The 72,089-nt window shown below is 41.1% G+C and overlaps 4 protein-coding genes across 6 annotated transcripts in view; 2 read left to right on the forward strand and 2 right to left on the reverse strand.

Annotated features, from left to right (window-relative positions):
- LOC121779039 overlaps positions 1-491 on the reverse strand; it is a 696-nt gene extending 205 nt beyond the window's left edge. Inside the window, exon 1 of the mRNA XM_042176390.1 lies at positions 1-491. This exon is cut by the window's left edge and continues 205 nt beyond it. Within this exon, the coding sequence (XP_042032324.1) occupies positions 1-491 (491 nt within the window).
- Positions 492-10,468: 9,977 nt separating this feature from the next.
- LOC121780291 lies at positions 10,469-16,314 on the reverse strand. 2 transcript variants are annotated; one of them, XM_042177840.1, is made up of 10 exons: positions 15,722-16,314; positions 14,026-14,747; positions 13,165-13,743; positions 12,995-13,063; positions 12,661-12,914; positions 12,271-12,545; positions 12,022-12,193; positions 11,828-11,950; positions 11,609-11,752; positions 10,469-11,133 (listed from the first exon to the last, which is right to left on the reverse strand). In XM_042177840.1, the coding sequence occupies exons 2-5, from the start codon at positions 14,215-14,217 to the stop codon at positions 12,729-12,731; spliced, it is 1,026 nt and encodes a 341-aa protein (XP_042033774.1). In that variant the 5' UTR covers positions 14,218-14,747; positions 15,722-16,314; the 3' UTR covers positions 10,469-11,133; positions 11,609-11,752; positions 11,828-11,950; positions 12,022-12,193; positions 12,271-12,545; positions 12,661-12,728. The 2 variants fall into 2 exon arrangements, with proteins under 2 accessions (XP_042033774.1, XP_042033773.1); XM_042177839.1 differs by having other exon boundaries at positions 12,271-12,548; positions 15,722-16,313.
- A 14-nt stretch (positions 16,315-16,328) lies between these two features.
- On the forward strand, positions 16,329-25,575 carry LOC121780292. Of its 2 annotated transcripts, XM_042177842.1 has the most exons (8): positions 16,329-16,472; positions 16,550-16,582; positions 16,661-16,690; positions 16,784-16,888; positions 17,291-17,338; positions 24,240-24,329; positions 24,420-24,470; positions 24,945-25,575. In XM_042177842.1, the coding sequence occupies exons 1-8, from the start codon at positions 16,334-16,336 to the stop codon at positions 24,962-24,964; spliced, it is 516 nt and encodes a 171-aa protein (XP_042033776.1). In that variant the 5' UTR covers positions 16,329-16,333; the 3' UTR covers positions 24,965-25,575. The 2 variants fall into 2 exon arrangements, 1 of the variants encoding a protein (XP_042033776.1); XR_006045986.1 differs by lacking the exons at positions 24,240-24,329; positions 24,420-24,470; positions 24,945-25,575 and adding an exon at positions 17,409-17,463 and having other exon boundaries at positions 16,330-16,582; positions 16,661-17,338.
- Positions 25,576-26,389: 814 nt separating this feature from the next.
- Positions 26,390-32,562, forward strand: LOC121779040. Its single transcript, XM_042176391.1, has 3 exons — positions 26,390-26,544; positions 29,196-31,845; positions 31,942-32,562. Exons 1-3 carry the CDS (start codon positions 26,390-26,392, stop codon positions 32,560-32,562), a joined length of 3,426 nt encoding a protein of 1,141 aa, XP_042032325.1.
- Positions 32,563-72,089: the final 39,527 nt, after the last annotated feature.

The following is a 72,089-nucleotide window of genomic DNA, read 5'->3' on the forward strand; positions in this document are numbered from 1 at the left end:
TCACAAAGAGCACGGTCGTACTCCGTCACCGTCATGCTTCCTTGTTTTAGGGTGTGGAACTCAACTATCATTGCCCGTCTGTAGCTCATGGGAATGTACTTATTGTACACCTCCTCCTTGAATTCATTCCATGTCAGGGCCTCACGGCGTGCGGGATTCATTGTTCTTCGCTTAGTATCCCACCAAAAATCGGCAGGCCCAGTTAATTGAAAAGTCACACAAGCGAGACGTTCCCTATCTGTGCACTCCATAAACTCTAATATACGCTCGAGGGCGCGTATCCAGGCCTCTGCCTTTGGTGGCTCTCCAAGTCCATCAAACTGTGGGGGGTTTTGCTTCAAAAATGTCTTGATGTATCCTTTTTCTTGAGGTGGAGGTGGGGGTGGTGGTGGTGGCGGGGGTTGATTTCCAACACTCTTCTCGGACCGTTCCTCCCCATTGCGCCCTACTCGTGGACCACGTCCACGTCCACGTCGACGTCTCGGTGGCATTCTGTTTCATAGGCACATGAGTTAGTACGGTTGTTCATATTCCAACTTCACCACTTTCATATCTTTTCATACATCATAATACTGACTTCTCTTCTCATTCTTCGATTTTCCTTGCCTCGTATTTTTGATAAATTAGGGATTCACCCCACACTTTCAGATTCTCGTTCATTTTCCTTGCCTCGTATTTTTGATAAATTTTTGATAAAAATGTTTAGAGTGATGTGTTCCACGGTTAGAGTGATGTTTCTGTGATGTTTTCTTATAGTGATCTATTTTTTTCATATCAGTGAAGTAAAAACATGCTTAGAGTGATGTATTACATAGTTAAAGTGATGTGTTTGTGATCCTTGCTTAAAGTGATCTATTTTTTTCATATCAGTGAAGTAAAATCATGCTTAGAGTGATGTATTTCATGGTTAGAGTGAAGTTTATGTGATCCTTGCTTATAGAGTGATGTATTCCATGGTGTTTGTTTGATTGTTGACGAATTTGATAGCTAATATGGAGTTGTGTATGTAATTAAATTCCTGATTTATGTGTTTAGGGTTTACAGTTTTACTATGTGAGGATCGTAATTAGTCAATTACTTGTATTTGTAATTTTCAATTAGTTCCCGCTTAGTTGAGCGTAAGGTAAAAATTAACTAGTACTACTACTAAGTTGTTAATAACTGTGCATCTATTCATGATTATACTATGTATTGCACTATATACTAAAGAATACTAGTATTAAAAATTAATAAAATTCACTTTCCAAACTCACCATTAATCAATCTAAAAACCACTTGACAAGGTAACGAGGTTAAGGGTTTTATAGTACAAAAATAAAAAGAAAGGTTGTTGATAGTGATCATGTATTGAAGCTTATTCCAGATGCATTACACTCTTCCAGCAATTTGAGGATGTTGTGCTCGGGGGCACTCATAGATGGCAGAATGCATCGAGAAGGCTGAGGCTTCGTTCTTGGAGTCTCGGGTTCGATGTCGATCTGTTCCTCCAAAACCGACGTCTCCACCCTCCGGGTTACGCTCTATCCTTCTAGATCCTTCCATCCTGATCGTCACACAGACATACAAACATCGGGTAAATTAGATTGATTGTACACAAACCCGGAGTATTTCGAGGATTATGCAATCAAAAAAGCTCAAAATGATTTAACCTGTTGCAGTATGAAGTAGATTAACATAAAGCAAATATCACAGAAACATCACTATAACCATGAAACACATCACTCCAAGTATGTTTTTACTTCACTGATATGAAAAAAATATATCACTATAACCAAATATCACAGAAAACATCACTATAACCGTGGAACACATCACTCTAAGTATGTTTTTACTTCACTGATATGATAAAAATAGATCACTGTAAGCACATATCACAGAAACATCACTCTAACCGTGGAACACAACACTCTAAGCATGTTTTTACTTCACTGATATCAAAAAAATAGATTACTATAACCAAATATCACAGACACTTCACTATAACCGTGAAACACATCACTCTAAGCATGTTTTTACTTCACTGATATGAAAAAAATAGATCACTATAACCAAATATTACAACACTTCACTTTAACCGTGAAACACATCACTCTAAACATGTTTTTACTTCACTGATATGAAAAAAATAGATCACTATAAGTAGACGTCACCACGGTTCCGGTTCAAGAAAATATTGAACCTGAACCGGCTCGCCCTATATTCGACGGTTCCGGTTCCTGAACCGTGAACCGGTGGTTCATCTCAACCGTCGGAACCGCCGGTTCCTATCCGGTTCTAGGGCGGTTCGGCGGTTCATGAAATTTTTTTTGTTAACATTGTAATTCAAAAAAGTAAAAAATGTAAATATACTTGCATAAATAAAATTAGAAGAATGCGATGTACAAATGCAATTTTATTGATAAAAATTACAACTTTAAAATTACAAATTACAACTTAAAAATTATAAATTACAAAAGATTTAAAGTCTTGATTACAATTTACAAATTACATATTCGAAACAAATGGGAGAAAAAAGAAATAAAAGAAAAGGACTTGAGCTCAACTTAAATTTAAAAATTTAAGTTGAGATGCCTACGTATCCTCAATGCTCAATTGCATTTTGGAATCAGAGTCCACGTAGTTCTCTTACCTCGCTTACCTATTTGGCTTGATCGGAGGAATTGGCCTACTCTTCTTCGTCGGAGAAGTAGTCTTGGTCGGGTTGTACTACTTGATTGTCCCAATCCGGTTCTTGGTCTCTAATTTCGGCGTAGCACCAATCATCAAGTAACATGGTGGCTTCCATGTTTTGCCCGGTGAGCCTACTTTTTCTGTCGTCCAAGACGTTGCCTCCAACAACACTAAAGGCGGACTCGACCGCGACAGTGGAAGCCGGAACCGAAAAGATCTCCTTGGTCATTGATGCAAGGATGGAAAAATCTTTTTCGTGTGATCCCCACCAATCTAGGACGTCGATTTGTTTAGGAACGGGACCTCCTTCTTCATCATTGAAGGAAAAGTGTGAGTCAAAATATAAATCTAACTCACTTGCCGAATTTGCCGTCCTTCCTCCGCTGCTGTAGCCGTATAGGTCCGCCAATTTGGATTGGGTGTCGGGGTCTTCAACTTGGAAGAAGCCAAAGTTATGTGTTGGACGGGGGGTCTAGGTCTCACTAGGTGGGTACTGTTGTAATTGGCTTCGTAATCATGAAAGAGAGCCCTCAAGTCAAACTCAAAACTTCTTTGCAGGGTTGGGAGATGGGGGAGGTTTATTTGGAATGTTTGGGCTAGGTTTATGTAGTTGTCGTCGTCCTCGTCATTCGATTGCAAAGCTCGGAGTGGTTCAAGATCAATAGAAGCCAAATTGTTGTAATAAAATTCTAAAATTTTTAAAGTACCAACTAGTCTCCATTTTGGATCCAAAACTTTTGCAAGTAAAAAAACCGTTGGGATCTCATTGAAATACTTAAGCCATTTTTCAACCATATAATATAAAACACACATTAATTCAGGATTATTTGCGGAATTTTTCATTGCAGTTTTAAAACCAAGTGATATATACTTGCAATGTTCTAAAACACGAACGGATGTGCAATAATACACACCCGATAACTCAACGGTGGCATTTCTAAAACCTTTGAATAATTTAAATAAACTCATGCTTTGATCCCAACAAGAAGAGGTTAGATATAAATCATACATGGAAAGTTCTATAAAAATCAACCAAATATTCTATATGATCTAATGTAGAATGCAACATATCATATGTAGAGTTCCATCTAGTAGATACATCTAAAGTAAAAGTTGTGTACCTCACTTTCTTCGAATGGCAATACTTCTTCCACGCCTAGCCAATATGAGGCTTCCAGTGGATCAAAGATACAGCTGTTGTAATAGGTTGAATATGTCTCTGCCATAAAGACAAAACATCTTGTACACATAAATTTAAAATATGACATATACATCGTTGGTGAAAATACTTATCACTTATCACCGGGGAGCAGGCCGCAATTAATTCGGGTATACTTGCAGTGTTAGCGGTTGCGTTATCAAAACTAACCGAAAATATTTTGTTGCATAAATCATAATCATTCAAAACTTGAATAATTAAAGATGCAATTGCTTGTTTGGTGTGTGGTGAAGGAAATTGTCTAATACCAATTAAACATTTATTTAAACAACAACTATTATTTATAAAATGACATGAAATTCCCATGTAAGAATTTCTCTGGAAAGAATCCGTTCACACATCAGAGCAAATATTAACTTTGTGTCCCAAGTTAAATAAAAATTTTCCTACTTCTCTTTTTTTATCAAAAAACTGTCGGTTGTTAGATCTTTGAGCAGTTGAGGGGGGAATTCTTTTTGTAGCAACATTAAATGCGGTTTGCATAGTAACTTCATATTTTTTGTCATTAAAAAAATTAAACGGCAAATGCTTCATTGCCGCCCATCTTACCATAGCATCGGTAACATTTTTTGGATCATATTTAAAGAGGCGTACCTGTTTGAGACGATGAGCCGGCCAGGAAGTTTATTTGGCTTTGCGACATAGTATGCCCATATTCCACGGGATGTTTTACCTTCAAATGGCGATGGAGAGTACCATATCCCCCACCGGTTCCAAATGGATAGACTTTCTCGCAATAGTTACAATATGCTTTGAACTCACTTGTCTCGACGGTAGTGGTCGGATCATTAGGATTTGGAATTATCTCCGGGACCTTCTTGTAATGTTTTGTGTAAATATCGGATTTCAACTTTGGAGGCATCTTCTTCTTTTGTCGTCCTGAAGGAGGAGGAGCATTGGCCTCCTCATCATTTTCGCCAACTTGGCCGGCGCTAGAAGGGGGGAATTGATGCTATCCATCATCGCCTTCGTCCGATGATAGATTCACATCGTATTCGAAATGCGAAGCCGAATGTGAATGCCCCCCTTGTTGGTCATCGTCGGCGAGGGCAAGTAACAAGGCCACATTTCGATCTTCTTCCTCCTACGAAAATTATACAATTAAGTAAAAATACTAACACAAAAATAAAACACATAGACACAGATGTTAAAAAATGAAATTATGAATTTAATAAAAATGAATTAACAAAAAACAAAAACATATTAGAACTTACTTGCGCTCGAAGAGCGGCTCGCCTTCCCACCTCCTCCACAACTTGTGCTCTAGTAGGGGCACGTCGACGATCAGTATCACTTTGATCTTGGGAAATTCCCTTGCCCCGATCACCACCACGACGAGATGAAGACATGATATTTATGGAAATTGAAAGTGGAGAATAGAGAGTAGTGTGATTGTGTGAATATGATAATGTGAACAATGTGAGTAAATTATGAGCGCAAATAACGTAAACAACTTGAGCAATTAGAGAGAATGAGGATGGAGAATAGATAAATTGAGATTGAGAAGAGAAAGACTTGTTAACACAAGAATGGGGAGAGTAGAAACGAAGAGGAGGGGGGTATTTATAGGGGAAAAATGTGATTAAATAAAAAAAATCAATTTTTCAAAATTTCAAAATTTTGAAAATCCGGCGGAACCGCCGGTTTACAGCAAAAACCGTCAGTTTTTCTGCCGAAACCGCCGGTTTTGTCAACGGTTTCTGACGAAAACCGGCGGTTCCTGACCCGATTTCTGAAAAGGCTACGGGTAGGTCAGAAATAGGCTTGAAAAGTTGTACGGTTGGCATGAAATTGAAACCTGAACCAGCCCGGTGGAACCGGCGGTTCCGGTCACGGTTCGAACCGTCACCGACGGTTCCGATTCAGAACCGCCGGTGACGGTTCCGGGCTGGTTTGGTTCAGTTTGGGGACCTCTAACTATAAGAAATTATCACAGAAACATCACTCTAATCGTGGAATACATCACTTTAAGCATGTTTTTACTTCACTGATATGAAAAAAATAGATCACTATAACAAAATATCACAAACACTTCAGTATAACCATGGAACACATCACTCTAAGCATGTTTGTACTTCACTGATATAAAAAAAATAGATCACTATAAGCAAATATCACAGAAACATCACTATAACCATGTAACACATCACTCTAAGCATGTTTTTACTTCACTGATATGAAAACAATAGATCACTATAACCAAATATCACAGACACTTCACTATAACCGTGGAACACATCACTCTAAGCATGTTTTTACTTCACTGCTATGAAAAAAATAGATCACTATAAGCAAATATCACAGAAACATCACTATAACCATGAAACACATCACTCTTAGCATGTTTTTACTTCACTGATATGAAAAAAATAGATCGCTATAACCAAATATCACAGAAACATTACTCTAACCGTGGAATACTTAGTGTATACAGCCGGAACCTCCGGTTGTATAAATCACAATACATGAAGATCACATGTATTCGAAGGATAAAATCTATATTAATGGCTTGTTATACTCATTTAAAGCAAATGTACGTCAAACTAATAATGAATTATACCAAATCTCCAAACAGAATGGTCTCTACTAGCAACCTAAATCACCGATTTGGTTTCAGACTTTTATTCTAATAGAATGTTTGCATGAAAACACTGAAATCCCCAAATTGCAAGCATATCTAGTTTATGTGCATTGAATCAATCAAAAATTGGCCTTAAAATCTGGAAATTACACTCAATTTTTTTACGATCATCGTTTCGCTAGCTACTGATGTAACTACTTCAGATCTAAACACAATATTTAAAATCGAATCGTCAATCAATAGATTCCATTCAAAAATTGACATAATTAACGGATTCATACCTTGATAGCCGGCAATTGACCTCCGAAGGGGAGGACGACGCTCATCTGGAGAAGAATCCTGACACGAATGTTGTTAGCACTGAATTCCTTGAAGCTCTCAGCGCAGTCTCCGCCCTGGAGCAGGAAGGCCTTTCTAACAGCCACCTCGGCGAGACGCTCCTCGAGGCTCCGCACCTCTCCGGCGAACACCAGCGGCGGGTACGCCGCCATGGTGTCGAGCACCGACTACAGCTCCGCCGTATCGGGGTTCTCGGGGAGGTGCAGAGCGTTCTTCGTCTTCCAGGTCTCCGGTGTCCACTTGGCGGAGGAGAAAGTGACCATTATACCCCCGCCTTGTTATTGTGATGTAAATTTGTGATAGAGTGAACTGATTCTCCTTTAAATCCGAAAATCACATTTATTAATACTAGCCCTTGATTTTCTTGATCTTGTGGCTGTGATTTGTTCTCTAGTTATGTACTTAATGGGCACTTGCCCTATATCACTACTCTATATATATATAGAGGTGTGATCAAATACAAACCCCTATCTATAATACAAACTACAAACTTTAATCATACACACTCCTTGTAAGTAATCAACGGTTAGCAATGAGATTCATATGTCGATGTCAACGCCTAATACAAATTTTGTCACTGGGGGTGTATATGGAATTCGTTTCATGCATCGGTTACTTCATCCCTCATTTCACTCCAACCCTTTCATAACATTGACGACTAAATTATGTAACTGCTTATTGACGTGAATGGTCAAAGATGAGTCCCTAATTTATCTCCAATCTACCAAACTACCATTATTTTCATTTTTGGAAAGAGATTTAATTCAGCCCGAAGCATCTCTCTCTCATTCAGCCATAAACATTCTCCCGTGGAAATTGATCTCATAAATCTTCTTGCGCGTTCTTCTATGGAGTACATTTGTCCGGCGTAAGCTCAACGTCCGCGTTTGTGTTGAAATGGTGATGTTTGACGAAGCTCAAGGTATTTTTCATGCTAATTTGAACTAGAGGTGTATCATAATGTTGAAACCAATGACGATTATGTTTGATGTTTTTGCGTTAGTTGATGAATGAGGTTGAGTAGTAGGCTATATATCGAATTGGTCGTTGTTGCTAGGATAAATTTGGTGATGTTTTTTGGGTGAAGAATTGGTTGAATATTCTCTTCTTTTTGATGCTTGTGTCGATGCTCTTTACATAATATGAAAACACTTGATTTATCTGTTATATTTTGTTCGTTCATCTTGCGTTTTGTGATGATATGCATTTGTGCACAGGCTATGTAGCTTAGGAATGTATTTCGATTCATGAAACATGATACCTTATGACTCGGTGATCATAATCTTGCTCCATTGTAGAGATTAGTTTCTGCAAATAAAAACTTCAATACATGAATGAGTCCATACGGTTAGCATTGGAATTAGTGTTGACATGGTATTGATTTAATGATATTCTGATATTTAGTGTAGATATTGAGGTTCTACTTTGGCAGTCTTACAAGATGTAGACAACAATGTATGTGTTGCCGTTCACATTCGTAAGAAATCTGTATAAAAGGAGTTTAAGATGACAACACCTTATTTGTATGTTATATTCAGGTCTTTTTGTTGTCATTTCATGATGATATTCTGCCCCGGTAGTCCTTCACGTGTCATTACTTGAAGAGTTTCTTCGGTGATAGTTATTTGTTGTGTGTACAGATGCAGTTACCCCAGATTGCAGTCTCGAGCTGAAACTTACATTGGTCAGGTGTTTGAAACATTAGACGAAGGAATTTCCTTTTATGAAGCATATGCCAACGACTGCCGTTTTGATAATCGTAGATTTGGACACAAATACTCAAATGGTGTCAAAACCTGGCAGACTATTGTATACAGCCGGCAAGGTGAAAAGTGGGATGTCGATGAAGAGGGTAGTTCTACCAAACGTAGACGCCGTTCTAGCAGATGTCATTACAATGTCAAACTTACGTTGAAGTGTTCAACCGATTCCGACAGTCCTTGCTATGTTGTTAGCAACTTTGTAAACCAACACAATCACGAGATGGTCAATAAAAAGCTTGTCTTATACATGAAATCCAATTGTAACCTTGGGGATATCCATTATAAATTCATGCAGGATTGCACAAAGGCCAACATTGGACCTACAATGACTTTCAATTTATTGAAGGAGTTCCTGGGCAGCTATGATGTTGTGGGTTGCACCGTTACTGATATAAGAAGTGAAAGGCGCTGATGTCCAAATACTTTAAATTAAATGGAGGAGAAGAAGAACACCCGTGATGGCTTCCATTACAAATTCCAGCAAGGTAGTGATGGAAAGTTACTTAGTCTTTTTTTGGTGTGACGCTGTGTCGCGAAAGAACTACAAGATGTTTGGTGACATTGTATCCTTTGATACTACCTACTCAACAAACAGGTAATCACACGTGTATCTTGTGTCTGACATTTTCTTTATTTTTTTATTAGGCTCACAATTCAGGTGTTGTGTTGAGTTCTTGTTGACAGTTTGCTCACATTCGTTGAATAGGTATTGCATGGTGTTTGGGCCATTCACTGGAAAAGACAACCACGGATGCCCCATTACGTTTGGTGTCGGATTCGTGTCAAATGTCATCATATTGCTATACTACTGATATTGTGTTTATGCAGATTCACAAGTAGATGATAAACGGGTTGTAGCAACCAAACTACATTCGTTATACTTTCGTTTATTTCAACGAGCACAGAGCAATGGTGACGACATTTTTGCATTATTCGACGGAATGGAAGAAATAAGTCAAAAATTCTTCGGTGATACAGTACCTTCAGTATCTTCCATGAGTAAAGCACAGAGGATTGAGAACCTGTGCGGGTCATCTCGACCGAATGTTGTTAGCGTGCACCCTCCTAATGTAGTCAGTACAAAGGGATCCCACAGCACTTCTGGAAGAAGAATTCGATTAGCAGTAGAGAAGGCTATCATACTACAGAATAAACCTAAGAGGCGATGTGCAAAGTGTCGAGAAATTGGACATCACGATGCAAGGAATTGTGGCAGAGAGATAGGAAAGTCCAAAATGTAGGTTTTTTGGTTTGACTGTTTATTTGTTACATGTTTTTTTCAAGAACATAACAACATCTTGCTGCTGTTATTTTTGGAGTGAAAGAAATATGAGCGGTAGATTTTCAGAGGAATGAGTATTATACAGTTGTATGATTTGATTATTGTTTGGACCAAATTAAAATGATTTAGCTCAGACTGAACTCATTGATTTGAAGATCACGGGGCAGATCGAGCTAATAATGTAAGTGCAGCATCTGTTTATGTCATAATTTTAGTTGTAGAATTACTGTCTGCTCGTGTTCATGTCCAAGGAGCATTTAGGTTTGAGGATTAATCTGCATTGATAATAGTAGTGTAGGTTAATCCATTTTTTCTGACTGTCAGTATATGTCTACAAATAGTTTCAGTTTCAAGTTTTCATTCACAATTTTTAAGTATCACATTTCACCTTTATTTTTATTTATGCGGCGAGATGCATGCATTTTTTCAGCAAATTAATGAAACCTGGTCATAATGAAATATACACACTTTGTCATACTGAAACCAATCATTCCAAATGTCAACACCCCTACTTAAATTAGCTTCAAATTAATAGTAATACGACGAGGCCGACTTGAAGCTAGACCTGTTTTTATATTCAATGTCTTAAATTAATGGAGAAACCTGGTAAAAAATTAATGAAATACCAATATGAAATTAAAACCGAGAGAATATCAATAACATGTTTCATTAATTGAAAGAGATTTCTAATGTTGATGCTTCTCTTAACAAAAAAGACATCTCCACAAGCCAAAAATGCAAATACCAATATCCCAAAACTACCACTAGCATCTAAAAGCAAATACCAATATCCAAATTCCAAACAACTACCATTAACATTTAAAAAACAACTAGTCAATTCCAAATCTACTCAATTCAACTTGCTTTTCTTCCTTGCCGGCTGATTGTGTTGCTCGTTGTGGGGCGCCATGTTCAACATTCCATTCACTTGCCTCGCATAATGTGTTCTGAAGTTAAGAGTCACGTTGATGTAATGACTAATGTAGGACGAGAACCTTTCTCTGCAATCGTTGAACGATGCAAGGAGCATGGCCTTGCAATATCTCCCCCTCAGAATCTGTAGAAGCCTCACACTAACTCCTTGAAGACCCATTGTCATTAAATTGGCAGGGTTACCCATGTAAGTCTCCATGTGTCTCATCAGGAATACCCCCGAGTCATTAGTGGCCTGGGTTGTCTTCCATGGCAAGTCCAGCAAGCGCGTACTACGCTCATTGATTATGAAATCAGACAGTTCGTCGAATCCCATTGACTTGAGATAAAAACCTAGATAATCCCTCTGCAAAATAGGTCAAGGGCGACGTAAGATCCTTTATGTCAGCCTTGGTCCATAAGAAAATTATGTCAAGACAAAATTCCATTCGCAAACTGGAATGTCAATGTAATCCAAATGTAAAAAGCCAATGATCAAACAAAGGTGCAAATGTCAACACAGTTTGCAATTCACAAGCTCACACAACAGATATGCAAATTTCAGCAGATTTATCTCCTGATAAATGTCAACAGAAAATGCCAACATGTCAATTCCGTGTCACAAAGTGTCAAACACATCCAACCATTTCCATACCAACAAATACCAACACAAATTGATAATACAATCAAGGTATGCATTCATATTTCCGTACTTCAACTGAACGATGTAATTAAATGTCATAACACAGGTCAACATGTCACTACCAGCAATATTAACGCTAATTTATCATAAAATCAACGAATGCATCCAAGTTTCAATACAGTTTCCACAGTAAACTTACTAGTAGATCCAAGTCTCTCCCCTATTTAGCCCGATCTAGAATACCGTTCTCGGGCACCACATGGTCTAGCACATCCGCAACCCCAGTCTTCAATGAAAAGCACACCAAATAGTAATGCCTCTTTGAATATATAGGGAAAAAAATCTGCACATACCAATACAATTGTTTCAATATTCATTTTCAGGGAGTTCGCTTTTGGTTAAACAAGAGAACAAGTACCAAATCATGTTGTGTGATGTCAAAAGTTCCAGTGCCGTTGAATTGACCATCTATCTCATCACAGAATGTTGTTGCAACTTCCGATTTTTCCCAACTAGCTCTCCGTTCAACCACATTATCTGACTGCAATCGTTACATATTGTCATTAGACAAAAAAAATTAAAAATTTTACATTATATTAACAGTACACTCACTGTCGCAGCCGTTGTGACAAACAGTCTGTTGGGCTTCTGTGTTGATTTATACACCTCCTTGCCATTCAGATAAGAAGCCCAAACTTCAGCGTCAACAACCTCATGTGGCTTCAACGAGCTGAATTTCAGTTTAGTAACTTCCACCACATCATTGGAGTAAATAACATGATCCCTAGATTTCAACCATAAGTTATTCAAGTCGCTCACTTTGGTTAAACCAACAAAAAATTAATACAATTTTTTGCTTACGTCCACATATAGGGTGTTGCAAGAAGGAATTGGTAACAATCCCTCTCTTTTCTAGTCCATGTTGGGCTGATACGCGTTGATGCTGAACCCTCTCATTCTGAGTTTCCATGCTGGAGTAGGTTGTATTTCAGCATACGTGCTCTCTTCACGATTCATCTCTGCATCTTGACGTACATGTAATTTACCCGCATCAATGCCCCCCATAACTGTTTGTGTTTCGAAAGCAGCATCACCTAGTTCAATGACTGCTTCCACGGTAGAGCAAACGGCTACGTCTACTGCATCGTGTTGCATCAGTAAAAATAGGGAAATATACAACGTCACTAATTGATGGCAAATGTCAACACCCCTACTTAGAGGCAACATTATTAATTCAGCTGTTTTACATACCTCGAACACAACATCACGCGCAATATCACTAGCCATGTCGAGTGCATTCTCCTCATTCACAACTGTTCCTACTTGCGCAATAGCCACAGGCTCTTTGACTCCCACCTCTTTTCCAATGTCAGTACCAGTAATAAAATCCAGACCGTCACCTCCCAAATAAGCAATGTTCTCTCTGTCCTCGTCCTAGGATACAACTTCATCCTCACTAAAAAAAGGTCTGATGGCTCCCTTAGCTCGCACTCCGACACATCACCCTTCACGGAAAGTAAGATAGGATGATTGAGTAAGCAATCAAATTAAACCAAAAAATAAGAAAAAACGGTGGCCATCAAACCTCTTCAACATTGGTTGTATTGTCTGTCTCCTGTTGACGTTCTGAATCACGGTGATAAGCATCATCATCCTACAATGTATAAAAAAAATCACACTTTCATTGAGTATATCAACAGATATTTATCTGGGAAGTGTTTTTAAACAACAAATAATGTATAATATATACTTAACCTGGCTGGAATCAAACCCAAGGCTGAAGCTTGGGTATTCGTCTTTGTTTTCTGGTATATCCATTTCATCAGCCGCGTCCAACAAAGATTTCAAGGACTCTGACCAGTCTTCCACTGCAGTATAGTGGGCAGACTGCGACTGCATCATTGACTGCAAAGGGTCAAAGTCTTTTTCGTCCAGTCTAAACGCCCTCCTGAGAGTGTCACACGTTATTCTAAAGTTGTCCTTATTCCTGATTTCTGGAGGAGCTTGGTTCAATTCCTTTGCCAGCATCTTGAAACCGTCACCTATGTGTTTGGTTGCCCCCCAAACACCCCTCATATACACCAATTCATCCGAAGCATATCTCTCTTCAATAACATCTTCAGTAGCCGGTGGATGCACCACTCCTGTTGTCATTTCCGCACCACCCAGTTCATTCTTATCCAATTGTGAAGTCACTCGTCCAAGACCGAAATCATCTTCTTCCATTTCCTCTTCCTCTCTCTCCTTCAACCGTTCGGACGTCCAGTCCTTTATCCTATGAATGGCAAGTGGCACACATCTCCTGCGATGCACTACTCGATCGACGTAGAAGGCCTGCAGTAAATAACAAAATTGTTTAAAAAAAATGTCAACATATCCTAGGAATGGCACGTGGCACACATCTCCTGCGATGCACTACTAGATCGACGTAGAAGGCCTGCAGTAAGTAACAAAATCGTTTCAAAAAAATGTCAACAACAAACCTAATTCAGATAAAAACACTATTGTAAGCTCAAGGTCCAGGCACGTCAACAACAGATACATATTCACACACAAGACCATGTCAACCAAATATCAACAAGTCGACGGCATTGATGCAATAAATGAAGGACATACCACTAGGAAAACTACTAGCCCGCTGAAAACTTTGGACTTGTTTTTCTTCCACAACTCACGCGTTCGTAACAGATTGTCTAGCAAGTACCTACACCAATTGTGCTTCTTTATCTTCTGTAAATCATCGAGAATGTCAATAATTCGGGGTCTGACATAGCCACAAGGGGAGGTCTCAATAAGAGCAGTTTCCATCAACAGTAGGAATATTTTCTTAAAAAGTGCCCTCCCCCAGTTTCTTGTAGCATCTTCACATCTAGGACCTTGGTCTGCATAGCATTTATATCAGCCTCCTCATCAAGTGGAATGGTTTCCAGGTATTTGATGCTTGGGTTTCTGTCACATCGATCAAATGTAATCCCCCCATTTGGGAAACCAAAAAATAAGCTCGACATCTTTCGTGTCAACAACTACCTCAACACCATTAGGCAGCATAAGACTGCACCGTAGGTGGTCAAAATGCTCTAATAGCCAATACACTAAGGTTCCTAGAACAGAGGCCACATCATAGTCAATTAGAACACCGAAGCCGAGCTGCCAGACAGAAGTTTTCTGTATTTCGTTCAAAGACTTCAGGATGCGCTGGAAAAAAAGAGTAGTTCTCTTGATCCTCAACTGAGGTCTCTTGGCTTGTACAGGGACGCCAACAACAGATGTTGAAGGCTTTCAAGATAGTCTAGTCTGCTTCCCACTCGACTCACCATCGTCTACTGCTTTTCTTTTTGCTAGACGTTTCGTTGATCAAATAGCAACCATCAATAAGTTACGTAAATGAAAAAAAACATTCAAATCCTATAACAACATAGCAACAAAACACAACAACACCCCGACATGTTATTATCACCATGAAAATTAAAACAGATGACACGCTAAAAACAATATCAACAGCACATTCCACAACCCATAGGCAATCTGTCACTCAAGCATGAAAACATATACAACAAATCAAGCAATGTTGAACTCAATAGGATCAGCCAAACAAAGAGATAATACCATGTCAATTTCAATGTCACCAGCATCTTATGTCCACATACCAGATTAAATACAAATGTCAATGTCAACAGGATCAGAGACCAAGGACTGTTAATATCAATTTCACTTTTAATGTCAACGAGATCTTATCAAAGTACCAAACTTGATGCATTCTTCCCTAGAAACAACCGAAATAGAAAGTAGGTATTCATGTCGAACGATGTCAACTAGATCTTATTAAAAGAAAACAAACCAAAATCCACTTGAAATTTCAACATAACTTTTCCAACACACAACTAAATGCTCATATACACTTCAGAATGTTAGTAACACAACATCAACCAAAATTCAGAGTTCTACTAAACGAATTTTACTTGGTACACTCCTTGCAACATAATTAACCATGCAAATAAAAAAAAGAAAATCGAACAAAGAGATTTAAGGTTTCCCCCGGAAAATCTGAAAAAAAGAATCGGCCTAATCAGTGTCGATTTCTTAATAAAACGAAATAACCAACCGAAAAAACATTTGAGTTTCTCAATAAAACGCAAAAAAAGTGTGAGTTCCTCAACATGTTCTAGGTTTTTGGCCAATCATACATACAAAAAAACGAAATTGGATGTCAACAAGGAGTGAAAAAATAGTTATTATCAACAAAAAACCAAAAACCCATGACTAAAAAATGTCACCACTTTTGAAAACTAGGGTTTTCATCTGGAAAGCTCACCTTCGGATGACTCTGCTGCCGCTTGCCCCAGTCGCTTCACATAACTCATTTCACCGCCGGAGAGGAGTCGCGTCAACACCGACGAGGAATTGCTTACTCCGCCGCTTCAAAGAATGTCGATTGAGTGGAGTGGAAAGACGAAAAGTTGGAATGGAGGGAAAGGAGAGAGAGGAGACGTGAATAATGGGCGGAGCGTTGAAGAGACACAATTATCGGGATTGCATAATCTCAACGAAATTAATGATTTTGGCTGAAACAACGCCAGATTCCCTCCACCCAAACTCTCACTAATACTATGTCAAATCCATCAACTACCAAAACTCCAACATCAGGCTGCTTGGTGCTTCCATAAACAATGACACACTCTGCATCCCTTCCTTATCTCCTCATCCTCACTCCAAATCCATGGAACCTTACTACAATTACAACTCTGTTCTAAAACAGTAGGTTAACTTAATTAGCTGCCCCGATCCATTGCATAATTCTTCCCTCTTTAGAGACATCACTCCATACTTTACCTCGTATTTGTCCCCTCCCGGATTTAGATACGTAAAGGTCGGGTGCCTCAAGGCCTCAGAGGTGCCACAGACCTGTGGATTGGATCTAATAGTCATGACATCGTGGCCAGGATTCGAGTATTCGAAGAAAAATGTCTCATTTGAAGAAATCCAGCAATCTGTCTTGTATGGATTTGAACTCTGCTTCGGTTCTGGGTGCAGTGAACAAGTCATAATGTGGAGTAAGAAACCAAGTAAGAATGTTAGTTGAGTTTCATCACTGCTAATCTTAATTTGCTAATGCTAATGCTTTTGATTGTGGAAAATGCAGAGAAACTCTTATACTTATTAGGACCACGTACACGTAAGGATTCACATTTTTAATGATTATGTTCATAAATCATAACTATCTAATTTAATGATTACTTATCTGTTAATGCAGGATTTCTCCTAATTCTTCTGGCCATTCTAGGTTATTTTTCTTTGTCATTTATCAATTTTCTCAAGATTTATTAATAATGGCTATAAGATCACAAGAGAACTAATTTTTTGAAAGAAATTTCAGTCTTCATAATTGCAGGGGTAAGCCTTCCTGTTACGATCATAATCGGAATTATTGGTCTGTTAGTATTATTCATATTCACTTCCTCCTGGGTAGGGATACAAAACTGTAAGAAACTTTACTTTCTTTGTTCTCGAGTTAATTGTCATTTTGATCAAATGCTGGTCAGTCTCGTAAAGTCTGAAATTGTAAATATAAGTTACGAAGTTCCCGTCTTTCTCAATAGTCCCATTTTGTAAATCATGTGTCTTTTGATAATGTTTAAAACATGTTTCATTAAGATAAGTACTTTCTTTTATTTAATTTTCCCTTTTCAATGAAACAAGGTTATTTTTAACATCAACAAAAGATGTCTTTTGTTAAATGGATGCCTTTTTACGATTTCAACTCTTATGTAGAACTTATAGGATTTTGACCGAACTTCATGGTTTAATGACTATTACACATTTTTTTTTCTTTTTGATCTGCATGTCTAATCTTGATGTCTCGAATGTTATTTTTAATTGGCAGACTTCTACCATCAAGGTTTTTTATCAGCCAATTACATTGTATTCATTGGTAAGTTTTACTCCCCCGTCCCTCAAGAATATGCACTGGCGGGCCTAATGATCGCGGCTTTTTCTCTTAGATTCAAATTATATGGAAGAGATAACTGAACCGGATGAATCAGTTAGCAAATGTCGTTACCATTTGATCAAGTTGATCTCGCTATCGCACGCCACCAATGTAATTTATAAACTCCCAATTTCTCACTACTTTAACAGTAAAGCGGCAAGTTCGGGGTCGATCCCACATAGAAGCTACTGTATCAAGTGTGTGAGTAGTGAACAGGGGGTTGGGAGTTTTTAACTTAGGAGTTTTTAACTATTGATTTTTACTCTAGAGCTTTGATCAAGTTGATCAAGGAAATTTTAACTACTGGGTCAAGTGAATTTCAGACTGGAATGAAAATTAACTACGTGAAACAGTAAACACAATGATGAAAACGAAAACAGCTTTGATTAAAACTAAAACTTAGAACAGTACAACGTGAGATTTAAACTAAGCTAACACTTCGGAAATACGAAAGCAAGTAAAACCGGGGAGATCCTCGGCGGGAAACTTAAGAATACGCCGACAGATATCAAGTATTCTGCAACGCTCCTTCGATCGCCCTTTCTAACTAAGCGTTACTTTATCTAAGCTATCTGGAGAACTAAACTAGACTAGAGAGCTAAACTAAACTCAACTAAAGACGGAAAGTAAAGGATTGGATCTGCTTTGCGTGGTGGCACATCCTCTATTTATAGGCTTGGCATGACTTCCAGCTGGATAACGATCTTGGCATGGAATATTCGCTCATGCTGAGAGTGACCGACTCATTGATTGCTACGTGCTTTCCTTCTAGAATGACGACGCTTTTCTGTAACGGATTCGTGACTCAGCTCCGTCCTCGCGTCTCATATATCAGCACGTGTCCCCTTCTAGAACGTTGTCCTTGATAACAGAATGTTGCGCACCATCCGGCTCATAGCCTCATGTGTCCTTCTTCTGGAAGCCAGCGGTCCCCTCCTTGATGCTTGATTACTCCCCTTGATCAACTCCTTTGCTTTCTGGCCTTTTTCGACTATTGTACTTGCTTGATCAGTCTGGTCTTGTTGCCTTGGTCAAGTGGCATTTTTGCACATTTAACACTTGTTTTGCGCGATAAAACCGATCAAGTAGCGTACATTTTACCCCAAAACTGATGCATGAAATGAGCCTTATCAAACTGCTCACACTTAAAACATACTTGTCCCCAAGTATAAAGAAAAAAGAAAGGAAAAAGATAAGGCAAATTTCAGGCATGGTTTACTCATTAAAAGAAAATGAAAAAAGAAAACAAGACTCGAAATAAAAACACATATTCACATAGATACATTAGATCGAATAAGTTTCCAACAATCATACCCGAGGTCAAGGTCAATCCATTTGCCAGCAGCTTATGTTTCTTCCTTTTTGCTTTTACTTGATCAAGGTGTCAGATCGTCAAGATTGCTCAATTTAAAAACCAATGTTGTATTCACTCAGTCACTCATTTATCCCCAGAGATGTTAGGATTGTTCACTCGGTATTGCCACAAATTTAATACCTCGAATCAGATTGCACAAGATAGTTCCTTAAGGTCCTTGTTTCGGGTGTAATGAGGCTTAAGGGTAGTGGTGTATCAAGGTAGGGCCCTAGGGGTTCTAAGTTTAAAAAATATAAACTGCAAAAAGAAAAAAATACGTGAGTCAAGAAACCAAAGATTTGAACTATATATTTCGCCACTAGATATCTTACTTGGTCAAGTGACGACTTCTAGCCTTGAACTTTTGGCTTATTTTTCTAACTTCCGACTTATGGGTCATGTTACAACTTTTCCTGCCCTCTTTTTCTCAAACATTTCTCGATAACAACAATTTTTTTATTTTGACTTGATATCTGGACTTGATTAACCTGACTGACTAACTCGCTCAACCTGGCTACCCTTTTATTTTTACTTTCTGTCGTACTACGCCTTTCTTTGAAATGACTAATCTCTCTGACCCCTTTCCCTCACGTATTTATAAAAAGTATATGGATGTGGGTCTCGGTTATCAAAGAAAGGGTAAAAGTGTATGGGCTCAACTTGGTTAACTAAGGGGTGCCTTGCTTGACGAGGCAGGTTCGTGGAGCGAAAGAGGAAAAAGCTCAAATTGGTTAAGTCCTAATGCCTTTACTCCTTACTACTTGTGCAATTTTCACCTAGATATAAAAAATTCAGCCTCTCATAAAAGTTTTTCCTTTGTAACAATAGTAGAAAGTGTTCTACTTTGGCTTATAACTCACATGTAGAGAGGCTTCACAGTAAGTTTTTTTTAAAGAAAATTGAGCATTTCCATCATACTTGCGTCGTTCAAACTGATCAAGTTTTTGCAATCAAGTTTCTACATGTAAACATACTGATTCATTTCTCTAACTCTTCCCAAAGTAATCAAATCTTCCACTTATCCGATTTCATGCATATTGCCTATTTATTACTAACTGATATTTTGTGTTTTCAAAATTTCTGACATGTATGACTTTTATTTTCTAGAACTAACCCTCCCACCTCCCACTACATATGAACCTGTCCTCGAGGGACTGGATGCAGTGGAAAAAGGGTTAGCCAACGGCACAACAGAAACCAAGGAAAACTTCTCACATGTCAGGTCTAAGTGTGAGGCAGTGTCAACAATCAAACATGCCTATCAAAACAGAAAAACAACAAACAAAACACATAGGAAAAATATAGCAAAACGAGCATGCATAACTTCTCACACTTAGACCCAACACAGGTCTAAGTGTGAGGTGGAGCAGAAAATCAGTTATACATACCAAAAATAAATAAAAATTAATTTTTTTTTAAAACTTGAAATGAGTAGAGATCTGGGGGGTTGTACTTAAAGCTTCCTTGGAGGTTGACCGGGAGATGCTGAGGGTGGCCGGGAGGATGATGGGCGCCGAGACGGAGGAGAGCTTGTAGAGGGAGGTGGCGGTTGGTTGGCAAGGGTCTGTTGGCGGATCGCCTCCAGAATCCTAGCTTGAGCAACCAGCTGGGCATGAGAATTCCAAGTTAAATAATTCGGGCTTAGGGCAACGGCTGGGACGCCCTATGTCCCTGTGGAGCACCAGGGTCCAATTCCGCATTAAGTAGGCTCCAAGTAGGTGGCAGACGTTGAGGTGGCGGGCAGGGCGAGTGGCAATCTAATTCATCGAGTAGGCCAACCAGTAGCCAAGGTGCACCCTCCTCTGCTCCTTCATGCTCCACATAAAGTAGAGCTCGGCCAGAGTAATGATCGCTAGTGTATTGGCTTGGCCAAGGATATTGCAGGCAAGGTAGACCTGGGCAAGGCGGAGGGCCGGATCAGCAATATGAGTTCCTCAAGACTCAGAAGGGGGCACGTCCGTTGCGCACTGCCTGCCAGACGGCCTGTTGATCAAACTCCGCTTCCTTTGAGGAAGGCCAATGTCGCGCCCGAACCATTCTCCACTAGCGACCTAGGCCTCTGTATAGAGTCTCATCCTCACAGAAAGCCCGTTCAGGCTCATCGTCTGCTCACGCCTAAACACCCGGAAGGAGACTCTCCCGGCCTCCAAGTTTGTGCTTCCGGTAAACCGGAAGGTCGTGAAAAATTCTTTGGCCAGGTCCTTGGGCACGAAGGTATCCTCGATCTCCAACAGTCATTCAAAACCAATCCCAGTAATATACTGGGTAAATCTCTCCTCAACCCGGATAGTTTCCAGGGCTGGCTGGTGGAGTTTCTTACCGGCCTTCAGCCTCTTCGTGGGCGTCACCCTCTGGTGGACCTCCTCAGCCCATTTGGGGTTTTCAAATTCCAGCATCCGCTGGAGGAGGTCCGTGGTTAACACCACAGTTTTTCTGGAATAGTCAATGGTTGGGGGCGCGACAGGTCATCCTTGTTGTCTGCAGAATGTCCGAGCCCATCGGAGCTTTCTCCCCTCCGTATCACTGCCCTCTTCTCCTTCTTGTGGAGGGGCAGGTTGGTTTGCATCAGAAATCTTAATGCCCCTGGTTGCGGGGTGCATCCTTTCAGCCTTCTGACGGCTGTCCTCAACTGCCTCGGCCTCTCCGGCCTCTTAGTTTATCGCCCCAACGGCTCCTTGGTTTTCCGGCTCCTCCGGCTCATCCAACAGCCTTCGCACTGCACGGAGCCTCTCCACCTGCTCCTCCTCCGCCCTTTGCATGCCGGCCACCCGGGCCTCCACCTCCTTTATCAGCGTGTTGATCTTCATTCTGCGCGTCCGGTGGCGCAGCGGCTCCTCCTCCGTCTTCGGGACCGACTCATCCTCTGCCTGAGGAATGAAGGTCCATTCTGCCCCCCTTTTTTGTAGTATTTCGCTGGGGGAAGCAGAAGGTCCTCCGTAAAATCGTCATCAATGTGCACAAGCTCGATCGGTTGTGTCGGCCCTAGGAGAGTAGGGGAGTTGGAGCCTCCGCCACTTGGTGGCGTCGGAGCGTTGGGAGCAGTCGTGCCTTCTGCATGTGGTGGCGGCACATACAGTGCTTCTTCCGTCAGGACGGCGGCGGGCTGCGCCCCTCCCTCTTCTTCAGACTCGTCCCCGCTATACTGTACAAGGGGGACGACGGGCGTAGGTTCAGGGGTGCGAAGGGGAGCTTGTGTTTGGGAGGCAGATGGAGGAGGTCGAGGAGGATTTTGGGATGTGGAAGTTGTGGCTCAGTCCTTTGACAGGGATATTCCAAGGCGGGCTTTCACGGTGGCATAAACTGTCGCGATATCCATCTCGGAGGGCATACTCTAGAGGATTCTGGTCAGGCGCCATTGGGATTCTTCATCTACTTCGGGAGATGGAGCGGCGGCTCTGGTTTGCGGTGGCGGTTGAGAAGATGGGCTAGGGCTTTCTACTTGGGCTCGGGGCGAGGTTCTCCGGTCCTCACTGCCGGCACCGGAACTGGAGGAGGAGGATGAAGTTGGGAGTTGTTCAAGAAACATTATTTCTGGTAATGGTGGTAGATTTTGGTGAAGAAGATGATGATTTGGGGCAAGGGTTTGAATCTTGAGTGGTATGGGAGAGCAAAGAGAATGTACTGTAGGCGATTTGGTTAAAAGTGATATCCGGATCTGAAAACTGCTTTTTATACCGATCTTTGCGACTTTCACATACAGGCGCGTCCTTTCAGAACGCCAGCTGGCTTAGCTTCTCTGATACGCTTCCTTTCTCTCTCCAGGACGTTCTGTCCAATGCACCAGTTGGCGCTTCCTGCACGTTTGAGTGGCTGCGTACGTCCTTTCATCACCTTCCCTAATCAACGAAAGTACTGTACTACCAATTAAATTCGAATTGTACTGATCAAGTGGACAATTAATTCCAGATGAAACTCAAATAGTTCCACTTGATCAGTTTTCGTCCTTACTTTCGACTTTTAATTTCTAAGAATTAAAAACTAACACATGAAAAACTATTTACACTAACTACCAAGGATTTGACCGAGTTCCCCTGGGATGTCACTTGATCAGTTTAATGGATTATGAATTTGTTGCTTGATCAAGCAGACTACCCACGAGTACTCGATCACTCCTTTTACCTGCTCACTGGGTTGGATTAAGCAGGATCAGTGGAATTTCTTCCACTGTGCCTGCTTCGGCCTTGTCTCTGTAGGGCTCAACCCGATGACTATTTACCACGAAGGAAGACGAATTGGGGGGGGGTCTCCTGGGAGTATGTTTGCCTTCTGTGCGTGCACTGCCTTCATGGTATTAGGGTCAGCCCACTTTGAATTCCGCTGCCTGGGTATCAGTTTGAGTTGACACTGGAAGAGTAGCTCTTTCTGACTCAGCTCCGTCCTTGCGTCTCATATATCAGCACGTGTCCCCTTCTAGAACGTTGTCTTTGATAACAGAATGTTGCGCACCATCCAGCTCATAATCTCATGTGTCCTTCTTCTGGAAGCCAACGGTCCCCTCCTTGATGCTTGATTACTCCCCTTGATCAACTCCCCTGCTTTCTGGCCATTTTCGCCTATTGTACGTGCTTGATCAGTCTGGCCTTGTTGCCTTGGTCAAGTGGCATTTCTGCACATTTAACACTTGTTTTGCGCGATAAAACCAATCAAGTAGCGTACATTTTACCCCCACACCGATGCATGAAATGAGCCTTATCATGCACTCTTTCCTTTTTAGTCTGTCCCACAAGAATATGCTCTTTCCAATTTTGGAAAGTCATTTCTCTCTAATGAGACAGACTTATTCTCCACTAATAATACTTTATTTACTTTTTCTCTCTACCTCTCTCTTACTTTACCAATTTTGCATTAAAACTCGTCCCGACCCAAAGTTTATATCTTTGGGGACGGAGGGAGTATAAATTTATGTTGTAGTATTCTTAATTTGTAGTATAAGTCAGCTCTTGAAAGAAGAATTTAAAATAAGTAAAGATAGGTCAATTTTGGTCCTAAACATATGACCAAAATGCGAATTTGGTCTAAGACAATGACTTTTTGAAAAATAGGTCCATAAAAAATGAAAATTCCGACAAAGTAGTAATTTTTTACGGTTCCGTCGAAAAACTAACGGTCAACGCTAATTGCACAGTGGCATGACCGTTAGTTTTTTGACAGAACTGTAAAAAAAAGGACCACTCCGACAAATATTTCATTTGTTATGAACCTGTTTTTCAAAAAGATAATATTTTGGACCAAATTCGTATTGATCATACATTTAGGACCAAAATTTACATTTACTCTATTATATTACCCGAATAAAATGCAACCGAGTTTAGTGAATTTTAACATATTGGGTTCTTATAATCCTGGCACCTTAAATATTGTGTTATGCATATCTGCTGTGCTTGTCGTGACATGTCTGGCAACTATAGGTGCGCAATTTAGTTAACGTCTCACTACAAACACAATGGATAAAGTTGCTAATTAACTTTGTGTCCTTGCATATAACTCCAGTTTGTTTTACTGGAGCCCTAAATACCCTTGTGATTATCATCATCGGATCTGGAGTTGTATTGCTAATCCTCTATAATATCATCCACACCGGTAAGAATCTTTAATTTGATTTCTCTTAATTACTTATTATAATGATGACCATGACGATGACAATATGATGATGTTGTGTATGTGATGTAGTTGTTGGGAACAGATATATGGCGCCCTTGGCAACTCAATTCGTGTTCTCAGGTATGGTAATAGGAGTTTCGTTGGTCATTCTACTAATACAAACTGCATTTCATTTTTACTTAAAATATAGTATTACCTCATATTCCACTAATTCATTTTTATTCACGTCTCACTAACTTTTTCATCTTTGCATCTCTTAAGATTTGTACCCAAAGAAAAGGAGAAACCAATCATGGACCTACGGATATTATTTGCATTAGTTTTCCACTCATTTCTAAATGTCAATACTTATAATGAATCAAGGAATTTGTTTCTAACTTTTACTGTTCAGCACAAGTTTTTTGGTCGTGTTACTAAGTGCATTCTTCTTCTTTTTCCAGCCATCATCTCTAGTATCATCATCTGGGCACCAAGAATAATTATTTGTCCTTTGATAATCTGGTTTTTGATTTACAAATTTCGAAGAAAGCATTTGTCCTTATTTGAGAGAGTAGAGTCATTCCTACAAAGTGATAATAAACTCACTTCAATTAGGTGTTCTTATTCGGACATAAAGAAGATGACTAAGAATTTTGAAGATAAACTAGGCCAAGGGGGCTTCGGTTCTGTTTACAAAGGAAAGTTTCGGAGTGGCCATCTTGTAGCAGTCAAATTACTTGGAAAATCCGGAACAAATGAGCAAGACTTCATCAATGAAATAGCAACTATTGGGAGGATACATCATGTAAATGTTGTTGAACTTGTTGGATATTGCGTTGAAAGATCCAAGCGTGCCCTCATTTTTGATTTCATGCCAAATGGTTCCCTTGACAAGCACATCTTCAACCGAGAAAAACTTCACCAATGGATTGGGAAATGAAATTTAAAATTGTAGTTGGAGTGGCTCGAGGGATTAAGTATTTGCACCATGGTTGTGACTTCCGGATCTTACATTTTGACATCAAACCTCACAATATACTTCTTGATGATAATTTTGTTCCAAAAATATCAGATTTTTGGCTGGCAAAATTATGCGCCACAAATAAGGAGGCAGTGACATTGACGACCGCTAGAGGAACCATATGGTATGTTACTCCTGAACTTATTAATAGAAGTATTGGTAGAGTGTCATACAAGGTTGATGCGTATAGTTTTGGAATGTTGTTGATGGAAATGCTGAGCTTAAAAAAACACTTGACACGAAACAATGATGAATCTAGTAAGTATTTCCCAAATTGGATATACGACCACTTGAGCCAAGGTAGGGACATTACGTTGGAAATGTTGATGAAAATGATGATAGAAACATTGTTCGGAAGATGATTATTGTTGCATTATGGTGCATACAAATGAGTCCAAATAATCGTCCATCAATGAATAAGGTACTGGATATGATAGAAGGTGATGTTGAACATCTGCATATTCCAGATTTGTAATGACCACCCTTTTGTCATCCGGTAGAAGACGATAAAGTCGAACAAATAAATTCTAATTCCTAATTTTGGGCTTCGGAATAGAAGTGTTTAATTTCTTTTTGTAAACACGTAGTGTTGTTAATTCGCAAAAGAAGAAAAATCTAAAGTGATACACAAGTAAACTAAAATGAATTCGCGTTCTTTTATTAACTTCTCCAATTGAACAATATACGCAGATACAAGAAAAATACTAAGAACTTAGTTCTTTCTAAAAGATTCTATTACATATTTTTAAGCAATTGTGCCTACAAAAGGAAGATATACACATGGGAAAAACAAGGGGGGGAAGGGCTCCCTCTCCCTTCGAGCCAGGCCATGCACCACGCTGTGTCCGGAGCGACCATTGGACCGATAGATTCCAAACTACGAGATAGGCTATTCCCTCCAAGGCCTACAATATAAAACCTCAGTTAAAGCAAGATAAATAGGAGAAACTAGCAAAACAAGTCAGAGAAGAAAGCGTGTTGTATAGAAAGAGGAAATGGGCAGCGGGACCTTTCAGAAAGAGTAGGAAGGACTCACCATATGGGGCAGCCTGCAGTGGTGCAGCAACCTACACTCCCAGCCTTTGTCCAGCCGCTACAAGAAAAGAAGAACCCCACATCTGCAGCACTCAATCTGCAGGGTTCAGTAACCACTTTGCAGGGGCAATCACCTGCAGAAAATGTACCAAGAGCTCAGTGAGTTGCAGCAAAAGACAGAGGGACTGAGATACCCTGCAATAAGGCAACAAATGAGAATGTAATTCCAGTTAATACACAAGTACATGCCCTGCATTGTTGCAGGGAAATCAGCCAACATAGGAGCAGCCTAAGGACCCCTTTTCCTACACTAACAGGCAGCCTTGCAGCTTTCAGTTACACACTCTCTATATAGGGATAACCCCTCGGCCTTACTTCCTTCACCATCACATATTACTTTCAAGTTAGTAAGTTAAAGAGGGAGAGAGGAACTGAGGCTAGAGACTGGAATCAGAGCAGTGCAAGAAGGTAATCACCACCCTCTTCTTCGTTGTTTCAAACTCAAACATGAGCCATAGTAGCACATAGTGACACCGCATGCTAGGAGTCACAACATGCTAGATTACAAAGCACATTTAACCTCCACAAATGGGGGCGGTAGGGGGCAGACGCGGCTATAGGCGCGGCGCCTATAGTGGCGGACCGACCGCCGCGGCTATAGCCGATGTTAAATTTTTTTTTTCACTACAATTTGGGGTTGGAAATGAACAATTTGTGGAGAGACAGCTGGAATGCTCTGATTCAACAGGTGCAACACCAGGCCGCCCAGGAGGAAGCGGCCCGTTTGGCGGAGGAGGCAGAAAATGCAGACGATGCGATCCCGCGTGCCATTATTCATCGGCGGACAATCCCACGAGACCACGTCGGTGCGCACCAGCATCTAATGGATGATTACTTTGTGGATAACCCCCGTTATCCACCCGAGATATTCCGCCGGAGATTCAGGATGTCGCGAATGCTGTTCAACTATATAGCGACGAATTTGGCGGAGCGTTACCGATGCTTCAGCCTCCGGCGTGATGCGGCTGGCCGGATCGAGCTGTCTACGCAACAGAAGTGCACCGCTGCAATCCGGCAGCTTGCCTACGCCGGACCAGCGAACATGTTCGATGAATACCTATAGATGGGTGAGACGACTGGCCTCACGGTGCTTAGGCAGTTCTGTAAAGGGATCCAGGATATTTTCGGTAGGGAGTTTCTACGGAAGCCCAACCCGGATGAGTGTCAGCGTCTAAAGGATATGCACGGTTCGATGCACGGGTTCCCAAGAATGTTAGGAAGCATCGATTGCATGCATTGGGAGTGGAGGAACTGCCCCGTTGCATGGAAAGGCCAGTTCACTACTTGATTCAAAAGCAAACATCCAACGATGATTGTGGAAGCAGTTGCAGACTACCGTCTGCGGATCTGGCATGCGTATTTCGGTGTGGCAGGTTCGAACAACGATATCAATGTTCTTCAGTCATCGCCGCTCTTCAACGAGGAGTGCCGGGGGGAGGGTCTAGAAATCAGCTTCGTAGCCAACGGTATGCAGTACAGTATGGCCTACTATTGGGCAGATGGGATATATCCGCGGTGGCCAGTATTCGTGAAGACTGTCCGCCAACCGGTTGGACCGAAGAAACAATATTTTGCGCGCAAACAAGAGAGTGCTAGGAAGGATGTTGAGCGGGCTTTTGGTGTCCTCCAATCACGGTGGGCTATTATACGGTGTCCGACACGAGTTTGGCACGAAGATGATGTCGCGAATATTATGTTAGCCTGTATCATATTGCATAATATGATAATAGAAGATGAAGGCTTTGCGGCAGAGCGATGGCCGCCGGAAGAGGGCGCAAGTACAAGTCACGGTGTTGCCTCCGCGTCGATCCAGATGGGCGTACCACGGAGCAATGGATATTTGATTCAACGCTTCGCTGATATGCGAAGGACCACATCACATAACACACTGCAGGCCGATTTGATTGAAGAAGTGTGAGCACGTAGGGGAGATGGTGGCGCAGTGTAAACATGTTAGTGATTTGTACTAGATTAAATGTAGCGTGTAATTTTAATTTAGTGTGTAATTTTAATTTTAATTTTAATTTTAATTTTAATTGTCGTGTTCTTCTAATTACGTATAGATTACGTATAGCCCGATAAATTTGTTCATAATTACTTGAAACATTATAAAATGAAAGTTGATTATAGAATTTGGGGGCTATTAGAGGTATCCACTATAGTGGCGGACACAAAATTTTGGGACTATGGACAAAAACTGGGGCGAGGCTATTGGGCGTGTCCGCCTTATAGTGGACACTCTAGGTAGGATCAAGGATTTATCTTTGAAGCCGAAGGGCAGCTCCGACGATATGTCGCGGCAGCAGCCGTACGGACCCCTCGGTACGGCATGCGGCAACGGCGATATGTTGCATGCATGATCATTCATGCGTAGAGATACATGCAACGAGAAATGCCGAGGGAATATGGAGTTCGTAGGCAGTTATCCAGCTGGCGATGGAGTTGGTTGAGTTAGTTATCCAGCTGGCAATTAGCTGACGTGGAGTTGACGTGGTCAAATGATAAGCAACGCAAGATGCTTGACGCGGAAGGAGTATAAAAGGACGTCTTAGCTCATTTTAGTAGTTGTTGATAACCTTGTTGTTCATTGTTGTTTCCTACTCTAGATCGTGGATCTATTGTAGCCTTATCCTCTTACTTACCTTCATTTGTATTCGAGAACATTATCGTGATCAATACAATTCCTTTAGTTCATCTTAGCTCGATTTATAATCGTATATGCAATTGTGCTGAGTATTGTGGAATTATAGTGAAGTTACGATCAACATTGGGAAGTCACGAGCTCGGATCGTAACAAGTGGTATTCAGAGCAGTCGATCTCCGGAAACTGGAACGGTGACGCGAGGCGCTGAAATGGAGAAGAAAATGGCGGATTTGATGGATCAGAAGTTAAGTGAGCGTGATCAAGTCATACAAGAGCAGGAAATCCAAATTTTGGAATTGAGGCAAGCAATTGCTGCGATTAATTTGCAGAATCAGAAAAACAACGCAGCAATGGATAATGGTGAAGGAAGTAGCGAAGGAAAATCAGATTGGGGAAGATCTACTCGATATGAGTTTCCTAAATTTGATGGTGAAGGATTTGAAGGTTGGATGATGAGAGCTGAATATTTTTTTCAAGTAGCAAGGGTACCGGAGGCGGAGAAAGTGAAAGTAGCAGCAATTCATATGGAAGGAAAAGCTCTCCAATGGCATAGAGGATTTTTGACTCTACATGGAGATGAGGCGTCTGTTGATTGGAGATATTACATCTCGTGCGTAGCAGCTCGCTTTGGAGCTCATGCCTTTGAGGATCCGCTTGCAGATCTGAGGAATCTCAAACAAAAAGGTACGCTACACTCATACATGGATACTTTTGATGAGCTATATCCTAGAGTTGGTATTAGAGAGGATCAAGCACTTAGTTTCTTCTTATCTGGACTCATTGATGAACTGCAAATGCCAGTAAGGATGTTTAGACCTAAGAGTTTGGCTGAAGCTTACTCACTAGCTAAATTGCAAGACTTAACGGTGAAGGCTCTGGGACTTAAACCTAAAGGAATGCAGAGTAATGCTTATCCTAATAGCAGCTATTATTCGAATAGTAAATCTATGGCAGTAACATCTACTAGTAAACCTGTAGTGAATACTAATACTTGGAATGGGGGAATTAAGGAACCTAATCGCCTAGGAGGTGTGCGAGCTAGTACAAATCTATCACCTAAAGAATTAGATGAAAAGAGAGCTAAGAAGGAGTGTTTTTGGTGCACTGAGAAATTCACTCCAAATCATCAATGCTCTAAAAGAAAGTCTTATGTTATACAATTAATAGAGCTTGAGGGAGTAGCAAGCTGTGAGGAGCACGAAATTAATGAGGATGACACAGAAACAGAAGAGCAGCTTGACCTCCAACTGTCTTTACATGCGGTTTGGGGAAAAGATGGACCTCAGGTGATGAGGATTCGAGGTGTTTGTCATAAGAAAATCTTGAAAATACTGATTGACACAGGGAGCACTCATAATTTTTTGAGTACTAAAGTGGCTAAAAAGATTAAATGTCAGCTTACTACTGTTAATTCCAAGGCTGTGGAGGTGGCTAATGGCCAACTATTGCAGTGTAATCAGAAATGTGATAAGCTAGAATGGGAAATGCAAGGGTCTCGATTCCATGCAGAGGTTTATTTGATTCCTCTGGAGACTTATGATTTAATTTTGGGTGGAGAATGGTTATCTACATTGGGTGAGATCACATGGAACTTTAATAAATTGAGTATGCAGTTTGAAGTCTGTGGAAATAAAGTGAAATTGCAAGGTGAATTATGGTCACCAAAATATGATCAGCTCCATTGTTTACATGTCTTTAACCAAACTGAGGTGGATGAAGAAGAGAGAAAGCTCAGTCAGATGATACCTTCCATAGATGGTGATATTAGATGCTGTTATGGAGTAAGTACAGAGGAAATTTGGCCAAGTCTCAGCTCCATACTGATGGAAAATGAGAAAATCTTTATGGAACCAGTGACTTTACCACCTCAACGAGAACAAGATCACAAGATTGTTCTAAAAGAGGGCTCTGATGCAGTCAACATAAGACCCTATAAGTATGCTGCTAAACAGAAAGATGTGATTGAGACAATGATTGCTGAAATGCTTAACTCAGGGGTTATAAGGCATAGTGGGAGCTCTTTTGCTAGTCCTATTGTCTTGGTTAAGAAGAAAGATTCCTCATGGAGAATGTGTGTTGATTACAGAGCTTTAAATGCTATTACAGTCAAAGACAAGTATCCAATACCGGTTATAGAGGAGCTTTTGGATGAGTTGGGTGGTGCTAAATGGTTTTCTAAGATTGATTTGAGATCTGGGTACTGGCAAGTTCGAATGAGACCAGAGGATATTCATAAAACAGCTTTCAAAACACATTCGGGTCACTATGAATTTGTGGTGATGCCATTTGGTTTAACCAATGCTCCTGCCACTTTTCAAAATCTAATGAACACTGTGTTCAGAGATTACTTGAGGAAATTCATCTTGGTTTTTTTTGATGACATATTAATCTACAGCCGAAGCATGGAAGACCATGAATTACATCTTAAAATTGTGATGGCTTTGATGAATGAACATAAGCTATTAGCCAAGAGATCTAAATGTACATTTGGTTGTACAAAAGTTGAGTACTTGGGCCATGTAATATCTGCAGAGGGAGTATCTACTGATGAGGGAAAAATTGAAGCTGTGAAAAATTGGCCTAAACCAAAATCCATCAAACATGTCAGAGGCTTTCTGGGATTAACTGGGTACTACAGGCGATTTGTGTATGGTTATGGGGTCATTGCACGGCCATTGATAGATTTAACTAAAGACACGACTTTCAGATGGACTGAAAAAGCTCAGGAGGCTTTTGAGAAATTGAAGACTGCCATGGTAACTGCCCCTGTCTTAGCCTTACCTGATTTTTCTAAATAATTTGTGATTGAAACAGATGCTTCTGGAGTGGGAATAGGAGCTGTGCTGATGCAGGAGAGGCACCCCATAGCTTTCATCAGTAGAGCTTTATCACCAAGACATCAGGTTCTTTCAGTTTATGAAAAAGAGTTGTTAGCTATATTGATGGCAGTTAAGAAGTGGTACCATTATTTGCAATGTAAGAAATTTATCATCTTGACTGATCATCAAAGTCTGAAATATCTAATAGAGCAGAAATTAACCACTCCTACTCAACAAGCTTGGATGACTAAGCTTATGCAATTCGACTATGAGATCAGGTACAAAAAAGGCAGTGAGAACACAGCAGCTGATGCCTTATCAAGAGTGCCTGAAGCCATGATATTTGCTCTAACTTCCTTTATGATTCCTCTGGAACTCATTGCAAAAATTAAGGAATCTTGGGAGAGTGATCCACAAATTCAGCTTATACTACAAGAAAAACAACAGGATTCTGCGTCTCATCCTAAATTCAGCTTTGTAAATGGAGAATTGAGAAGGAAGGGCAAGCTAGTGATTGGTAATGACTTACTTTTAAAGGCTCAAATCTTATCCTTGTTCCATGAATCTGCTATGGCTGGTCACTCTGGTGTATTGGGAACCTACAAGAGAATCTCTGCTCTGTGTTATTGGCCAAAGATGAGAAAAGATATCTGAGAATTTGTGAGGGTTTGTGTTACTTGTCAACGTTATAAACCTGGTAATACTTCTCCTGCTGGACTCCTACAGCCTCTGTCTATGCCAGCTGCTATTTTTTCTGACATTACTATGGATTTTATTGAGGCCTTACCAAATTCACAAGGAAAAGATACAATATTTGTGGTGGTTGATAGGCTCAGTAAATATGCACATTTTATGGCTCTGTCTCATCCATTTACTGCTAAGAGAGTTGCTGAAGTATTTCTGGATTCGGTTTTCAAACTTCATGGAATGCCTGCCAAGATTGTGAGTGATCGAGGTGCTATTTTTGTTAGCTCATTCTGGAAGGAACTGATGTCCTTACTGGGGGTTGAATTGCTCTACTCTACTGCCTATCATCCTGAAACCGATGGACAATCTGAGGTTGTAAACCGATGCCTCCAATGTTACTTGAGATGCGCTATGGGAGAAAAGCCACATTCTTGGACTCATTGGTTGGGATTAGCCGAATATTGGTACAACACTACTTACCATTCTAGCATTCAAATGACACCATTCGAGGCTCTATATGGGTTCCCACCGCCCTTATACGTCCCTTATTTACCTGGAGACTCAGAAGTCGAAGCTGTGGACTTGGCTCTGCGAGATAGGGAAGATATGATCTCTGTTCTGAAACGAAACATTCTAAAAGCAGCTGATCGGATGAAGAAGCAAGCTGATCGTCATAGGAGTGATAAGGAATTCCAAATTGGTGATTGGGTTTGGTTGAGGTTGCAAGATTATAGACAGCGCTCGATCAGAGGACGCCACCAGAAGTTTGAAGCTAAATTCTTTGGTCCGTATCAAGTTGTGGACAGGATAGGGAAGGTTGCTTACAAGTTGAACCTTCCTACATCGGCCACCATTCATGATGTGTTCCATGTATCCCTCTTAAAGCCAGCAGCTTCCCCAACAGGGCCAGCAACCGATCTACCTACCATTTCTCATATCAATGATGCAATTCCACAAGCTATTTTGGAAAGAAAAATGGTCAAGCGCCACAACCAAGCTGCGACAAAGTGGTTGATCCATTGGAAAGGTAAGTCCCCTGCGGATGCTTCTTGGGAATTTGCCGACACCATTAAGGAACGTTTTCCATGGTTCCTTGAGGACAAGGAACCTTAAGAGGGAGGTATTGTTGCATGCATGATCATTCATGCGTAGAGATACATGCAACGAGAAATGCCGAGGGAATATGGAGTTCGTAGGCAGTTATCCAGCTGGCGATGGAGTTGGTTGAGTTAGTTATCCAGCTGGCAATTAGCTGACGTGGAGTTGACGTGGTCAAATGATAAGCAACGCAAGATGCTTGACGCGGAAGGAGTATAAAAGGACGTCTTAGCTCATTTTAGTAGTTGTTGATAACCTTGTTGTTCATTGTTGTTTCCTACTCTAGATCGTGGATCTATTGTAGCCTTATCCTCTTACTTACCTTCATTTGTATTCGAGAACATTATCGTGATCAATACAATTCCTTTAGTTAATCTTAGCTCGATTTATAATCGTATATGCAATTGTGCTGAGTATTGTGGAATTATAGTGAAGTTACGATCAACATTGGGAAGTCACGAGCTCGGATCGTAACACGATAGAGGAGCTACTGCAGGACGCCGGCGGCGGCGAGGCTACAACCGGCGCGTCACATCTGTGTCAAGGGAGACGGGTGAGAAAGGACAGTGTACACGCTACTGCAGGCGAAGGCGGTAGATCGAAGAGCGACGCCGTGGAGTGGGAGAGGCGACGCCTTCTTCCATCGGAGACTTCGCCGCAAGAGAAACGTCGACGCCGCTGCACGATTTTGGCCCTATCTCTCGGTTCCGAAGAGAAGACGGCGAGAGTCGATGAATGATGGTGTCGATTCGCCGGAGACGGTGGCGCGTCTCCTCGAGGCGCGGCGAGGACAGCCGCCCTGCGGCGTCGACGAGAGGGAGAAGAGGGGAGTGGGCGATTAAGTTTTTTGAAGTGAATTAGAGATTTTTGAAATTGAATTGGGGAAAAAGAGAAGAAGGAAAGAGAGAGAGTCGACGGAGGGAAGTATTTCTTTTCTTTGAATTGAGCTAAGTACTTGTCATTTGGGCCGTCTCCTTTTAAAATTTGAATTGGGCCTTCCTTGTTAACAAAAAAAAAGATGAAGATGAAATGTGGCCACCACCATTTAAATTAAGTTGGGCCATTTTGGGTAAATTGAAGTGGGCCACTTTTAATTGATTTAGGGCCATCAAATTAAATCCTTTGGGCCACTGAGGTGTGCCGGGCTTCTTAATACGTAGATCAACAATTATTTAGTTTGGGCTCCACTAACGGAAGTCCGTTTAGTAATTAGTCCAAGGGAAATAAATGGACGTTAGACTAAAATAAAATAGATTGCGGAGTGAACGGCCAATCTGAATTACTAGTATAACCAAAAGCATCAAATTTAGTTTATAGGACCTAATGGTTGCCGATTTAAAATAAAGTAGACAATTTTAATGTCATGGCATTCAAATTTAAATTGCGGCATTTAACTACTGCACGGATATTCCGGCAAATGCCCAAATAATTAAATCGCTTGATTTAATTAATGATTAAAGATTTCATGGATTTAAGAAGAAGAAAATAAAAATGATCACACACTTAGGAATGCATGCACATTGAATAAATAATTACTCAAACCTAATTTAAGTATATTATTTGCTTATAAAGGGGCGTCGTCGCACGACAAGTGAAATCAGGTCAAGGGACGTTCACTTGAAAGTTTAAGCAACCAAGGTGGGCTTTTATTTCAAAACGTGATTTTATGTGAAAACGTGAATATTTTTGAATGAGTTGTCATGCCATGTATTGTTTATGATTACCTATCTGTTGGCTATACCAAGCAAGTTAAATCGAATTCGGATCTTAGTAGGGCCGCAAACCCTACTCGGACTAGTGTACACAAAAGGGACCGTGTGCTAGCGCTAGAGTTGACCGGTCCAGTGACCATCGTGAAATGTGGCCACATTCTCGGTTCACACCAGATCAGATATGGTACATCATGAGATGTTATGTGACTGCGCAGTCAAACTTATAAAAAGATAAAAGTTTTAGTGACCGAGAATTATTTTCAGAAAAACCCTGCGCTCACTCAAGTATGGCCGACGACTAAATGAGAAATGTTTTCAGCAATGATCCCACTGAGTATACCAAATACTCAACCCTGCATGTTTGTTTTTCTTAACGTGCAGGTTGAGCGTGGTCGGAGCGAGGAGGTGTTGGGGAGAGACTTATAAATAAGTAGATAGGTAGCTGATTTAATATGTCTTCATACATATTACTTCGTCTTGGAACCTTCCGCTGCGTGTTTAACCATTGTCTAGCAGGAACTGCCCTTGGCTAAATACTCTGATTTTGACTTGGTTGTACCCATTTGCCTTCAAGACAATTTTCTTGAATTAAGCATTTCCTTTATGATGAGCCTATGACCGATGAGTTTAATTTAGTTGCGCAATAGCTACACTCACTAATATTAGGGAGTTGTGGTCGTGACATGATTATCCGTCACAAACGGTCTATATGGATAAAAATGGGGAAGAATGGTAGTATACAGATTCATATGATTCCACATCATTGCTGCATGATAACAATGGTAGCTGCATTATTGAGATAATTAACAATGCTTGAATCGGCCTCACTTGTACAAGTATATTGCTTTTCGTTATCAGAGTGAATTGCCATGTCATTAATTAGTTATGTACTTTTATGGTCTTGTGAAATATATTGATGAATTTATTTAATTCATCTCATACAGTTTTGGCATGTTTTTGAGCTATAGAAAGGATTCTGAGTTATTTGAAAAGAATTCTCACTAGTAGTGAAAATAACTTGTGTATGTACTGCAGCGCTTGCAGTGAGATGTGTGGATATTACAGGGGCTAACTAAATTATATTCCATTCATCCATGAAGAACTAAATTATATTCCATTCATCCATGAAAATTAGTTTTATTTCAAAAATAAAATTTTTCTTTCATACTTTACCCACTTTGTCTCCTTCTTCCCTTACTTTTTCTACTCGCTCTCATATTTTTCTCTCTCTCTTACTTTATTTACTTTAAGTTATTGAACTCATGTTCACATGTGCGCTCTATATTAAAATTTGCATCAGTTTTCCATTCATTTCTACTTCATAACACAAGTTAAGAGTAAAACTATTTTAGCAAAAGTCTTTATCACAAATGTATTTTGTCTTGTTTTTCCATGTTATTTATATGCCCTCATCATTGCCAAACGGTTCACATGACGAGTAAATCTTCAATTTAGAAAAATCCTTTTCATTGGATTGGGATACTGATGCACTATTTATTAGTGCTAAAAAATACTTGCAAGTATATAAGATAGATCTAGTGTAGCTAAAGGTCAGTACCGGATATCGAACACAAGGAATAAGATTGCAACAGTATATTAACGTCATATACTATCTAGAGACGAAAAGAAATAATCAAATAATGGAAAACATAAAACAAAAATAATACAAAGCAGACTAAGGAATATAGAATTTTAGGAACCGCGATTAAAAGCTAATATCCAAAGGATTTCCTTGAATTACGGTCTCTAGATTTACTAAGCTATCACATATGTATAACTATATCTTCTCCCGAAGCATACAATTTGTAGATTACTATCTAGAACCGAAGTGTCCTTCCTAGAACTTAGGAAACAACTCCTAAAACCTCCTAAGATACTTAGCTTCATTCAAAGGCTCAAATCTCTCGATTATATTGGCAAAGACGTCAACTTCTCTTCTTTCAAATTAAACTACTTATCTCCCGAGTATTGTAGTAAAATCCACATGCATTTATAAGATGACCAATCAAACAAATTTATAAGCACAAGAGAAATTGAAATAACTACAAGAGCTAACCAGGAAAAACAATTGAATAAATAACTCAAATCATAGCTTGTAAACCAAAAATTTTACAAAAGATGTTTACTACTCATAGACAAGTAAAAATAACAAAAAGTACTAGACATGAAGAAAAACAAAACAAAACCCAAGGTTGAATGATGTAGTCTTCAGTCTCCTCTTGCCCGCTGGATCTGCAGAGCTCCGCTCCAATGGGAGGTGGAAGAATAATATGTGAAATATGGGATGGAAGAAGTATAGAGGTTGAGAGGGTTGGAGGCTCTGAGATGGGATGGAAGAAGGTGTCGAGATGGAGAAGGATTGGAGGCTCTGAGATGAATATTATGAATTAGATTATGGAGTATATATAGGCTTGAAAAGGTTTAAAAAAAGTATCCTTCAAGTAATGGGAAAGATGATAAATTCGAATTCTTCAATTAATAGGAGAGTTTTGGCAACAATTTCTTTCCTTCCTTAATTTCCGCCTAATTTCCGTCAGATTTTGATTGCACTGCCCGATATTCGTAAAATGACCATAACTTTCTCCACAAAACTCTGATTTAGATGTTCAAGGTACCCACACGAAGCTCTTTCGAAAACAAAGAAAATGGTATGTAGTAAGCACTTATTGGACTTCAAACTCGCTAGCAGAATGGGCTCGAACAGAGACGGCTGCACCTTGGCTTTTTTACACATTTTTCTGTCTTTTTCTATCATTTATCAACAAACACGTCAAAATACCAAAATGTATAACGTATGCAATTTAAGAACATAATTTGCATGATGGACATTTAAAATAAGCCAAATCTAGGCCTTAAAAACATGCAAAATCCGTGTTTATCAGATACGGAATTTAAGATTAAAGTTGAAATGGATCGAGGGATCAGGTATTTGCACCATGGTTGTGAAAGCCATGTTGACTCAACAAGGATTGTTTGATGAAATTAGTCCAGTTGAACCGAAGGAGATGACGGATGCAGAGATTAATGTCAAAGGGTTACGAAGAGGATGGACATGATGGATCGTGCACATAATGCAATCATCTTGAGCGCTGCAGTGAAGGTTCTTCGTGAGGTATCAAAGGAGTCAACAACTGCTTGAGTTTGAACGAAATTGGAGGGCTTGTATATGACCAAGTTCCTCGCAATTTGACTGTACATAAAGCAACACCTCTATCCCTACACGTTTCTTGAAGATAAGGCAATAGGTGAGCAGTTAGATGAGTTCGGCAAAATGGTAAACGATCTTGAGAACATAACATTGATGCGAAGCTCAGAGATGAAGATAATACAATAGTACTTCTAAATGCACTGCCTAAATCGTTCGAGCATTTAAAGGTTGCCAAGCTATACGGGAGAGAGACTACCATAACTCTTGAGGAAGTTCAATGTGCCATGAAGTTGATGGAGCTGCAAAAATCAGCCGTGAGTTCTCAAGAAACCATGAATCAGGCCTTCAATGTGAATAAACTCAAAAACAATGACATGGAGTTTTTCTCAAATGACTTTGTGGATTTCTACAAGATTGTGAGCGCAAACAATATCCCATATTGGAGAATGAACAAGAGTTGCAAGCATATAAATGGCCTACCCCAACTTCATTAGTATGAGACCTTTCGGGGAGTACCCCAAGAGCAAAACCGTGAGGGCTTTGCGGGTGTGCACCACCGATCCCCATCAAAGATGAAGGGAATCATGAGATGCAGAGAACGGTCCCAAATAATGTGATGAAAAGAGTTCATGCATGAGATGAAAAGTGAAGAATGAAGAAAAGAGTTCATGCATGGGATGGAAAGGACGTGAAGCTTTGGCTAGCATGAAGTTTGAGGATGCTGACTCATCATCCAGTTGGTGGAGTGACTAAGCGTCTAGTCAGCATTGAGTGTGATCAAGTTAGTTAGGAGTTAGTTACTTCACCAAAATATCTTGCTATTGTATAAATAGATAGCTTGAGGGACTTTGTAGATTGATTGAAGTTTTATGAATAAAGTTCTTCTTCTCTCTCAATCCTTGTTATCAAGTGGATCATATGAATCCTATTTTGAGATTTTCCACAAATAACACACAAAAAAACGGAGTTGCAGAGAGAATCAATATAACTCTTTTGAGAGAGTGAGATGTATGTTGTTCACTGCTGGGATACCAAAAACTACTGATAAATATCTGCCCCTCATCGATGATATGTCATTTTTTTGCCTTGGTGTGGCCGAAGCTGGCAGATTTTCATCAACTTTATGCTTAATTATAGTACGTTTTCTTTGATATGTTTTGACCTTTACTACAAGTCTATAACTGAAGTCGTTTCTGGCGGCCTGCATTTTTAAATATCGTTGTTCTATATTTTGGATCTTGTTATTGTCGACACAAAATAGTTACTCCATTAATATATTTCTAGATTTTTACTAGTACACATTCATATTGATTTGTAGAAGACTCAAATTTGATAATGTAGTGCATGATCAGTTGTTGATTCACTAGTTTACATTCAAGAATGATCACAACTCAGAAACTCATCATCTTCCTCACTACTTTGATTCTCTCACTCCATTTCTTCTTCCATTCTACTGATGCAAAGTAATGCAGTCCTTCTGCGTGTGGTGATATTCGCAATACCAGCATCCCTTTCAGCCTCAAGAGCGACCCCATCCACTGCCGCCGTTCTATATACGAACTCAGCTGCGAAACAATGTCACCTTACTCTATCACAACTCTATCAAATACTATGTCAAACATATCGGTTACCAAAATTCCACCATCTGGCTGGTTGATGCTTCCATAAACAACGATGACATCTTCCTCTATCACAACTCTATCAAATACTATGCCTAGAGACAAGGAGCTTAGACATTATTGTTTGAGGTGCCGAGTTCGAGTCCGCTTGACATCAGTTGTTATTTCCTCCTTTCTATAGGAGTTTATATGTAATTTCATCAGTTGTTATTTCCTCCTTTCTATAGGAGTTTATATGTAATTTCCTCTTTCATATAGGAGTTTTGTTTTTAAAAAAAACCTCTATCAAATACTATGTCAAACTACCTAATTAATGAATATATATGTAGGGTATTAAAGCAAAAACAAGTGAAACTCATGTAGATAATGTAGCACAAATTGAAAAGATGTTCTTCATTAATAATGACAACTCAAAGGATTACATATATATTTTCATCACTCCAGAAGAGTCTACCTCATTAGCTTTTATAGACTATCCAAATAAAACGGTAAATTAGGAAACTGCTTGCAAGCAACTTCTGCCACCACGTCTCTCCACGTACGAGAGTGGTCCTTGGTGTGAGCTGGAGTCTCCACCACCTCAGCGGCTTTGGATGAGTTAAGTTTGTTGTGCACACATCAGTCTTCATGTGTAGCCTCTCCATGGTCAGCCGCACATGCTCCTCTAATACCGCCCCTCAACCTTAGTGCAAATTTTAACTTTTAGGCGACCGTCCCCACAAGCTTAAGTTCTATCTGATCGTCTACAGTCTTCAAATCCTCCCCCTTCCCTCTTCTACCTAAACGGTCTGTCAGTTCATCAAGATAGCCCATTGATTCCCCAGCAGTTAGGTTCACTCGATTACTCATTCCTCACCAGGGATGTTAGGATCGAAACGCTCCAAAGTTAAAGTTACATCACTGATGCGTCGGGTTATGAGAGTTTCTCCTTCCTACTACTCCTTCTCCTTATTGATTTTCTGGGTCAGGTTGCGATTGCTTTCTCCCTTATTTTTTTTTCATCATTTTTTATCTTCTTTTTTTTTTCTGTATATATCCCTTTTTCCCCTGGACTTCGTCCAGCTTATACCTCCTTTTCCTGGACTTCGTCCAGCTTATACCACCAGTTCCTGGACTTCGTCCAACTTATACCTCCGTAACCCATTTTTTCTCCTTTATACTCTACTTCCTAAGCATCAAGTGGCAGCCCATTTTTACATGTTAGCTCAAAGTGTATAGGCTTATAACTCACATTTATATAGTGGGGCTTCACAACTGGGTCAGCTAAGGCGTCCTCTATCGTCCTTACTTCATTCAGACCGCTTTTAGTTCATTAAGGAAAAAGGCATCAAAGTTGACATGTATCCTATCTTCAATCGCCCTCACTAAGGGAATCTTGCCTTATTATCTCACTAGCTCATGCAACATACAAAAACACTAGACCTAGAGACTCTAAGACTCCTATTTACAAAAACAAATACTGCACTTACTCCCTCCCCCTCCCACTTCACTCAAGCTTGTCCCCAAGCTGTCTTAGTGAAGTGGGGAAATAGGGAAGTATGAACAACACAAAACAGACCAAACAACACAAAAAAAAACAAACAACGCGCAAAAAATAAAACAAACTTCTCACACTTAGACCGTACAACCGGCTAAGTGGGAGAAGGCGCAACAAACAAACCAAAGCATGCAAAAACAGAACAACCCCTTCTCACACTTAGACCAAGGATTGGGCTAAGTGTGGGAAGGTGCAACATATATATGCAAAATAGAGCATGCTGGTCACAGACAAACATAAACAGAAAATGAAGAAGAAAAGAAAAAATAGAAATTGAAAAGTTACTTGGTTTAGGGGGAATCAATTTGGGGTCTGGCCCCCGCGGGAGCCAGACTTGGGCGGGGCGGATGGTTGGGTCACTCTAGCTTTCTTCTTCGCCGGTGAGTTAAAGAAAGCACGGATATAGCCTGTAGAGAGTGAGTATGATATGGAAAATAAAAGAGAAAGCACGGTTATAGCCTGTAGGTATGGGAGGACGGTTTTGCAGGCGGTTGTAGGAGGTTATAGCCTCCCCATAAAGTTAACTTTTGAAATTCGCACCGGTGCCAACTCCATCCAAAATTTTACTCCTCAACTCCCTGCCCCATGTGAATACTCTGCAATATCACACTTAGAAAAACATCAAACTAAAAATGAAACGCTAGATTCCCAGGTCAAGGATATGACAGTATGAAGAAAAATTCCCTTAGGAGCCTGAGATTTCGAAAATATTTTTGGAAGATTATTTTTTCTGATTTGTTTGGGTTTTCTTGATTTAAGGAAAACAATTAAATATTTACACTTTCTTTCAAGTATTCTTGAGATTCCCTGGATCAGGGCATGGATAAAAAACTTCTCAATTTACTTGACCCAGGATTTATTCAAGAACACTTCCTTCCTAGACTGGTTAGGCGATATCAGAGAGTGCTCGTAGAGGCACTTCGTCCACTACACACAGCTCCGAGTTATCCCGAAATACCTTCACAAGATGACCGTTGACAAGGAAAGGCACATAATTCGAGGTGCCTACTTGGATCTCTACTGCTCCATTTGCGCAAAGGCCAACGATAGTATATGGTCCGATTCACTTGGACTTTAGCTCTCCAAGCATTAGCTTAAGCCTGGACTGGAACAGGAGAACTTTCTGCCCAACTTGTAGTTCCTTGGTCCGGAGATTCTTATCATGCCAGAGCTTGGTCTTTTCCTTGTACCACATCTTGGACTCGTAAGACTCAAGCCTTAATTCTTCCAACTCCTGGAGCTGCAATTTCCTCTCTTCCTCACAAGCTCGAGGATTCATGTTAATCTCCTTGACCGCCCAGTATGCCTTGTGCTCCAGACCCACTGACAAGTGGCACATCTTGCCGAACACTAACCTGTACGGAGACATCCCAATAGGCGTCTTATATGCTGTCCTGTAAGCCCATAATGCGTCGTCAAGCCTCTTACTCTAGTCTTTCCTTGACGGATTCACCGTCTTCTCTAGTATTGCTTTGATCTCCCTATTTGATATTTCCGCCTGGTCGTTAGACTGAGGATGATATGGTGTGGACAACCACAATATGGTGTGGACAACCACAATATGGTGTGGACTACCTGTGGTGGACTTCTTTTTTTCATCAAAGCATCAATCGTTCGGTTCCGGAAGTGAGTTCCTTGATCTGAAATAAGAGCCCTAGGCACTCCATACCTACCAAAAATTTTACACTTAAGGAATTTGGCCACCTCACCGGCTTCACAAGAGGTAGTAGCCTTGGCCTCTATCTATTTCGAAACATAATCCACCACCACAAGTATGTATGACTTCCCATATGAAGGTGGAAATGGACCCATGAAGTCCATTCCCCAGACGTCGAAAATATCACAAACGATCACAGGGACTTGCGGCATTTCATCTCTTTTGGAGATTCCCCCAGTCTGTTGACACCTTTCCCAATTCTGACAGAATTCGAACGCATCCTTATGCAATGTAGGCCAGTAAAACCCGCTGTCTAACACCTTCCTCGCGGTCTTCCTCGGTCCAAAGTGACCTCCACACGCTAGAGCGTGGCAATGATTCAGCACATCCCTTTGTTCCCACTCTGGAATACATCTCCTAATTACTTGGTCAGCTCTCATCCTCCATAGATACGTGTCATCCCAAAAATAGTACTTGGCTTCGCTTTTCAATTTCATCTTCTGGGCCCGAGAAATTTCTTAGGAACTGGGCACTTCTCTGGTAACCAAGTAATTTGCTAAGTCTGCGAACCACGGCTTAGCATTTATCTGGCATTTTCCTTTTTCAGCATCTCCTGGACCCGTCACTGCCATTATCTCTTTCCAACTGATAGGTCTAGGCGAACCTTCCAGATAATACAAATATTCCTCGGGGAATGCATCTGATATTGCTTCCTCGGCCTCCCCTTGGAAAATTCGACTCAAGTGGTCAGCCACCTTGTTCTCTGTTCCCTTCTTGTCCTTGACCTCCCAATCAAATTCATGTAACAGTAACCCCCAACGGATTAATCTGGGTTTGGACTCCTTCTTCGCCAGCAGGTACTTAATAGCTGCGTGATCCTTGAAAACTATCACCTTAGACCCCAGCAAGTACGGGCGAAACTTCTCAAATGAGTATACTACCGCCAGCATTTCCTTTTCAGTGGTGTCGTAGTCTTCTGGGCTTGATTGAGCGTTTTCGAAGCATAAAAGATCACATAGCTTTTCCCATCGACTCTTTGACCTAGCACTGCCCCTACTGCATAATCACTCGCGTCGTACATTATTTCAAAGGGTAGATTCCAGTCGGGCGCTCTAATAATAGGAGCAGATACTAGTCTATCCTTCAACAGCTGAAAAGCATTTTTGCACTCTTCATCGAAAACAAAATCAACATCGTTATGCAACAAGTGAGTGAGTGGCTGAGCAATCTTTGCGAAATCCTTTATGAACCTCCTATAGAATCCAGCATGCCCTAGGAATCCTCTTACTTTCTGATTTGTCGGGTAAGGCAGCTTTGAGATTTGTCGGGTAAGGCAGCTTTGAGATCACAACAATCTTTGCTTGGTCTACCTATATACCTCTTTCTGATACCACACACCCTAGGACAATTCCTTCTGGGACCATAAAGTGGCATTTCTCGAAATTCAAAACCAAATGCTTTTCCTGGCACCTCTTCAACACTATATCCAAACTTGCCAAACATGAGTCAAATGAATTCCCGTACACAGTGAAGTCGTCCATAAAAATCTCAATGCAATCCTCTAGGAGATCCGAGAAGATACTCATCATACACCGCTGAAAAGTGCCTGGCGCATTGCACAGACCAAACGACATCCTTCTGTAAGCATACGTTCCGAAGGGACACGTGAAAGTAGTCTTCTCCTGGTCTTCGGGATCCACATAGATTTGAAAGTATCCATTGTACCCGTCAAGGAAACAAAAGTATTGCTTGCCCGCCAACCTCTCCAGCATCTGGTCGATAAAAGGCAGAGGGAAATGGTCTTTCTTGGTCGCTTCATTTAACTTCCTATAGTCAATGCACATCCTCCACCCAGTAACTAGTCGGGTGGGCACCAACTCATTCTTGTCATTCTTGACCACCTGTATTCCTAACTTCTTTGGTACCATATGCACTGGACTCACCCATTCACTGTCTGGTATGGAATAAATGATTCCTAGGGAGAGTAGGTTCAACACTTCCTTCAGCACCTCCTCCCTCATGTTAGGATTCAATTTGCGTTGAGGATCTCTGCAGGCTTTTGCTCCCTCTTCTAGCCGAATGTGATGCATGCACAGATCTGGACTGATTCCTACCAAGTCAGAGAGTGTCCACCCAATAGCCTTCTTGTTTCTCTGAATTACTTTCAGCAGTTCCTCTTCTTGTCCCTCGGTCAAGCTGCTGTTAATATTCACAGGGAAAGTTTCACTCTCCTCTAGATATGCATACCTGAGACCTGGTGGAAATGTTTTGAGTTCTTTCTTGGGAACATCTTTTTCCTGGGGTAAGGGATTTTCTCTGTCGACTCAGTTGTTATTCCCTTCGTAGACTTAGTAGAACTTTCCTTGCTCGCCACATAAGGTGTCTTTCTTGATCTAGCTAGCTCCGGGTTCATGCAGAATTCCAGAATTGCTTCGGCTAGCTCCTCATCTGATTACTCACTCGTGTTCATAGCTTGACACCACCCGACTACTTCTCTATCAATAGCATGACTCATCTCAGAATTCGCAATCTACTCCTGCATTAATTCGGTCTCAAGATATTCCTGGACCAAGGAGTTAATAACATCTATAGCATGCAAATTTTCAACGTCAAGAGGTTTCTTCATTGCCTCATCTATGCTGAATGTATATTTCTCCCCATTGTAATCAAGGCAAATGGTGCCATCAAAGACATCAATGATAGTCTTAGCGGTACGTAGGAAAGGTCTCCCTAAAAGTACTTCGCCAGACTCTGCAGACTCATTATCGCTCATCCTTATCACATGAAAATCAGCTGGGTACAAGAAATCATGTACTCTGACTATCACATTCTCAAGCACTCCTTCAGGGCAGATACACGACCTATCCGCTAGCTGGATCACTACTTTCGTATCTACCATACTTATTCCTACCAGTTTCTTGTAAATGGAAAGCGGTAAAACATTTATCGAAGCCCCTAAATCAAACATAGCATGCTCAATTTTTACATCACCAATAGAGATGGGCAAAGTAAACATACCTGGATCATTGCATTTCGAAGGCATCCTCTGCTTCTGAATTACCGCGGAAACATTCTCGCCTGTAAGAATTTTTCCACTAGGTCTCGCCTTACCAACTATAAATTCCTTGATGAACTTGCTAAACACTGGCAATTTCAGAGCATGTAAAAATGGTAGATTGATTTCCAACTTTCCAAAAATATCCATGAAATCTACCGGCTCTTCTTTTTTTTCTTGGCCTCCCCCCGGCTTGGGAAGGGTTTCAGTCGCTTCCCCGCTCCTGTGGAACTTTCAGCTGAGAGCTCTCCAGTTTCCTTTCCTATTGCCTCACTTCCCAACTCCGGCTCTGGATCAAGGAAGAATGGTTCAATTGGTCTTAGCAAGGGTTTCTCCAAATCTCCTGCCCTGAGTTCATCTCTAATCATGGGATTGTTTGCAGCCAAGTTCCTTGGTCTAGAGGTTATACCCCCTGTCTCCTTGCCCACGGTGGAATCTTTGACTTCCTTCGGTCTCATTGCTTGGCCTTCGTACCCCTTCCCAGACCTCAAGGTAATTTGGCTAATATTGGCCCTGTCAGGCGATTTTACTGAGGCAGGAATTTTACCCTCATTACCTCGCATGTCACTCAAGGAAAGCAATATGTGACAGCTGTCTTGCTAACATATCCATTGTTGCCTTTTGTTCTTGCTGAGCATCCTGAAGCATGTGGACTACGTCATTGTTCGACTGTAAGTTGTTCTGCATGTGCTGCTGAGAACTGATGAGTTCGTGCACCATTTCATCAAGATTCCTTGGTGGCTTAGAACTCGGCTGACTGGGGCCGGGTCCTGCATTTTGGTTTGCTCCACTTCCTTGGGTCGGGGGACAATTCCTTGACCTGGGTAGGTGGTTTGGAAATTCCTTTGGTGTGGTGGCACATAAGAGTTCCCCTGATGGTTTTAATTCCTGTTTCCCCAGTTCGAGTGATCTCCCTGGTTCCGATTGTTCCAATTGCCTGGCCCTTCATGATTCCTCCAGTTGCCCTACCTCTCGGGCTGAGGTGCAAACTGTATACTCTGTTGTGGTGCTGGCTGGCTCTGTTTGTTATCAGACCATTTAAAATTTGGATGATTCCTCCAGGGTGCATCTCTTTGTCTCCAGGGGTTCCAACTTCCATCGGGATTCCAACTCCCCATCGAATTCACCTGGGCCTGGTAGTCTCCTTCCTGGGATCCGTAATATTGTTGAAATTGGGACTCTCCTGGACCAGGCAGTTTCTCCTTCTCCGGTGGCGCTGGCGAATTAGTTTTCTCGATAGCATTCAAAAGAGCCTTCTCGAGTCTATCTATCCTTGCCTCCACCTTATCATCATCTTGTTCTCTCAGTGCATTCGCAGAACCTCTTCTCACAGCATTCCTTGGACTATCATATGCCTTCTTTGCATCTATCAATTTCCCAAAAATCTCTCGTGCCTCACTTCCTCTCTTCCGTGTAAAATTCCCTCCGCTGGAGGAATTCATCAAGTCCTTCGACTCAGGAGTCGCTCCTTCATAAAACAAAGAATAGGTCTCTGCCTCTATCATCTGGTGATTCGGGCATGTGTCCAACAATCCTTTGAACCTTGCCCAGTATTGGCTCAATGACTCGTCATAGTCCTTTTTGCACTCCACTATCTCCTTCTTCAAAGCATTCGTCTTGTTGGATGGAAAGAAATAATCTAAAAACTCCAATTTAAAGTCTCTCCAAGTGCGGATAGAATCCGGGGGTAACCGTAATAACCATGTGTTGGCCTCCCCCTTCAGAGTGAAAGGAATTGCGCGCAAACGGTAGTCCTCCTCCGTCGCATCATTTGACCTCTTTTGGATGCTGTACAATTTACTTAATTCATTTAGAAACTCGTACGGGCACTCACTTCTTCGCCCAGAAAATGTCGGTAAGATGCCGAGCACATTCGTCTTGATCTCAATGGACCTCTGACGTGGGTTCGTCACTATGGCCTATGCTGGCTCTCCATCTAAATGGGCAGTTAGTGACCCTATCTCTGGATCTGGGTCTACTACGTGTGCCATGACTACTTCCTCTGTTTCCCCTGTTTCTGACTCTGTCTCTGACTCTGGTGGTGACTCCGGATCTTCACGTCCTGACGACACCTAAATTCGTCGCTAGTAAATCCACTCGGAAACGTATCTCCCGTGGTGAACCCTGATCTGGTGGTTACTGTGGAGGCAGTGTCCTTGACCTGCCAAATGAATTGACCTTGCTCCCACCCAGACAAGTTACTCCAGTGGGTAGACCGTGAGCCTCTGCTCATAAACTACAAATAAAAGGAAAGAAAATAAATCAAAACTATATAAGCCAAAGACTCTAAACACTAACACAAACTACGCCATCCATCCCCGGCAACGGCGCCATTTGAAGTTCGAGGTTGTGCTGCTGTGTGTAGCAAAAGTACTGTGAATCCACTAGATCACTTGGTCTAGGAACTCAAGAGAACACGGAGTGCTCTGTCGTTGGGCACACTACACTCCCTTTCAAAGATCCCTCAACCCGAATACTATGATTTAGTATAGAGAAGTAGGGGTCGATCCCACGAAGATGGACACGTAAGAAAGCATTTAGAAACTCTGGACAAGGGCTAGACCTAGGCAAGAAATGTACACGCTAGACCTAGGAAACTGTAAACATGCTGAGATCAAACATCATCAAGACTACGGGATATTAAATTTACTTCCTATACCGTGTAAATGGCTACCTAATAAAAGCAGACATAAAACATATAACAGTGGGGACCATAATTCCAGAATTAGCAAGTACGGCAGAAAAGCTGCAAATAACAAACTGAAACTCTCACTAACAACGACGTGCATTCTTTTAACGGAATCAAACACGAAGATGGAGAAAACAGAGCACGTACCTAGATTCGAACAGAATTTAAAAGTTGGGTGATCGGAAACTTGCAACAAACCGGAAATAACAATGATCTACATATACTAGACGGAATGAAATGAAAACACGAAGGCTAGGCATAAATTTAAACCAACTCTGCTCAGATTCACGTCGGATGCTTGATCCACTCCGGATCCAAGCGATCCGAACCAAACAACAACCTCAATCAACTCCATAACTTCCGATCTAACAGATCTAAACCGATCAACACCGAATTCAAACGATTCCACTCAACTCAGCTACAATACCAAAGTCAAACCTCCGATTCAACCACCAACAAACTCTGATCAACCCGATCCCGCCATTACTCTGCACAGATTCAGAGAACATTTACGAAACGCATCCAACCCAAGTATACTAACTCAAACTCCAGAAAATCACAGAAGTGAAATCAGAGATCAACATCAACGACATGACAGAAAATTAAACTTGCATTAAACACAGAAATATTCGGTAAAAATAGAGGGCCGATGTCACGCCCGCATTTTCTAAGGATAGAAAACACGGTTGATCGCGACTGGGGGATGATTAAAGAAGCGGGGAAGAAAGGGGAAAATAACACAAACCGACCATAGCTCGAAACAAATGGGAATAGCTCGAATAAAATCAGAGTATCTCGACAATCAACAACTCAAAAATGAATACTATCTCAACGATACAAGAACTCAAAAGAAACAACACTCAGCGGAAGCAATTGAGAGAAGGAATATGCCATGTGTGAAGACATGACACATTCTACACACTTAAATTTCTTCAACGGTCTTGCTCAACACCCACCGCACCCGTCACGCTCAACCTGCAATTTTTTAAAAGAAAAGCAGGGCTGAGTACTTGATGCACTCAGTGGACTCATGCCGAAAACATTTTATAAAAAGTATTTATCATGCCACCATTGAGTGACCTTGGGGTTTTAACTTTAGAAATCGCCCAAGACACTAAAATCATTTCCATTGTAAAATTCGGTTGATCAACCATTTTCCCATAGCTATCTCCCATATCTGATCCATTGATGACAAGGAATGTGGCCACATCCCAAGTCACTAGACCGGCCGACCCAAAAGACGGCTCACGATCTCCATAGGTGTACACTAGCCTGAATAGGGACTCGCTCCCTAGACAGACCCGAATTCGATTATCCATTGATGGCAAAAGCCACATCAGATAGGTTCCATAGAATAAAACAAAACACGGCATGACAAATATTCGTATTATTTTCACATAAAAATATACTTAGGGCATAGCCCTTATTTAAAAAGAAAGCCCACCTCGTTCTCTTAAATCCTTCACTTGTCAATCAGCTCCGTTCTCAATAGCATTCAAAAATCGCCTTTTTTTTTAAAGAACCTAATACTCAAAAATTAGACTTTAAAAAAAAAGTTTTAATTAAAACAACATTGAAGTTAAGTCTTACCCCTGGGTCATATTTACGAAATTCTGAAATTTTCCGTGACTAAGAATTGTCCGGCTGGTTTCACATTCCCGGATTTAATTAGAGCAGCCTGTGCATCCTTCTCCATCAGCCCAACACTTAGATCAATAAGTTGGTCCATCATTTATTAAAGAGTAGCCCAAATTCCCTAACCCACCTATTTAAAAAGGCCCAACAAGAAATAAAAGTAAATTAAAATCCCACTTCTCCAAAACTCACGGTCAGAACTTCTTCTCAATTTCTTCCCATTTGAAAATTCCCAAATCAGAAAAACCCCAATCTCTATCTCTCCCTTTCTCCTCGACGCAACTTCTCCAGATTTTCCCGTCGGCTTCTCCAGTTCAGCCGTCGTCATCGCCGTGCTCCAGCCGCATCAATCGCTCTGACGCTGCTGCACAGCACCATTGGCTGCTCCGACAAAATTCCGTCGCCTTCCAGCACAGCAATTCCGGCTGCTGTCCGTCATGAGCAACCGCGACAGCTGCTGCTGTTGTTCATCTCTTTCTCCGTGACAATTTGCCGCCGCCTAATCGATTCTAATTCTTGGCCGGTCACCGCGCAGTCGCCTCTGTCACAACTCCACCGTCGGCACCAGTCCGGAGTCATCCAGTTACGTTTTTTCTTATGTCCGTCAGTGTCGTCGCTGCCGAGCAGCCGCTGCTGTCGCTGCTCTCCCCGTCGGCTCGTCGTCATTCGCATTCTCCCTCCTACCTCAGCGGCAATCGGCGCCGCCGCTATTCACCGTCGCTTTCTCAATTGATACTTGAAAGCTTCTCGGATCTCTCTCTCGGATTTATAAAAAGTGGGAGACGTGTGGGGTGGTTAGATATAAACATGGTTGAAATTGTTGTTGATCGTATCCTATTTCTCAGGAAAACAGATTTGAATAAAAGATTTGGGGAGATTTGAGTTGAAGCATATCGTGTATGGTCTTACGTTGGGCTTTTTTTTAAAATTGGGCTTCCAAGAGAAACAGTTTCAAAGAGAATTAGGCTTGGGAATAAATAAATTGGGTTAGAAAAAGAATAATTGTTGTAGGCCCAAAATGATATTTTTTTCTCTCTACTAACGAAACAAAGGTAAAAATTTTTCAGATGCACAAACGATGTCACTACGAGAACAAATAAAAAGGGTAGAAAAAGTCGGGGTTTTACAATCTACCCATATTAACAAAAATTTCGTCCCGAAATTTACTTGCGTCCTTCGAATGGTTCACACCTAGCTGGCACCAAAGTTTCACGCCATTCCAAGAAAAGTTTCATGGTCCACCGGCATCCATTCGCACTCTCGATCTCCTTGCCTCGTTGTGCCTTGACAAATTAGGGGTTCTCCCCAAACTTTCAGATTTTCGTTCGTTTTCGTCACTCGGGAAAGTGATAGATTATCTCAACTTAAAACTACGGTTCGCGTGTATTCGATCTAGCCTACATAAGCACTCTATGTTCGCCACATACTTCATCATCTCTCATCTCAACATCTACCACAAGATAAACACACAACATTTTCACATCTCATAGCTAAACACTTTCGCACCTCACATTTGCATTCATAAAATTTTGACACAAAAGCTTTCTTCAAACTCTTTCATACTTTCCTAAAATTTCCAAATCTCACTTTTAAAGTAAAAGTTTTGACTCAAACTAAAATATACTTTCGCATAAGCTTTCATCCATCGTATAAAACACTCCATAGAATAACGCATCATACTTTGCACCTCATAACATAAATATCATCATACTTCCATAGCTCAATTTTCCAAACGAAAAAGTTAAAACTAGTTTTCTCGAAACTCAAAAATTTTTGAATAATTCATAAACACAGTATTTCCATTGATCATTTTTTTTCATAAAAGATAAATCACCCCATTGCATAACATACATCTTTCTATCACCATAGATTTTCATCTTCTCGCAAAACACACACCCACATATATATATCATAGCTCCTCTATCCCATTGTAAAACATACTTTGTTTTCATAACCATAGCTCTTCTATCCCATTGTAAAACAAACTTTGTTTTCATAACCATAGATCATATATCCCATTGTAAAACATACTTTGTTTTTCCTAACCATAGTTTCTCTTCTCCTTTCCTGAAAACTTTCTCATAAAAATTTTCATAAAAATAAATTACCTCTTTCTTGATTGAGCGTGGCGAAGCGGGATGTTGAGCCTTCAATGCATAATTATTATTATTATCATTATTATTATTATCACTATTATTTTAGTCTAGCGAAACAAGTCTAGACTAAGACTGAATAAGACTCTCGGGTCCAGAGCGGAAAGAAAAATTGCTCTGATACCACTTTGTCACGCCCGCATTTTCTAAGGATAGAAAACACGGTTGATCGCGACTGGGGGATGATTAAAGAAGCGGGGAAGAAAGGGGAAAATAACACAAACCGACCATAGCTCGAAACAAATGGGAATAGCTCGAATAAAATCAGAGTATCTCGACAATCAACAACTCAAAAATGAATACTATCTCAACGATACAAGAACTCAAAAGAAACAACACTCAGCGGAAGCAATTGAGAGAAGGAATATGCCATGTGTGAAGACATGACACATTCTACACACTTAAATTTCTTCAACGGTCTTGCTCAACACCCACCGCACCCGTCACGCTCAACCTGCAATTTTTTAAAAGAAAAGCAGGGCTGAGTACTTGATGCACTCAGTGGACTCATGCCGAAAACATTTTATAAAAAGTATTTATCATGCCACCATTGAGTGACCTTGGGGTTTTAACTTTAGAAATCGCCCAAGACACTAAAATCATTTCCATTGTAAAATTCGGTTGATCAACCATTTTCCCATAGCTATCTCCCATATCTGATCCATTGATGACAAGGAATGTGGCCACATCCCAAGTCACTAGACCGGCCGACCCAAAAGACGGCTCACGATCTCCATAGGTGTACACTAGCCTGAATAGGGACTCGCTCCCTAGACAGACCCGAATTCGATTATCCATTGATGGCAAAAGCCACATCAGATAGGTTCCATAGAATAAAACAAAACACGGCATGACAAATATTCGTATTATTTTCACATAAAAATATACTTAGGGCATAGCCCTTATTTAAAAAGAAAGCCCACCTCGTTCTCTTAAATCCTTCACTTGTCAATCAGCTCCGTTCTCAATAGCATTCAACAATCGCCTTTTTTTTTAAAGAACCTAATACTCAAAAATTAGACTTTAAAAAAAAAGTTTTAATTAAAACAACATTGAAGTTAAGTCTTACCCCTGGGTCATATTTACGAAATTCTGAAATTTTCCGTGACTAAGAATTGTCCGGCTGGTTTCACATTCCCGGATTTAATTAGAGCAGCCTGTGCATCCTTCTCCATCAGCCCAACACTTAGATCAATAAGTTGGTCCATCATTTATTAAAGAGTAGCCCAAATTCCCTAACCCACCTATTTAAAAAGGCCCAACAAGAAATAAAAGTAAATTAAAATCCCACTTCTCCAAAACTCACGGTCAGAACTTCTTCTCAATTTCTTCCCATTTGAAAATTCCCAAATCAGAAAAACCCCAATCTCTATCTCTCCCTTTCTCCTCGACGCAACTTCTCCAGATTTTCCCGTCGGCTTCTCCAGTTCAGCCGTCGTCATCGCCGTGCTCCAGCCGCATCAATCGCTCTGACGCTGCTGCACAGCACCATTGGCTGCTCCGACAAAATTCCGTCGCCTTCCAGCACAGCAATTCCGGCTGCTGTCCGTCATGAGCAACCGCGACAGCTGCTGCTGTTGTTCATCTCTTTCTCCGTGACAATTTGCCGCCGCCTAATCGATTCTAATTCTTGGCTGGTCACCGCGCAGTCGCCTCTGTCACAACTCCACCGTCGGCACCAGTCCGGAGTCATCCAGTTACGTTTTTTCTTATGTCCGTCAGTGTCGTCGCTGCTCTCCCCGTCGGCTCGTCGTCATTCGCATTCTCCCTCCTACCTCAGCGGCAATCGGCGCCGCCGCTATTCACCGTCGCTTTCTCAATTGATACTTGAAAGCTTCTCGGATCTCTCTCTCGGATTTATAAAAAGTGGGAGACGTGTGGGGTGGTTAGATATAAACATGGTTGAAATTGTTGTTGATCGTATCCTATTTCTCAGGAAAACAGATTTGAATAAAAGATTTGGGGAGATTTGAGTTGAAGCATATCGTGTATGGTCTTACGTTGGGCTTTTTTTTTAAAATTGGGCTTCCAAGAGAAACAGTTTCAAAGAGAATTAGGCTTGGGAATAAATAAATTGGGTTAGAAAAAGAATAATTGTTGTAGGCCCAAAATGATATTTTTTTCTCTCTACTAACGAAACAAAGGTAAAAATTTTTCAGATGCACAAACGATGTCACTACGAGAACAAATAAAAAGGGTAGAAAAAGTCGGGGTTTTACAGCCGAGCTTCGAACAGCGAAGCTCGGTGAAATCCACAAAATACGAGAAAAATAAAATGGAACTTGTTTCTTCGCCCTCGACAGGACGGTGTTACAACCCAACTGAAATACGAGAAAGCAAAAAGTGAACCCAAAACGCAAACCACCCGAATTTCCCTCTAAAGAACCCAAGTATATAAAAGAAAAGTGAGCTACGAGCCACAGACTGTTAATGAGGCCTCCACCGAGAAGATCCCTCCAGAATGCATGCTTCCTTCTTTATATAGGCGCGGACTTAATCTTCTAGAACCTTCGTAGAAATCTCCATTCTACCCTTCGGCTCTGAGATTTCCTCCGTCTTGCAATTTTCCTCCATAATGCTCACTTCTTCACCAGTTTCCTCGGACATGTGATTGTCCTCTTCTTTTCCTGGACCTGGCGAAATCCTTCCACACACCTGGCTTAAAACATGTGTTAGACCCAGTAAATCCTCGAATTTATCCCCTAGACCTATGCATGAAATTAGCCTTATCACTAGACAATCGCCCATTAATGAATAAGGTGGTGGAGATGTTAGAAGGTGATATCGAACCTATGAAGATCCCTAATTACCAAGCGTATATGGCAGGAAATGAAAATGAAAACTGGGCCACTGATTCAAATGTTTCCATATCATTGTTGCATGATAACAATGATAACAATACTATTGAGATTATTAGTAATGCTTAGAATAAGGTTCCACTAGTTTTGTACTTGTGATATGTTCATAATCATATGTAACATGAAGTGAACTACCATACTAGGAGTATTAGTAAGTTATTTATTTCCACATTAAAGAATTTTTTATTCATCCCCCATAATTACGGTGAGAATTGTTGTTAAAGGTTTAACAACACCCATTTACGCCAAGCACGAATAGCAATACATGGTAATTACCTTATCCAATTTAAATTATAAAATATGAAAATATAATTATAAGTTGTATTGCAATGATAATATCTTAATTTGGCAATGAAGTTCAAAATGTAAAGAGTTAATATGCGCTAATTACCTTATTGGAGTATTAATTAGTTGACAACTGTAAATATTTTTGGTGGTGAATTATTGAAAAAAATGTTTATTAATTTTGATCAAATAATACGAAAGATGTATTTTATGGGATCAATAATTATATTTCACAGTGCCAAAAAGAAAATTAATGAGACGAGAATTTAAACACGGAGTTAGAATTTTTGATGTATGGGTTTGTAGACTTCTCTGCACTTATCATACTTTGAAAATCTATCGTCATTGAATTAGTGAATTACTCTTGTCCGACATGTCGTATTTAGTTTCGGCACGAGTTTAAAGAAAAGTATGTTGAATAAGTTAGTGGAATATGAGTCTCACTTATATATAGAATTAATTTTATATTAAAATATGAATGGAATAAATTGATGAAATATTAGACCTACGGGAGATGATCCAAACAAGAATGCATCTAAATCCAGAAATGCAGCCCAAATGTTAGGATGCCTTGAATCTTTACTGTTTGCCTCGCTGTGATATGTTTCTATTTTGGGCCTTAATTGTTGTATTAAGCTCAGTTCGCCTCTTGTACCTATTTGTATAGAAGTAGGGCACAAAAACTTATCATCTGTAACCGCAGTCATCATAATACAATTTGTTCTCCGTTCTTGCCCGTGGATATAGCCAACAGAACGTTGGTGAACCATGTAAATTCTGTCTCTTTACGTTTTTCGTTTGTCAATTACACAATTGCTCTATTTGTTGTCACACCAAATCTTGGCCTTAGGATTAAGTGATATAATGGTCAATAATTAACCAAAAACACGTAGGGTCATTATTAAGCAGTTTTAGGTCATATTATAAAATTTGGGTTTAATGTCATGTTAAGATCATTTTAGGTCATGCTTTGTTAGAAATGACCTAAAAATAAACTAACGATGACCTAAAAATGCCCTACGTATGATTTTATTCTGCATTTCTGTATTTAAATCTAGTTTTATATAGATTAAAACCCTTTATTATGGTAAAAATGAAATTAGACTGTTAGAGGGGATAGATGGCAGGATAGATGATAGATGGTAGGATAGATGGTAATGTCAAATAAGACTGTTAACAGAGAAAGAAGGGAATAATTCAGTTAATCAGTCTTATTTTATCTTCATTGATGATTGAGCATAGACTACGGTAGTTAAAAATCACTAATTAAAATCTGTAAATGTTTTTAGCTGTGATCTATTGAGAAAATATAACTCATCCTCATAAAAGAATTTAAAAGATGTACCTCTCGGATAAATTATACTCATATTGCCAAAAGAAAATTAGTGCGACGGAAATTTCAACATCGAGTTGTAAATTCTGATGGATGATGGGTTAGTGGATTTCTTTGAACATTCCTCTACCTTTCCCTGTATGAAGGACGACCTCATGAATATAAAAAAATATTCCCTACGTCCTATAAAAATATGTGCACTTTTCATTTTCGTTCGTTCCACAAAAATATGTGCATTTTATTTTTAGAAGGTTATATCAATTTAATAATATAGGTCTCACTATCCACTACTACTACTTTAACTCTCATTCTTCTCATATCTCTTACTTTACCATACCATTTTCTCCTCTCTCTTACTTTATCAATTTTGTCTTAATTCTCGTGCCATATCCATTGTACTTTTTTATGGGATGGAGGGAGTATATACTACTCTCTCTCAGAAAAATATATGGACTTTTATTTTCATCCATCCCATAAAAATATAAGCATTTCATATGTACAAAGTTGTCCCTATCTCATTACTTCTATACATCAGTTTAATATACAACTTTTATCACTATGACCCACTATTACAATTCATTAAACAGTAATCATAATATGAATCTCGCTATCTACTAACTCTATTTAACTACCCTTCTACTTCACTTACTTATTTTACCTATTGTGCATTAATTATTGTGTCATTTCAAATGCTCATATTTTCATAAGGCAGGAGAGAATATAATTTAAAAAGAATTATAAATGGCAGGTTTTGTTTGATAGGGTAAATAGATCCAAGATTTTATTATAGTTTTATTGAGTCTAATATCGCTAGAAGGAGGGCTTGAACCACCGACTACCCAATCCTATAAATAGCGCCAACACCAAAATGTCAAACTTCACAAGTCAAATTGTTAATCTGACACATAATTATTGATGCACTGTAGCGGAGCAGTTTTCAAATATCTAGTAGGAGGCCATAATTATATACGCCGAAAGTCATGGCCAACAGTGTTGGCCCTTAATCATATCGAGGGCCATGCCTAAAAATTTGCGGAACACTGAACCATCATTATTCACCTATTTTCACACCAATTCTGCCCATTTAGCAACATCGAACGAGCCCTAAAAGTGATTAGAGTATTATTGATGGAGGAGGATAATATTTCTTTAAATAGAATTGATCTATTTTCAAGAGACATTCAAAAAATGAAAAATATGATCTATGTTTAAGAGACAGATGGAGTACTATACAATATCAAATAACTAAAACATTCTCGAACACAATATTATTATATGTAATGATAAGGTAAATGTTATTATAAGGCATTCTCGAACTTTAAGAAATGTAAGGATATTATACACCAAAAAAACTGGCTATTTAGTGTATCTTAAAATGCTGGTCACTAAAAATTTTTGTGACGAATTTATACTCAAATTTCAAACGGAAAATATAGGAGGCCTTCGTTGGTAAGTTCGTGAGTGATGGACATAGTTGCCATAATTAGTGACTTACGCTTTTCTGACAGCATCTGACGTACTAGTTATTGAGGGATCGACCGCCATTGATGCACTTTTTATTAGCACTATAAATACTTGAAAGTATACAAAGTAGGAATAGTATAGCTAAAGGTTAGTACCGGATATCGATCATGGGGAAAACAAAGACAGACTGTCTATCCTCTACTAAAACTCAATTACTATTTGAAAAACCGAAAATTTTGAGAATTTTTGAAAATAAAGAACTTTTGAAAGCAAAGAAACAACTAATTGCAAATAAATCACGGAGATAAAAGTATAGAGATAAGGGAATTCCAGGGATGTGTTTTCACAAGGATGTGTTTTCACAATTATGGTTATACAATTTCCAACTACAACACCCTAGCACAGTTCTTACTTTGATAGAACGAGTCACCTAGTTTATGCTCATGCGATACAAACGTTGATTACCAACATTAGGGTTGTCAATCCTAAATACGTAACTCCTAAAGCTCCTAAGACCCTTAAAAAGTAAGAAAAAAATACCCTTAAAAAGTCCTCACTCAATTAACAGCGTCGTTTTAAAGGAAGCTAATTGTAGTGTCTTTTAAGTGGATCTAACTCGCCAACCTCCTCTCACGATTATGTAGCAAGTTATATTAAATCATCACTGAATGTGTCACTCAAGCGTGAAACTTTATCCATTAACTCAAGGAAGAAACAAAGTAAGAACAAACGGATGTTAAATAAAAATAGGAATTGTATAAACCAATAAAAATTACTAACACATCCCTAGAATCCTATGAGTACACGTGATAGAATAAGCTAAAAACATAGATTGAAGCGAAGACAATGAAAACATATGAACTAAAACAATAAAACCCAAAGGTTGAATCCTTGTAGCCTTGATGATCTTGATTCCTTCTCCAACCCCTTGCACAATGAAGCATCAATGTGTAGGTCTAGATTATATGTTATGAAGTGATCATGGTTGTTTCCTACCAAGTTTTCTGCTACCAAGTTGCCGTACATATCTCTTCCTATTCCCTCACTATTTCTGTATTTTGTAGCCTCACATTCATGTAGTAAAGTTTCATCTCCAGTAAATGGCATTATACTAGAATGTTGCAATACTTTCTCTTATGTTATCAATCTTTCTTTATGTTAAAATCATTTTTTGATTTGTTTTCAAAAACTTAAATTGTAAAACAGTCCAGGAATACTAAATGATCTTGTATTGAAATACCTTGCAGCCACTATCTGATGCTTGTAGATCTGACCATCTTGGTATTTGCAAAATTCTCCAGAAAATTGGTGGAACTGTACAGGTACATTTTTTCAGTAGCTCCTTGCCAGGATTTGGTGCTAATAGAGAAATTCAAATTGACCTCTACCTAATTGTACTTCTTTGATTTTCCAGCAGTTCTTGTCAATGTTTAAAAGGAGCTGATGATTTTTTCCTAAAACCAATGAAATTATCAGATGTAAAAAAGAAATTTAATCTGCTTGGTATAACTGCAACAAGATTTCTTTTCCTTCTTTTCTTATCTGTTAGTCTTCTCGGTAAGTTCTTTCAATCTTCTGCATGTTTTCTCAATTGTATGCAGAAATTGAAGTGTTGGAGCCTTAAAGGGAAAATAAACAGGAAATTATAGTGAAAAGCATGCAAAGAAAACAGTAAATATATAAAGGTGATGCGATTTTTTTGCATAGAGTAAAAGCCAATTGTCTTTATTTATATGTTTTCTAACTAAAAGTAACCGATGCATTACGATAAATAGGGAAAAACAATTACCAGTTAGCATTGATTGTTCTTCTTGTTAGCTGATAAGTCGTATTCTAGGCCTTGGTTACTGGTTAGTATAATGTGCATAATTAGAATATATCTGCAAAACAGTTGCTAAAGTGTGCAGGGAAGTGTTCTAGCCTATATAAAAATGTTGGGAGAATTCAGGTGAGAAGGGCGTCAGGATGTTGCTATCCTGACCAGTATGCATGCCAAAAAGGCTCGAGATGGAGAAGAAGGATAGCTGGGAAGATCAGCCGCAAGCAAGGGGGCAAAAGAGTCATTTCATGTTTGAAGTCTACCCTAAAAATCAAGGGAGGCCTCCCTATAAAAGGAAGCCACTTAGAGAGAAAAAAAAGAGAGAGCAATTAGTTCATCAACTCCTATGCTTAATTAGCAATCTCTCTTCGGTAGATCAATCCTTCAGCATTATCCTTCATATTCTCGTTCCTCACCGACAGCCATGGTCACCTGAAGCTCATCAGTTCGCCGGAGTTCCACATCCTTTTGTTCCAGTCAGCGTGTTTCGTAGTGTTAACAGTTTCATCGCCCTGAGTGGCAAACAATCTTTATTTGCTTTCTTAGTTAATCGCACTTTGTTTTCTTACGTTGGATTTGTTGCACTTTCAATATTTACTTACTTTGCAGTCTTAGTTGTGATCCAAACGTTTCTATGATATGAAGTTGTTTTTGTGCAACGGTTCTTGTTTGATCTCGTTCTTTTCTGCCTAGATAGCTTAAATCCAGTAGTTACGGTAATTTCCAGTGTTGAATCGCATGTTTTCATTTCTGTAGTTAATCTGCCTGAGTTTGCAAGTCTAGATAGCTGTTAGATTTTAGATCTGAAATGGTTAAATGTAAAAGCCTAGTTTACGTAGTTTCTTCCACCTTGCATGTCACCCAGTAAGTTTAGTTGCAGTTTCGGTATTTGATCTTTTGATTTGAGGTTTTAATTGTAGATCTGTGTTCATGAAGTTGTTAATCTATGTTTCTATGGTGATAATTCTGGATTCGCTGATCTGATTTGATTCATGTTGAAGAAGATAACATCTCCATCCAACTTTTGGACTACTTTTGCTTTTTAACCACTTTTTACTTTTGTCCTTTACTTTTCAGCTGTCACTTTTCAGATCTGTAGGCCTAGTCACCTAACTACCTCTTTTCCTCTAATATTCCGTTTAGCCTTTTATAGTAAACTCGTACTTTCTATATATTTCCTGAAACCTATGCTCCCACACAGCTACATGTCAATCATCTTTCTTCCCACCTCCTACTCAGTAGAGTAACATTTTAAATTCCAGCCTAGATTAAGTCTCAACCCAAAGCGTGGTAGCTAACCAAACCTTTCCAGAATTTCACCACAATTCCCAAAGCGCATTCATCTCTGTGGGATTTGACCCTTACGTCCACTATACTAGTCAGTAGAAGTGGGTTGAGGAATTATTGATACCAGGTTCAGGCATAGCTGGGGTTCTATCCTGATCAGTAGGATACATCATGTGCTCGACACGACACCTGACACAAACCTGCTCTTTCAAATGGCGCCGTTGCCGGGGATGAATGGCATTATTAACTGTTATTGTGTGTGAAACTTTGGCGTACATATTGTGGATAATTTTTCTATTTCTTTTTATTTCAGTTTATGAGAAGCAGTTCGACTCTTGACCAGTGGAGACCGAAGATACTTCAGCGAGAATCTATACTCGTAACCACTCGATCCGGCCTATCGACAGCTTTGTCTAATTTAGGTTCGAGTAGTGACGAAGAACAAGACACCATAGAAGGAGGAATACCAGACAATCCAAGGCTACAGTTGGAAGGCAATCCAAGGAGAATGGTTGACCACGATGATGACAATCCAGAGATCGGAACGTTGAATGCGCATACCGAAGGAGAATCACCGGAAGCTATAGTAGTCACCCCGGGGCAGACAGCCTGTGATGTGAAGCCCCAAGTTATTGCAATCCTGCCCACGTACTGTGGAAAGAGCTATGAAGGCCCTTACGAATTCCTTCATGAGTTCTGCAAGATTTGTAGGGCACAGAGAAGGCCAGCAGGGGCGACCGAGGATGACTATAGATTGAAGGCTTTGCCGTTCGTTCTAAAAGGGGAGGCTAACACCTGGTTCATGCGACTACCCCCCAATTCCATTGAGAGTTGGGCAGATTTCAAGTCGGCATTCTTTGGTGAATTCTTCCCGTCATCTAAGACGAGCGCGCTGAAGAGAGAGATCACTAGTGTGAAACAATGGTACGATGAACCCATGAGTGACTATTGGGCGAAATATATGAGCCTCTTGGATGCATGTCCGAATCATCGTATGGCCGATATAGAAATACATCATACCTTTTATGAGGGGATGAACAAGGCAACAAAGAACCTAGCAAACTCCTCGTCAGGAGGAAGTTTCACGCAGTTAAGGGCAGTGAAGCTAAAAGAGTCCTAGGGAAGTTATTGAGTGCAAAGAAGGAGTACGACAATTCAAGAGATGGTTACAGCAGAGAAAGGATTACTAGTGCCTTGTCTACTGACCAGGAGCACAAGTTAGAGCAGAAGATGGATTTGAAAATGGACGAATTGAAGAAGACACTCGCGATCGAGAAGAACGCACCACCCACTTCCCCAACTAGGAACTACAAGGGTACAGAGCAGGGAAATCAAGGACCAGGCTATGATCAGCCTTATGATTTCGTCAATATGGAGCAAGTCAATGCTGCGGGGTACTATAATTCTAATGGGAATTGGATCCAGGGAAGGCAGCGGGACGCACCATGGAGGGACCATCCGAACTTTCGATGGGGAGACGGGAACCAAAATCAGAGCCAAGGTCAAGGTCAGAACCAATACAACCCCCACCCGAACCTGAATCCCAACCGTGGCCCAGCAAATCCTGACCACCAAGCCAACTGGTCAGGAAGGAACCAACAAACCCATAACCATAACTCACAAAACCAGAACCCGAACCCTGTTTATATACCACCCAGTTCTAAAATTACCAGAATCAGCCTAATCAGGGTCCACAACATCAGCAGAACCAAAACCAGAACCAATATCACCAAGACCAGTACAACCCTCCTGGCCAGTATAACCAGTACACGCCTAACCAGAACCAACAAAACTTCCAAAATTTTCAGCCCAACCAAAATTCCAGTATAACCAGCACCAAGGGCCAAATCAGTCTCAATATCCTAACAGGTCAAGACGATCTATGGAGGAAATGATGGGAGAATTGCTTGCTTCGCAGCAGGGCATCAAGAGTGAGTTGCAGTCCGATAATAAAGTAGTGCAGGGGATGTAGAATGCCCAGAAGGAGCATAAAGTGAACATTGATATGATGAATAGGCAGTTGCCCCAGCTGGCAAGTTCGATGGGTGAATTAAAAGGAAATTCAGGGAAACTCCCGTCTACAGTCCATGTACCTGAGAAAGCAAACGTGAGCAAGGTCACATTGCGGTCCGGTACCTTCTATGAGGGGTCCAAACCGAAGAAGTCCAGTGGGGAATCAAGTGGAGCAACATTACTGAGAGACGTTGTCTTGGAAGAGGAGCTACACAAACCTCTACCCCAAATGCAAGATCCATTTTTCTTGAGTGAGGAACCGTCGAGGAACAGTGAAACCGGAAGCAGGCAGCCCAAGGTGGACTCATCTAAGGAAAAAGAACTGACGAAGGAAACTCCAGCCCAGAATGTGCCCGAGAAAGACTCCGGGAAGGCTGTCGAGGAGCTGGTCGAAGAAGAGAAAGGGAAAAAGCCATTCCCTTACCGTTTCGTGACCAAGAGGAAGAAGGAAAACCCAGTGGATTACATGTCAATTTTTGGGAAGCTGGATATCACCATACCATTCCTCCAAGCCGTGAAGCTACCCCCGCTTGGAAAATTTATCAAAGAATTCATAGCCGGGAAAGCCCAGAAGGATGGGAAGATCATGGTGGAAGGGATAGCGTCAGCAATTGTGCAAGAAAAGCTACCACCCAAGAGAGCAGACCCAGGTATATTCACTTTGCCTATAACTATAGGAGATGTAAAAATCGAGCATGCAATGTGAGATCTGGGAGCTTCTATAAATGTTATGCCATTGTCAGTTTATAATCGGCTGAAGGGAGTAACGTTATCTAGCACTAGGGTATTAATCCAACTGGCTGATAGGTCGTGTATAAGTCCTGAGGGAATGTTAGAGAATGCGTTGGTGAGAGTACATGATTTTACTTATCCTGCTGACTTTTACGTGATCAAGATGGGTGAGTCTGAAGTTAGGGAGTCTAGCGGTATTTTGTTAGGAAGGCCATTTCTTAGGACTGCCAAGACGATTGTAGATATGGCTGAGGGAACAATTTGTATTGATTTTCATGGAGGAAAGTTTACCTTTGATATCAATGAGGCCATGAAAAAGCCTATCGATTCTGAAAATCTATGCTATGTGGATGTAATTGACCCTCTAGTCCAAGATTTTCTTGAGACTGAATTATTGCAGGAAAAGCTACAAGCATTGGATGTATATGGGCAGGCTGATGTAGAGGCAGCTGCATGGTGTGACCTGATCAGTAGCCAAGGGTTAACTGATAAAGAGATAGAAGGAGCTATTAAGGACTTCTGCCAGAAATCAGAATTTATTGGAGCCGCAGGGGCTAAGCTACCAGTCAGTACATATGAACTCTTAGAGGGAAAATTAGAAAAGGAAGGGGATGCTGCAAGAAACCCTCTCCCAGCAGACACACTTCTCCCACAAGTTGAATTGAAGAAGTTGCCAGCAACCCTGAAGTATGCCTTTCTCGGGGAGGACTACTTATATCCGGTGATAATAAGCAGCAGCCTGACAAAGGAGCAAGAAGCAAGGCTACTGACCGTTCTAGGCAGGAACATGAAAGCAATTGGATGGAGCCTTACAGATTTGGTGGGAATAAGCCCTGACGTCTGCATGCATCATATTAGGCTAGAAGAAGGGGGGAAGGCACATCGAGATTCGCAGAGAAAGGTGAATCCCAACATGCGGGAGGAAATATTGAAGGAAATCTTGAAGTTGTTGTCATTAGGGCTTATCTATTCGGTGCCCGATAGCGAGTGGGTCAGCCCTGTGCACATGGTCCCCAAGAAGTCCGGGATTCAAGTGGTTCAAAATGAGAGGAATGAGCTGATACCGACAAGGCTAGTCACTGGTTGGCGGATGTGCATAGACTACCGCAAGCTGAACGCCGCGACCAGGAAAGACCACTTCCCCCTACCGTTCATCGATCAGATGTTGAAGCAACTGGCTGGGAAGAAGTACTTTTATTTTTTGGATGGGTACAGCGGGTATTTTCAGATTTACGTGAATCCTGAAGACTAGGATAAAACTACCTTCACCTGCCCGTTTGGAACCTATGCGTACAGACACATGCCGTTCAGACTTTGCAACGCTCCGGGAACATTTCAGCGATGCATGATGAGCATATTTTCTGATCTAATTGAGGAGTGTATAAAAATATTCATGGATGACTTCACAGTCTACGGAGACTCTTTCGACTCATGCCTTTGTCATTTGGATGTAGTCTTGGAGAGGTGTCGAGTGAAGAGCCTAGTTTTGAATTTTGAGAAATGCCATTTCATGGTCACAGAGGGCATCATCCTAGGGCATGTGGTGTCAGAGAGGGGTATCCAGGTGGATCAAGCCAACGTGGACATCATTTCCAAATTACCTTTTCTTACTGACCATAAGGAAATAAGGGGTTTTCTGGGGCACGCCGGATTTTATCGCCGATTCATTAAAGACTTCACCAAAATTGCCCAACCCCTCACCAGACTTCTCCAAAACGAAGTAGAATTCAATTTTGGTGAACAATGCAAGGCTGCTTTCAACTTGCTCAAGGAAAAGCTAATATCCGCACCGATTATCCGGGCTCCTGACTGTGATCATCCGTTCGAAGTGATGTGTGTTGCCAACGATTATGCAGTAGGAGCGGTTCTGGGTCAGAAGATCGAGGGATAAAGGTATGTGATCTTTTATGCATCTAAGACATTGAATCAAGCTCAAAAGAATTATGATACCACGGAGAAGGAGATGCTAGCCATGGTTTATTCATTCGAGAAGTTTCGGCAGTACTTGTTGGGGTCAAGGGTCATCGTTTATACTGACCATGCAGCCATTAAGTACCTGGTTACCAAGAAAGAATCCAAACCCCGCTTAATCCGATGGGTACTCTTGTTACAAGAGTTCGATTGGGAGGTGGAAGACAAGAAAGGGGTTGAGAATAAGGTTGCGGATCAAGCATGATAGTGCAGGATGGAAATAGAGGAGGTGAGAGATCGATTCCCGGAAGAACACTTGTGTGAAGTTATTTTCGCCGCCAGAAAAGTTGACTGGGAAGAAGTGATGAAGCTTACTGGCTAGGATGTGACAGAAAGAGGAAAGGAAAAAGTAGGGGAGGAGCCATGGTATGCGGACATAGCCAACTACCTCATTTTAGGGGAGCTTCCAGAAGTGCCGAACGTCACCAAAGCTCAAAGAATGAAGATCAAGAGTGAGTCGAAATACTACTTTTGGGACGACCCGTATCTTTGGAGGGTAGGAGCCGATCAAGTGATAAGAAGATGAGTTCCTGACTGGGAGCAGAGGGACGTATTGACGCATTGCCACTCTCTGGCATGTGGAGGACATTTCGGTCCCAAGAAGACGGCGAGAAAGATTCTGGATAGCGGATTTTATTGGCCAACCCTCAACAAAGATGCCTACGAGTTTTGTAGAAGTTGTGAGCGTTGTCAACTGACCGGTGGAATATCCGCGCGAGACGAAATGCCGCAAGTCCCGATCGTTGTTTGTGAGTTGTTCGACATAAGGGGGATGGATTTCATGGGGCCTTTCCTCTCCTCGTATGGGAACTTATATATCTTAGTTGCAGTTGACTACGTCTCTAAATGGGTAGAGTCCAAGGCCACGAACGTATGAAGCAAGGGAGGTAGCCAAGTTCCTCAAAAGTAACATTTTCAGTCGATTCGGAGTACCAAGGGCCATAATATCCGATCAAGGCACCCACTTCTGTAACCGCACCATCGAAGCCTTGATGAAGAAGTACGGTGTGCATCACAGACTATCAAGCCCCTACCACCCGCAAGCGAACGGGCAGGCAGAGATCTCTAACTGAGAGATAAAGAAGATTCTGGAGAAGACCGTAAATCCTTCTAGGAAGGGCTGGAGTATGAGGTTAGAGGATGCTCTATGGGCATATCGCACAGCCTACAAAACCCCCCATAGGAATGCCCCCGTACTGAATCGTTTTTGGAAAGATGTGCCACTTACCAGCGGGAATTGAGCACCGAGCATACTGGGCAGTACAACAAGTGAATATGGATGCTACAGCCTGTGAAGAGGAAAGGAAGCTGCAGCTCCAGGAGTTAGAGGAACTCAGATTGGAGTCGTTTGATTCAGCCATGTGGTACAAAGAGCGAGCCAAATTGTGGCACGACAAGAATCTGAGGACCAAAGATCTTCATATTGGGCAGAAAGTACTACTCTTCCAGTCGAAGTTGAAGCTCATGCCTGGAAAACTCAAGTCGAAATGGACAGAGCCTTATGTCATCACCGCACTCCGTTCTAATGGAGCAGTGGAGATTTCAGGGAGTCTTCCTAACTCTGAACCTTTTATTGTGAATGGGCATAGGCTGAAGGTATTTAGGGCCAATAGTGATGTGGCTGTAGTGGATGAGATCCCACTGCAACCACATACTCAGGTATCATACTAACCGGTAGGATAGGGATTGGGATTCTACTAAGCTAGCTCCTTTAGCGTAATGTACATATGCTGGCAAAGTAGAATTCCAATTTTCCTAAGGAAGATGTAAATATGGTACATATGTAGTAGTTAATTAATTTGAACCTTTGCATGCTAGTTAATTTAAGAAAACCCAAAAATATTTTTTAGGACCTCAAATGTTAATTGGGAGTACGTACTGACCATCAGAATACCATTTTGGTGAAACTCCACAATTTATTTAAGTGTCCTTTTTACTTTGTTTCTACTCTAGGGTAGAATTGAATTTGGGGCTTGCTGCAGCTTTGTAGGCGGGCAGCGACTGAAAAGAGGCGCGTGGTGCAGTGATAGGACGGGCGACATCCAATTAGGAGACCGCTAGCTAAACCTTCCCTCACACTAACCAAAGCCCATCTAGAACTGCCTATCACCGGTTACAAACCCCAACTACCCTTTTTCCACCCCATAACTGAACCATCTCTCCCATTTTTCACTTCACAAACCCTCGCCTAAATTTTCTCTCTGCAAAATCTTCCGACCTTCCACAGAAAAAAATGAAAAAAAAACCAACACCTCATTTCCACCGAAAATCGTTGATCTAAACCATGGGAAAGAAAGCCTGGGCGAAGAAAGTAAAGGGCGAGAAATCTACTGCTCACCGCAGGGAAGAAACCCCAGAAGCGCAACCGCCCGTGGAAGCGCGACCTCCGAACCCGCCATCTCCGGCGCCACTTCCTCAGGCGCCGACGATGATTTCTTTAGACGCCATGGCGGAGTTTCTGCGACTACAAGACCCTAATCGGGACTGGACAGCTACGTTGGCCGGTTTCAGTCAAATAGGGGGAGCAGGGGACGCGACCAGAGGAGCCCCATCTGAACCGAATGTGCAATCCACGGTACAACCTACTGTTTCCATTCCGATATCTGGCGAAATTACACCAGAAAGAAAATCTCCATCGGTAATCGTACTGCCAGAATCTTCGGAACCCTCCCAAACTCCACAACAAAGTGATTCGATGGAGGTTGACCTACGATTCTGACTCAGTAGAATGAGAGGTGAGGAAAAGCAAGGAGCAAAGGAACCAAGAAGTGTCAAGGGAAGAGATAGATCTCAATGAGACCGCCAAGAAGCAGGGTCTCATGACTGATGAGGAATTCGAAACACTGTTAGCGGAGGTAACTCGAGGGGAGGAAAGAGATGACGAGAAGGAATTAAGCGAAGGTAGAGACGACTAGCCAGTAGAACAGAAAGAAGAAGAAAGAGCCAAGTCAGAAACGTCCCGGCAAGAGGCAGGAGCGGATGAGGCACGTACAGCTCAGGACGAGATAGTAGCAAGAGCGGAGGTACCAAAACCAGTAGCACCTCCGGTGACTAAACCGAAGGCAGTCAAGAGGAAGTTGGTGTTGAAGGGCAACCCTAGGGCAGAACAGCCGAAGCCGAAGAGGGTGTCGCAAAGATGCTTAGGGAAGTGGGCTTCCAGTAAAGCAAAGGTAAACACAGAGGCAGATCCGGTGGAGATCTTGAGTAATGAGAAAAGGGCTACTCCCACAAAACCTGGGGAGGAGTTTTTACCTGCTACTGACCTAGAGGATACTGCAATGGAAACCGAAGCGGTCTCTCCAACACCGAGTGGCCAAGGTGAAGAGGCTGACGGGATTGCTGAGGGTCTGGACCTCGCATCCAAGTCAGTAGGCCACGAGGAGCAGAGAATTGACAATGCCCGTACCAGCGGAGAGACTGGCCCTACTACCCAGGATCCACTTTCGACACAAGCTGAGAAGGATCCCGAAGAAGAGAAAGACGAGGATGATGGAGAGGAAGCTAGATATCAGGAAGAAAGGAAGCGAAAAGGGAAGGCCCTTATGAAGAAGAAGCCCAGCAACAAGAAGCTACGTACAGTGAACACTGGCATAGTCATTACTGAGTCAGTTCAGCGAGCCCAAGAACACCGGAGGGAACAAAGTGATAGCGAATACGCTGTAAGTGATGAGTCAGAATCGGACAGCGATATTTCCTTGGAAAATGAGGAGTGCAGTGAGCAACAGCTTCCGCACGATCATCGGGAGCTAGTACATCCCCCGGTAGAGAGACTGAGGTACCGGCGCTGGACAGTGGACCTTACTGATGATCTGGTGGAGGAGATGAAGCTATTCGACTCGAAGGAGCTACAAAAAGTTTTCGATAGCAAGGATGAAGGGAGTAAGCAAGTGAAGAGCGGAAAGGTACTTCGTATTCCTTCTTTAGATGAGTTGGGTGCCCGCGAGCAGTTTCTCTCTTATTTGCGTGTGTAAGGATTCGAATGGTTGTTGGAGAATGGGAACCCGAATATCAGTGTTAGGCTAGCAAAGGAGTTCTTTACTACATTCAGATTTAGTGTCACCACAGATTTGGACAAGGTTTCTATTAGCTTTCGGTTGTTTGGAGGGGAGATAAGCATGAATCTGATTGAATGGACAGTACGTTTGGGGATGTGTAGTCTGGAGGAGGCGATAGGATCGGAGTGGCGGAGCAGGGAACGGGAATTCCCCGTCGACACGTAGACTTCGAGCCCCAGGAGGCATGGGAGGAGTTAACTCACCCAGCCTCTGGGGAATTTGCATCCACTCTCTCTAGCTCCATCATTTCAATAACCCAATCCTACGCCTAGTACAACTCCATTTGGATTTTAATTTGTTGGGGCAGTCGAACTCCGCGGTAAGAACATCAATGACAGAGTTATACCTTCTGTGGTGCGCGAAGCGCGGAAGGAAATTACATCTAGGATTCTAGACAGCGTACCAATGCCATCTAATTGCCACCCACCCAGCGAGAAACCTCACTCTCTGCCATATCTTGGGAGTGTTCGTCAGAAACAACATCATCATCACGGAGGCCGAAGACTTATCCGACCAGATCATGGTGGATCCTCCTGGTCTGTTTGATACACCGTTCTTTGTCCGAATGAACACTGTGTACATGAGGTAGGGGATACCGCGTTTCTATGCAATGGGAGAAGAAGTTATACCGACGGGGAGATCAGCAGCACATCCGGGTACCTAAGATCATGAGCAGAGAGAGGAGAAGTTAGAGAAGGCAGTGGAGGAGTTGGCTGAAGAGAATAGACAAGCTAGGACAGAATTGGCTCGCCTGACTACCGTGATGGAAGGAATCTTGAAAGAGTTAGCTGCTGGGAAGTTAGTACGAGAAGCTGGACCGAGTGGCCATGGAGGCTAGGATGATGAACCCATGGGGACCGAGACAGAAGAAGAGAAACAAGAGGAAATAGATGCCGAAGAGTCGGCAGAATCTGGGAACAAGCAGTCCGAGAATGAGGAGGAACAACCGAAAGAACCACCTGCACCACAACCTGCCCCGCGAAGGAGCAGGAGGAACAAGTGACCAACCATACTGACCAGTTAGTTTTCTTTTTATTTTCAGTTTTTAGTTTTTCGTATTTTAATTGTGTTTTGCTGTGTTTTTAGGTAGTATAATCTGTGTAGTACGTGAGCAAACCCCTTTCATAAAACTTAGCCTACACAATAGTCTAAGTGTGAAAAGTAAAGAGTTTACCATTTTTGGCGCATGTGTTTTCTGTTTTCTTTTTCGTATGCATGTCAACTCACACTTAGCCTATTATATAGTCTAAGTGTAAGGAGTTTGTTGTATATATATGTTTAGGTTTGATGGTTTCTGTTTAGATTTTAAACTCTCCCACTTAGCCTATTATATAGTCTAAGTGTGAGAAGTTTTTAGTATAAGTATGTCTTGTT

The sequence above is a fragment of the Salvia splendens genome, chromosome 19 (assembly GCF_004379255.2).
Source record: "Salvia splendens isolate huo1 chromosome 19, SspV2, whole genome shotgun sequence".
In the NCBI taxonomy this organism is placed as follows: Eukaryota; Viridiplantae; Streptophyta; class Magnoliopsida; order Lamiales; family Lamiaceae; genus Salvia; species Salvia splendens.

Excerpts from the sequence above, each read along its gene's own strand:
- LOC121780291 (XM_042177840.1), bottom strand. The coding sequence starts at position 14,217 with ATGGAAACTGCTCTTATTGAGACCTCCCCTTGTGGCTATGTCAGACCC. Across the intron at positions 13,064-13,164 it reads TTGGGTTTGATTCCAGCCAG|GATGATGATGCTTATCACCG; the intron begins GTTAAGTATATA and ends TATACATTGTAG. Across the intron at positions 12,915-12,994 it reads ATACAACCAATGTTGAAGAG|GGTGATGTGTCGGAGTGCGA; the intron begins GTTTGATGGCCA and ends CTTTCCGTGAAG.
- LOC121780292 (XM_042177842.1), top strand. The coding sequence starts at position 16,334 with ATGACATCGTGGCCAGGATTCGAGTATTCGAAGAAAAATGTCTCATTT. Across the intron at positions 16,691-16,783 it reads AATTCTTCTGGCCATTCTAG|TCTTCATAATTGCAGGGGTA; the intron begins GTTATTTTTCTT and ends AAGAAATTTCAG. Across the intron at positions 17,339-24,239 it reads CAATTACATTGTATTCATTG|TTTGTTTTACTGGAGCCCTA; the intron begins GTAAGTTTTACT and ends ATATAACTCCAG.
- LOC121779040 (XM_042176391.1), top strand. The coding sequence starts at position 26,390 with ATGGGGCAGCCTGCAGTGGTGCAGCAACCTACACTCCCAGCCTTTGTC. Across the intron at positions 26,545-29,195 it reads GAAAATGTACCAAGAGCTCA|TGAAGTTACGATCAACATTG; the intron begins GTGAGTTGCAGC and ends GTGGAATTATAG. Across the intron at positions 31,846-31,941 it reads AGAAATTGAAGACTGCCATG|GAGAGGCACCCCATAGCTTT; the intron begins GTAACTGCCCCT and ends GTGCTGATGCAG.